We start from the raw sequence: 63,818 nt of genomic DNA, 5'->3' as shown, positions 1-63,818 counted from the left end.
CCCATTTTTCTTCCATTAGAGTCGACGGGGAGCAGCTTTGAGGCGCCATTTTCGTCACTTGTCATGAGGTAAGTAATTTATGCTAGCTTTGAGTTAAATACAAGGTTTATACATGGATTTGGGCATGAAAATTGTAGAAAAACTTGGGGTTTGAGGGAAGACCTAGAAAATTAGTGTTCTTGAATTTTGACCACGATTTGAGTATGGAAGTAAGAGAAAATCATATATTTGAGTTCGTGAGTTCATGGGTAAGCTTTATCTTCGAGAAATTTCGGATTTCGGGCACGTGGGCCCAAGGGCATTTTTGTCAACTTTTCGATCGGGGTTAGGAATTGTTGCAAATTGGGTTGTAAAGTTTAATTGAGCATATATTAATGGATTTGTATAATCATTGGCTAGTTTTGGAGCATTGTGTGTTGGTGCGAATCTTTGGAGGAATGTAAAATGCCGGTTATGAGTCTTCGGAGCAAGGTGAGTCTCCTTTCTAACCTTGTAAGAGGGAAATGTCCCCATAGGTGTAATAATTGATTATGTGCTCCTAATTGTGGGGGCTACGTACGCACGAGGTGACGAGAGTCCGTGCGTAGCTACTATTATGCTATTGTCCGGGTAGTTAGGACCCATAAGCATGTTATACTTGGATTATTTATGAACCCACTGGTAGCTCGAATTGCTTAAATCACCTTGGATTAGTAAATGAATATAAAAGGAGATTAAACCTCATTTTCCTGATTTGTTAAAAAGAGAAATTATTTTAATTGGATAAATATCCACGATAAGTTTCTAATTGACTGATTGAGCATGTATCTCTATGTGTACCTGCGTCGCATGCATGATTTGCGAGCAGGGTATGTGTTTATTTATGGAACGGGTCGAACGCCTCGGCAGATTAAATAGATGCATCTATGGTTCGGGTTGTTCGACCCTCGGCAGTGCACAGTTTACATTCCTGTTGGATCGGTCCGTCGCCTCGGTGTGATTTGCGCATGTTATTTGTCGCTTGAGGATTTTTAAACGTGAAATTTGCCCTTTGTGGCTTGATATAAACCGATAAGATAATAAAGAATAAACCTTGGAAGCCCTTGATTATTTGCTGAAGGTGTTTACCTGCTTTCTGGCTTCGGGAATTAAAACTACTATATAAATCCATGATTTTACTAGCATTTCTAGAATGTTGTTAATTGACCTCTAGTGAGTGTCGAAGTTGGCCATCTCGTCTCTACTTCTTCGAGATTAGGCGGGATACTCATTGAGTACACGTTGATTACGTACTCATACTATACTTCTGTGCATATTTGTTGCACAGGTATATATATACCTCTAGCGGCCTACCGGGCATAGCAGCGCGGATGATTCTGGGACTAGGTGAGCTTCATTGTTCGAGGTGACCCGCAGCTGGTGTAGTTCCTTTCAGCATTTTTTTATTTATTCCCTGTCCACTGTGTTTCGGACAGATGTTGTATTTTATTTTCCTTATCAATAGATGTTCATGCACTTGTGACACCGGGTTCTGGGATGGTTTTTGAAAGATGTGTACTAATAGTTATTTACTTAATTTGAATTGAAGTAGAGATTGTTTTAACTATGAAAAATAGAAGGAAAAATCCTAGATTTTCAAAGGTATTAAAAGAGAATTTAATTGATAATTTAGTTGGCTTTCCTGACAGAGGTGTCCGACGCCACCTCGACCCTTAGTGGATTTTGGGTCGTGACAATACGGTTAACGATGGAGGGAGGCATTACACCGTCTGCCTGTTAGAGAGAAAATGCGTTTGTGGGAGGTTCCAAGTTGATGAATTACCATGCCCACATGCTTGGGCTGTATTGAAGAGCAAGTTTCTAATGCCAGAAGATTATTGCTCTAACTATTACAAACCAAATTCTGTTGTAATGACATACTATGTGTCTGTGTACCCGCTACCGGACAGAAATGACTGGAATATACCAACACATGTTGCAGAGGAAGTTGTATTATCACCCAAATGGAAAAGACCTCCTGGAAGGCCAAAGAAGAAGCGCAATAAACCTTTCAGTGAATTGCTGCAGCCGAAAAATCAACATTCATGTAGCATATGTGGGCAGGGAGGACATAACAAGCGAACGTGTAGAAATTCTCCACGTAGGATTTAGTTAACACTCTGACATGTATTAGTGCTCCAACAATTTGTCATTACTTCTGATGACATTGTGAAGTAATAAATTTTGAAATGCCTTTCGTGAATAGATTCTGGATACATTTAGTTGTAGTATTGTGTTTAATACATTCGAATACAACCTTGTCAACATATACTTAGCCAATTTATTATAGACAGTCCCTGAGTTGTATATACATAACTAATAAAAATACATCAAAAAACAACTATATACTCAGCTATAATATAACAATTTCAATAAATACATATAACCTGAGTAAGTATTGTGTTGAATACATTCGAATACAACCTTGTCAACATATACATTCGAATAACAATTTCAATAAATACATACATGAAGTTGAGCACATACGTATAAACCTGAAACATACAATTGCTGACTTTGATATATAAGCCAAGTGACTGAATATTAATACACATTTATACGCCCTATTTAATACGTATGAATATATCCTGTAAGATACATACGAGTAGAAACTGTAGATTAAGCATGAATACTTATGAACAAAACAATGAAACATAGATTGAAAAGTTGCAATTGTCATACATGAATACTGATGATAAAGTGATTAAAACATTGGTTTTTCTAGCTGAATACCTAAAATAACATTCCAAAACTACATTCACCTAAAGCTACTCTAACACTATCTGTAACTTTGAATCTGACTCCGTGATTTGCCGAGCAATCTTTGAGGGTGCTTCATTCTCACGTATGGCATCAGCGTCTATCTTCCGCATAGCATAGTCCCAGAGGAGAGCATCATATCTTTGACGGAGTAGATTAGAATCAAATGTTGTTTGTGGAATCTCACCAAGAGTGCTCAGAAACTCTGCGTATGCCGCAACATGCACCCCACAATCCCTGAAAAATGTTGATTGAAATAATTAAAAATAATTCATACAATTAGAGTTTTAAAATGATACAAGAATGATGATTGAATATATACATGCTCCCAGATTTTTGTTAAGGCAGATTTGATATGAAAACAACTTCAAAGGGATCAGTATGTGACTTGTCAGTGTATGCTGAGTAAGTAGACCAATCTATGCCTTGACTATCTCTGTAAAAGCCACTGATTGATAGATACAGAGGTACAAGCTTAGCTAGCTTATCTATCTCAGAAGCTACATAGGCATCATGACCTGCAGATCTGTACGAGTCATACACTTTGATACATCTCTCCTTGAATGAGACAACAGCCAATATCCAGTGTAGTTTATCCTTCAAGTTGACTGGTATCAAGACATTGTCAACAGTATGCCAAGGTACATTAGCTAGCAATTTGTAGCCCCTTATGTACTCACATACCACATCCTCTTCTTTGGCTACATTTGCATTACTATGTATATCAGCATACCTGTCGAAGATTTCAGCGATTCTTATCTTGAATATACAATCAACAGTTGTATACTTGAAGTTGCTTGTTTTGTTATACTTTCCCTTCTTTCTCAGATAGTAGAATATGACGTCAATATGCTATACACAAATTTAATGACATAGTGTTAGTGCAATTAATCAAATTAAGAAAAAGAAACTGAATATGGTAAGTGAAAACTCAGTTAAATACATCACACAGATTCAAGAATAATACATTTGAATACAATAAAATACATCTGAATACACTTAAATACAGCAGATATTCAAGAATAAAGAGGCCATTAAATACATCATAGAGATTCAGTTAAATACATCTGTTATTTACAATTACCGAGTAATGTTAAAATACATATGAATACATTTAAATACATGTTGTTATTCAAGACTAATGAGGCAATTAAATACATAGTACTGAAATACATCTGTTAGTTACAACATACTGAGAACTTTAAAAATACATCTGAATACAACAAAATCCAGCAGTTATTCAAGAATAATGATGCCGTTAAATACATCATACAGATTCAGTTAAATACATCTTTTATTTACAACTACTGAGTAATGTTAAAATACATCTGAATACAATTAAATACAGCATATGTGTAAGATACATCTGAGTACAATTGAATACATAAAAGTAATGTAAGACAAATTCGTGTGAGAGCTCAATTTGTGAATTATACAATTAGACAAACCAATACTAAAGAAATGAATTATAGTGGAGTTGGAAGGGGTAAAACTTACATTGTCATCCCATAGTTTACCGTCAAACGATAGAAGGTAAAACCAATTTTTCGAATTGACTTGATCAACTCCAAAATTCAATGGTATATGAAGTGTTGACTTGTTCTTCTTATAATGGTCTTCCAAATTACTTCTACAAGTATGATATAAAAAAATGTTATATCCATTTTTAAAAATATAAATACGTAATAGACATACCGGAAAAAAATTCACTTTTGTTCATGTCTAGCGAGAAGACCATCACGAACTCATTTGTCGTATTCCTGAATGATTAATGTAGGATGCGGCCCCGTTATTGAATCATCCTCAAAGGGGTGTTTTTTTTCAAAAATGGGGGTCAACTTTACTGAGGTACCTGTTGTTCATTGAATTCATGAATAGAGACTTTTAATTATAAAAACCATGGGGAAATAGATCATTAGTTTATAAAATACTAACATGCGGAGTCGAAGTTAGACTCGTAAGACGAAGAATACCATCACTTGGTCATCGATTCCTATAAGATGGTACTGGGGTTGATTCAACTTTTTTTGCACTGTTGTGTATCACAATTCTAGTTTCTGGAATTTGACTGGGAAGAAACTTGTCGTCCAGCTCAAATTGAGATACATAGTAATCTGTAGATACACCCTCTTGGCCTATAGGTGGTATGTTGCACGACACCTCTGATGTAGTATTCCCCTTAACTCTTGACTCCACACAAAGAGCATTAACCACTGTATTCTGTTAGACGTATGCATCAATGTTAGTGTAGTAACTGACTGTATGAATACAGCTAAATACATATAAATACAATATATATTTGATCTTAAATTTGTATTTTGCTGAGGCTGTATTTACGTGGAGAATTTAAATACATTGGACAACATATTAAGAATACATCTGAATACATATATATATATATATATATATATACACATTACATATTTTGGGCACAATTGAAATGCATCTAAATGGAAGTTATAACATTACTATATAGAGGAATCTTAAATGAATACAAGTATCATGTTGTAATAGATATGAATACATGTAGATACAACATGCGAAGAGCACAATAATTATGTAGAAATAAAGTCNATAAGGATTAAGATATTAAAAATACTGAATTATTCTGTATGTACTTGTATTTCACAATGTTACAAAATTGTTTTACATATGATTAATCCGAATAAGAGCAAACAGGAGATATAAACATATACTAAAGAGGTTAAAAAATATTAAACCTCAATATTATCACCGACAACTGTATCAGTCTGTCTGTGACCTTTTGGAATATCTTGCAAGTTGGCATCATATGGCATTTCAATACCATCATCACGTCTCCATGTGGTTTCCTTTCTCTGGTGTAAGCTTTCTTTTTGCTTATTGTCTTGAAGATGGTCAGAAAGCATCTTAAAGTTATCATTGATCAACTCGGAGTGCAATTTTGGGATCAACATTTGAACAGCACTCATAAAACCACACTTGCATAGCTAGAGGCATCCGAGCTATCCTGTAGTACTTCTTCTGAGCATCCATCTTCTTGCTAATAGATTTTGTCAGGCTTTCAAATACTTGTATACCCCATGGATATTCAGAATAGCGCCCACTCTCGACCAAGTCAAAATGTAGCCTTGGGATGGTTGTGTTGTTCTTCTCGAATGGAAAAATAAAAGTGTGTATTAAATACAAGACAGCTATCTTTAAGGCATCCCCATCGTTGTCGTGACCCCAATTCTTGTCAGTAAAGCATTCCATCAAATCTTTCTTTTTGACAAGATTGGCACCTCCAAAGTAAGTTTCAATAATCCGGTTAGGAACCTTTCCATTGAACTCAAAATCAGCAGGGTTACCAACACATTTGAGGCCAGTCACAAGCGCAAACTCCCTTATTGAGAAAGATAATGAAGTACCATTGACGTGTATTGCAAATACATTGTCAGCACTTCCTTCTAACTGGAGAGCCATGAAGCATTTGAAGAGTTGATGTTGGACTTCACAACGCTTCATTTGAAGGAAATTTCCAAAACAAGTATTACCCAGTTGTTTGTACTACTCTGGAGTAAGATTATCTTTTAGCTTGGAGACTATGTCAGTGTTAGTATATACACTGATATGCGGTGCAAATACAGGCTATTTTTTCACAAACAGCTTAATTCCCTGCATTTAACAAGAATAAATACATATAAATTCAACTGAATACAACACATATTTCATAGTACAACTGACATGGATACATATGAATACAACTAAATACAGACTGCAAAAATAAAATGGAGTAAGATATCAGTGATAGAAATATATGTACTAATATAATACAAACGCATACAATAAATAAAGATATTGCAATTAGAATAAAACAGTGATGGGAACTTTGAAAATCATTATAAATACAACTATAAGAATACATCCGAATACATATGCATATCTGTATCATTGATTTCCATAAGTAAAAAAATACATTGAATATCCTTTTTGAACAGAGAATTCAACAGGTTTATACATATAAATACAGATGAATACATTAATAATACAGATGAATACATCAGAAATTACCTTTTTATCCGAGCTTTTACTTGCTTTAACCTCCTTCCCCTTGACAGATGAAGCTTCAGAAATATATTTTTTCCTCTTTTCCGCAATGGAAGTCTTGTTTCCTTCAATGATTTCTCGACTTGGGTTTCTTTGAAATTGTCATGTCGAGATTTTGTTCTCTTCTCTAATGCCATATTTTTTGCTAAACCTGCATCCAATTCCCCTTGAGTGATTTGCAAGGAGAAAGAGGGCCCATCGAAATTGAGAATTTTAGTGGGTATACCTCTAGTAATCAACTTGCGGGGTGTATTCTCAGACATTGTGAGAATACGCTTGGATACTGTTGATTAGAGAAAATTTGGTGAGTAGAAATGTTGAGAATAAGCAAAAATAGCGAAAATCAAAAAAATTAAATACTTACCACACTAATTATAGAAACAAATGAGTAAAATCCAGAGGAGATTAGGGTTTACGCCGAGATTGGGGAAGGAGGAAACAGCGGTGTGGGTGAGGAGGTTTCTCTGATTTTGAGCGTGTTTACAGGGAATGGGAAAGAAAATAGATTGTATCAAAATAGAGAGAGGATGAACGTGTATTGAGAAGTTGTATGAAAAACGGTAACTATGAGAGAGAAAAATAAAACATAGCGTCTTCAGTGGCTTAAGTGTAGGAGATAACCAAAATTAGAAATTTTGCTATAAACCATAAAAGATATCTATAAAATATAATTTATTTAAATGGTATTTATTTTAAATAAATAAGGTGTTAACCTTTGCTATAGGAGGTAAAAATTCCTTATTATATTCAGAATAACAGAGTTGGTTTTCAGTCACATTTAATTTAAGATGCACCAGTGGTTCCAAAGTACTACTGCTGCTGCTTAAGACTTTTGAACATAACACAATGTGAAACGTTTTGATGAAAGGCATATTTCTGATTTTTGAGTGAGTTAACCTGCAGATCTAGCAAAATCATTTTACATTTATGTCATCTTCAAGTAGGTAAACGCCGGTCTTTAAATGTTTTTATCCTCTCCCTTCTGACAAGTTATCGTGGTATCTGGATCAGCTTGTGTGCACCTCAATTAATAACACGAGTTATTAGCATAGATACCGGCAAGTACCGATTACATGGTCCAACAAGGCATGATAAGAAATCATCTAATGTATTTGCCTCCGCTGAAATTTGAATCAAAAAACTCGTGATTTTCAACTTACTTTAATTTATTAATCGGTAGGCCACACCCTAAAATTACTACGTACTTGTGCATACCAAATTCCTTCTGTTAACAACAACCCAACAAAAAAAAATCAGTATAGTCCCACAAGTGAGGTCTGGGGAGTGCAGAATGTACACAGACCTTACCTCTACCTTCAAGAAGGCAGAGAGGCTATTTCCGGAAGACTCTCGGCTTAGGAAAAATAAAAGAAGACCAACAGCAAGCAAGCATACCAATTAGCAATCGAAGCAAAAAAAAAAAGATATAAAACTAAAACTGAGTATTGTAATCAAAAAGCCTTAACGAAAGCAACGACAAGTAAACACAGGAGTCAAGGAATACGAAAATACATAAATAATGCTAGCTCATATACTAAAGCTACTGTTACAGACAAGGACAACTCTAGGCGACCTATCCTAACCCTTTACCTTTATCCTCAACATCCACACCTTCTTATTCATGGTCATGTCCTCGGTGAGCTGGAGCAAGTTCGTTCGGTTAGCTATTTACATATAGTAACTTTAAAATTCCTTTTAATGGATAAAGGAAATTAACGTTTACGTATGATGACGAATTCAAGATACAAAGTTAGTGGGTCATGAACACAAAGAAAGTACTTAAATGGCTTTTATTTAAGAGATAATCCGATCTGTTAACAATTTTCTTATATGATAGGAGCAGGGGCGGATTTATAGTCCAGATTACCGGCAAGATTACTGCTAGTACCATCTACACACACTGTCTTCCCTAGTCCATTTAGAAGATGAAAATTGTTTTACTCATATATTTTCACGTTAGGAGGGAAATCGTGTAACAGTAAGAATAAGTTATTGTGTGATCGAAGATTAAGGGTTCAAATCGTAAAAATATCTTGCAGACCTGCGGAGGCCTAATGTGATCCTACCCCTCCCAAATCGTCTATAATGGAAGCTTAGTACACTAAGGTATTTCCGTGTTTTTTTTTTTTTTTTGTGGTCACGTTCTTTCCTCAAAAGATCCTATTTTTGCTAAAACGAGCATCTATGATACCAACAAGTTGTGCATGTATTGTATGGGTTTAATTTATTGTATAGAGTCATGGCAAAATATGGATAAGCATGTAAAGGTTAACGTATTGATGGGGTATGCAAATTAAATTAGCTTATCTAAACTCATTTTGTTAATCAATCTCTAAAAGGAATGAATATTAATTTTCCGCCATTGACATAATCATGACGCCACTCTAGCATCATGGATCTGTACATTGAAATATGAAACTATGCTTGTCGGGAATTAAATGCTTTTTAAAGTTATTTAGATTATATAATTATGTGATTTCGTTAAACATCTTTTGTCGTTTTTGTTTTAACAGGACAAAATCTTGAGATAGAGAAAAAGGGCATTTATTTCTCTTTTAAATATTGACACTCGTGCAGCATAATGGTCAATGAAATGAGTGAAAATCATGAACTCTTAGGAGAGGAGCAAAGTCACTATCATCAATATCGATCTCATCAAGAAGAAAATCTTTAGGCTTGTTATCCAGGAACTTGTTCAGAAATACCGTAATGAAAGGAACATAGGAGCTTGTCGCTAGGTATTTGACCAAATAGGATCGTCCAATTCCTATAGAACCTATCACTAAAATACCCCTAGAGGGGGATAAGGCTACGCGGAAATACTCGCTGATTTCTTCCCAAATTCCCAAGCCTTACGGGTAGAGTTATTCGATACTTATGTTGATAGGAGATAATAGGTAGCGATGAAATTAGGAAGTGTGAGTAAGCTGATCCAGACAACACCCCGTTCTATTGTAATTAAAAAAAAATCAAATGGACAATAATCATCGCTAGACAGTCTTCAAAGTTTAGGTGAGAAGATGAAGAGTGACTGGTTGTGGAAATCTTTTGAGAAGACCCTTTTGACTTGTAGGAGCCAAGCACAGCTACCTTTCACTTGTAATAAAAGAACATAATTATAAACCTAATCTTGCCCCCACTAGTTGGGATCAATTCTTCAACATACTAACAATTTTACCACAAGTTTTCAGCAATAATTGTCTTTGATGCAGTTGTCTAACCATTTTAATGTCTCCTATAACACGTCCAACATCTTTTCTTCTTAGTAGCAATGATGTCCGAGTAAGCTTCGGGACAATTCAATTATTCTGTCGACACTAGCTACCTTCTATCAACACAAGTATCAAGCAATTCTATCCACGGCACATGGATTAGATAATTCTAGCTAGGGGTGTATGCACCTTGTTGCATGCGGTGTCACCAAATACCGTTTCGTTAAACTTTTTTACTAGATATGTATAAGAAAAATGAAATATTTTAGAGGATAAATATAAAATTGACACCGGTTATCATTATAGTAATTTGTTCATTGGTTGACTTGTTCAAATTGTGACAACATTTATGAAATATCCTGCGTACACCACTGATTCTAGCCTCAAGGCATAAACAGATGGTGAGAAGTTAAATCATTTACATACCGGGCCACATTCAGTATATCACAATCTACACATTTCCTTCTTGATTTGCATGACTTGTGATCGGCTACTCCTTGAATCGTTTTCTGCACAAAAATCATCAAACATTAAAAAAGTTGAAGCTAAATTCATCTAATAAATCTCTTATTCTTAACTTTATACTGCATTTCAGTGTCAGAATCTTTCATGAACTATACTATTGTTACTACTCTGGCCAATGCCCCTGTGCGTTATGCAATACTACAACAAACAACAACATACCCAGTATACTCCCACCAGTGGGATTTGGGGAGGGTAGTGTGTACGCAAACCTTACCCAACCCTCGTGGAGGTAGAGAGGTTGTTTCCGAGGACCCTCGGCTCAAGGACAAAATGAAAAGGAGCAGCATCGATATATAAACAGCGGCGCTATGCAATACTGAATTGTACAAACTACTACAAGAAGCTCCCTTTCTTGAAGCTAGAATAGGGACCTTGTAAAGGGGAAGGAAGAAGAATGTGAAATTGCGATCCAGCAGAAACATTTTACAGCAATTTCCATTGCTCAAGTGAATTCTTTCAGCATAACAGTAACATGATAGCATTGTCTAACCATAGAACATACTACTATAAGCTAGAGTTAGATAGTAGAAAAGCAACATTAACAATTCTACTTGTACATACAACAACAACAACAAAAAACCCAGTGTAATCCCACAAGTGGGGTTTGGGGAGGGTAATATATACGCAGACCTTACCCCTACCTTCAAGAAGGTAGAGAGGTTGTTTCCTTGTACATAGAGTAGTGAAATACTAGATGTTTAGCTGCAAAGCTAAATCCTTGAACATCCAAAAGAATTTAAGTTACACGCCTACGCTAAGATTCTCAAAGATCTTCTGAACATCAGCAGATGTAACTGGCTTTGATGACTCAAAGGATGTCTGTAAAGGAAACATGGATGATCAAAAGCTATATCTAAAATAAATGGGACATGCCCGTTAAACAGTAATAGTAAGAGACAAGGGAAAAAGAGGATCTCCTTCATCCAATATCCATTTAGATACCATTTAAACCAGTGCAACAACGAGAAGTGGTTCTAGTTTCGCATCTCCTTCATCTAATATTCGTTTAGATAGTTGTACCACCATAGGTGACAACTAATCTCAATTTGCAGACTCGGTCACCTTCTCATATCCTATTTGAAAGAGTGCTACTTTGAACTTTAAGATTTCAGATTCCATGGATTAACTCAAATTACAGTTAAGATTTAAGAAATGCCAGTATCCAAACTTTTCTTGTTCATGGGGAGTTAAACATGCAAAATTGCCGATAAGACACATGAAAACAACCTAACTCTTTACATAGTTAACCAAATATGGAATGAGTTATTCAACACCACTGACATGAGCATATTTGGTGTCTTTTATCACTGTTAGATAATGAATGTAGACATAATCTAATGTAGACATAATCTTATGTAATATACATAGCTAACATAATTATAGGGATTCATAGCAGATTTATAGGATTTCCTTTATGATTCTTTCCATAGTTAGGGTTCTATGTACTTGTATATATACTTGTTACTTCTTGAATACAACACAAGCGTGATTGCTCTATTGTCTCTATATTTAACATGGTATCGGAGCCTCGTTAGAGTTGGGGATTACTATTCTGCCGGAGTTGACGAGCGTGAGTCTCAAGTGCCGATATAATCTTTTTCCCGGCAAGGCACTGCCCGATGACGCGTGCTAGCGTATGAGACGTCAGTTTTGTATCTAGCTTTCACTCGCAAGATTACCCCTCTGTTTCCGGACAAACCGTGGTGGTTCCCTGACCAACGGACCACGCTGTTCTTGTTTTGTTATACTTGGAAGAATCTGTCAACTTCTCTCTCGGTCAGATCTGAAACTTTTGGTTCTCATCTCCCTTTGTGTTTTTGATTCACAAATATTAGTTATTGAGGTTGCTCTTTACGAAGTTCTACGGATCACGATCATAATTTTTTTTCCGATTTGGTTCTCTGATTTGTGAGCTCTTTTGCTGATCTCTATGGCTTCTCTGTTTTGTAGTGCTTCTGTTCTCTAATTGGTTGCTTTTAATTTCTTAATCTCTGGAAAACCAGAAGTTCTGGAGAAAGCAAGGATTGTTTCTTCATTCTCATTTGGATATTGTTTTTTGCTGTTTGAAGAAAGTGGGGACGTGATATAATTCTCTTTGACTTACTACTATTTGGATCTAAGCTCTATTGGAGTAGTTTTAGTAGAGTTCTGATATTTTTTCCATAAGTTATTTTGATACTTTTGGTTGGGAACATGACGGGAAATAATAAGCAAGGAGAAAATAATGCTACAGCTCCTAGTCCAACAATCTTAGTTTCGGATGAGTTTCTAAAATTCCTTCGATATCATAAATCAGTTAAAGAATCTTCTTCAGTTACTGCCTTTGCTGGGTCAAATAAAACATGTCTTGTCACCTCTTCCAATAAATGGGTGATCGATTCAGGTGGCACAAATCACATGACAGGTAATCCAAATATTTTTTCTGGCTTTCGCTCACATAAAGCACCCTCTCCGATTACTGTAGCTGATGGATCAACTTGTAGCAGTGTTGGATGTGGGACTGTTAAACCAACTTCCTCTATTACCCTGTCATTTGTATTAAGTCTACCAAACTTGGCCTTTAACTTGATTTTTGTTAGTAAAATTACCAAAGACCTTAATTGTTGTGTTGCATTCTTTCCCGATCATTGTTTGTTTCTAGATCTTAAGACGATGCAAGTTATTGGTAAAGGATATTTATCTGGTGATCTCTGTGAGAAAGCACGGGAGAAAATATATTATTGATGTATATACATATGTTACAATGAGCCCTATATATATATACACACATAACATGTCCTACTCCTAATATATATTGGATTAGGGTTATTTATTTACTCCTATTTACATGACTATTCTAACACTCCCCCTCAAGCTGGTGCATATAAATCATATGTACCAAGCTTGTTACATATGTAGTTAATACGAGGACCAGTGAGGGACTTGGTGAAAATATCTGCAAGCTGATCATTCGACTTCACAAACTTTGTAGCAATATCTCCCGAGAGTATCTTTTCTCTAACAAAGTGACAGTCAATCTCAATGTGTTTAGTTCTCTCATGGAACACTGGATTTGACGCAATATGAAGAGCAGCTTGATTATCACACACAAGTCCCATCTGACTAATCTCACCAAATTTCAACTCCTTGAGCAACTGTTTGATCCAAATTAGCNTTTTCTGCCTTTTGTGCTGAAGTCAAAACTCAATTCAATGCTTCGGTACGTACTCTAAGGAGTGATAATGCTAAAGAATACATGTCAGAGTTATTTTAGTCCTACATGAGACAACATGGTATGTTACATCAGTCTTCATGTGTTGATACACCCTCTCAAAATGGAGTTGCTGAGAGGAAGAATAGGCATCTACTTGAGACAGCTCGAGCACTTTTGTTCCAAATGAAGGTCCCTAAACAGTTCTGGGCTGATGCGGTTTCTACGACTTGTTTTCTGATTAATCGGATGCCATCTACTGTGCTCGGTGGTAATGTGCCTTATAGTGTTCTTTTTCCGAACAAGTCATTTTCCGGTGGAACCTAAGGTGTTTGGAAGCACATGATGTTCGAGATGTTCGACAATCTCTTACCAAGTTGGATCCCAAGGCATTGAAGTGTGTTTTCTTGGGCTATTCTCGCCTTCAGAAGGGGTATCGTTGTTATTCTACTGAGCTTGGCAAATATTTAGTGTTAACTGATGTAGTATTTTCAGAGACTACACCATTCTTCTATGCACCTCCCATTTCTACAAGCCAGGGGGAGGAAGATGAGTGGCTAGTATATCAGGTTACCCGTACTTTGAGAGAACAATCAGAAGATGCTCTTCCATCTCCCAGTTCTGTTGTTGAGCATGAATCGACTATTGTGCCTTCAGTACCTGCTCCAACTGTGTTAGCAAGACCTCCAATTGTTCAAGTTTTTTCGCGGAGGCGAGAGACAAATGATACATGTCCCGCACCAGTTCCTTCATCATCTGATCCTCCTTTGCCTGATCCTCCAGATAACCTTGACCTTCCTATTGCTCTTCGTAAAGGTACACGTACTTGCAAATCGACATATTCTGTTGCTAACTTTGTTTCCTATGACCACTTATCCTCTACGTCTAGATCTATGATTGTTTCTCTAGACTCCATCTCCGTACCCAAAACAGTGAAGGCTTTGAATCATCTCGGATGGTCTGATGCAATGCTTGAGGAAATACATGCTTTAGAGGATAACCACACATGGGATCTGGTAGATTTATCAAAAGGAAAGAAACCAGTGGGATGCAAGTGGGTCTTTACAGTTAGAGTTAATCCAGATGGTTCTGTGGCAAGACTTAAGGCCAGACTTGTGGCTAAAGGGTATGCTCAAACTTATGGGGTGGATTATTCTAACACCTTCTCCCCGGTTGCCAAACTCACTTCTGTCCGCTTATTTATTTCTCTAGCTGCGTCCGAGAATTGGCCTTTACATCAGTTGGATATCAAGAATGCGTTCCTTCATGGTGATCTTCAGGAGGAAGTGTATATGGAGCAACCACCCGGTTTTGTTGCTCAGGGGGAGTATGGGAAAGTCTGTCATTTGAAGAAGTCCTTGTATGGCTTGAAGCAGAGTCCACGAGCTTGGTTTGGCAAGTTCAGTGAGGTAGTTCAGGAGTTTGGGTTGAAAATGAGTAAGTGTGATCACTCAGTCTTCTATCGGAAATCAGTAGCTGGCACTATTCTCCTTGTTGTATATGTTGATGATATTGTTATCACAGGAAGTGACTATGCAGGGATTTCTTCCCTCAAGTCTTTTCTGCATACTAGGTTTCATACAAAGGACTTGGGCCAGTTGAAATACTTTTTGGGAGTAGAAGTAAATAGAAGCAAGAAGGGAATTCTTTTGTCTCAGAGAAAGTACATTCTTGACTTGCTTGCAGAAACTGGAAAGTTGGCAGCTAAACCTTGCAGTACTCCAATGGTTCCTAATGTGCATCTTATGAAAGATGATGGTGATCCTTTTGACGATCCAGAGAGATACAGGAGGTTAGTTGGGAAATTAAACTACCTTACTGTGACTCGTCCAGATATTGCTTTTGCGGTAAGTGTTGTTAGCCAGTTCATGTCTGCACCAACGGTCAAACATTGGGCAGCTTTGGAACAGATTTTGTGTTACTTGAAAGGAGCTCTTGGACTTGGCATATTATATAGCAGTCACAATCATACTCGTATTGAGTGTTTTGCAGATGCTGACTGGGCTGGATCGAAAATTGATAGAAGATCTACTACAGGTTATTGTGTCTTTGTTGGAGGAAACCTGGTATCATGGAGGAGTAAGAAGCAAAGTGTTGTATCTCGATCCAGTGCAGAATCCGAGTATAGAGCTATGTCACAGTCTACATGTGAGATTATGTGGATACATCATCTGTTGACTGAAATTGGGTTAAAGCATCCAATACCAGCAAAACTCTGGTGTGACATCAAGCTGCCCTCCATATTGCGTCAAATCCGGTGAATCATGAAAGAACTAAGCATATTGAGGTTGACTGTCATTTTATTCGTGAGAAGATTCAGGAGAACTTGATCTCCCCTGGCTACGTGAAGACAGGAGAGCAACCAGCTGATTTGTCCACAAAGGCGTTGAATGGAATTCGAGTTGATTACCTTTGTAACAAGCTGGGCATGATCAATATCTATGCTCCAGCTTGAGGGGGAGTGTTAGACAATGAATGTAGACATAATCTGAATGTAGACATAATCTTATGTAATATACATAGGTAGCATAATTATAGGGATTCACAGCAGATTTATAGGATTTCCTTTATGATTCTTTCCATAGTTAGGGCTCTATGTACTTGTATATATACTTGTTACTTCTTGAATACAACACAAGCAAGATTGCTCTATTGTCTCTATATTTAACAATCACATTTATCTGACAGACAAAAATGATCCTAGATGTGTCTTCCTTCTAGCTGACGGCAAATACTTGTTCCAAACGCAACAAGATATGATAAACCAGATTTATACTAATTATATTACATAAACATTTGTTAGCCTGTTCTTTTCTGGTTAGTATACAGGAACAAATCAAAGTATTTTATGTACCTAATCTTTTTGGATGAGAAAGACCGGAGCAGAATTCAGTGTCACTTACACTAATTTCAGTATTCAGTTCCTGGCAATATCAGTTTTACTTCGTTTTCTGGTAATCCAGGATTATGTGAGGGCCATTGGCAAGAACACATTCCTCTGCTGCCACAGTGCCACCCCCCTTCAGTTTCTATCTTATCTGGTGCTATTGTTGAGTCAATTATCATAATTCAACTTGCATAAATGCTTTTTAAGAGCAACAAGGAGAAAAGAGATTCAGCGTTCAAAATAAAGAGTATAAGCAGAAAATGCACAAAACATTCACTTTCAAAACAAGACCATTCCTCTGTTAGTGAGTCCAGCTGAACTATTCAATAACATCCCGAAAGCGCAATGGCCCCATCAACCTTTTTATATCCTTTGGCGCAAAAAGAAACTGAGAGTTCGAGATTTTAATTTAAGCTCCAGCTGAATTGGTTGAGAAAGGAAGACATGGTAGTGCGTACAAGGTCAAAGTTGAGGTAACATCGGTCAGTAGGATTAAGAGTTTGTTAACTTCAAAGCATGATCCAGGTCAAAGTTGATGTAACATCGGCCACAAGGATTAAGAGTTAGGTGATTTCAAAGGATGATTCAAAAAGAGGACGCAACAGAAACATCAAAATGAAGAACCTCAAACATTGCCTTGTTGCTTCTACTGTTCCAAGCAAGAGAAGCTAACAATTAAACTAGTACAAGCAGAATGGCAGTCCATTCAAGCATCTCCATCATATATTTATTCTTTGTATGAAACTCATTTTACCTTGTAATAAATCAATTTCCACTTGGACTTAAGCCCTTAAAATTAACTTCGAAACACATTTATTGAAGCGGAGTAATAGAAGCATCTTACACTCTCTTTCTGTTCTATAGAGAGCTAGAAGATGGTTACATCTCCTACTTTTGTGTTTCAGTTAGTATATCAATTGCAAATTGCATGGTGATTGCACATCAGTATTATTAGATCATGAACGGTTTCCGGTAGGAAACTTGAGAACAAGGACAATACTGATATAGAAAGAGTTTTCGAGGCTGTAATGCATTCCAACACAACATACCATGAAGCAAGGAAGTATAACAACTAATGGGAGTACCTTGTCCAATTATATGGATAATAAGAAAGATAAATCAATCAAGTCTGAAGGTAAATGGCACGTTTAAATGTTTTAAAAGAACTCGACTTTCAGGGTAAAATAAAACATATGGCATAATAAATAGAGTAAATAAAGAAAGGTGACTCACTCAACGCAGAGTTGGTGTGACCCAAAGTGGCGGACAAACACGACTGAGGGAAATACCCTCGTAATGCGGCTGGAAACTTCCATCTGCTAAGTTGAACACCCCCATGTCCGAGCCGCCTCCTTCTTCAAACTCAGTGTGCTCAATCAAACAATTATCTGTAAAATAAATATGATTGCACTTGATTCCTGGAAATTGAGAAGCTTGGACCGAAAGAGAAGCATTAGCGCCCAGAAAAAAAGCTCTGTCCCCTAAATCCCTGGTCTCAATCATTTTGCCAACAGCTAAATCTACCTGAAAAACTTGAATATTTGTTGTCTGATATGTCCACTTCACACTATCTGTGGTATAGATGCGTCAATGGAATCTCACGATCATCCTTGACTCTCTTTATTACATAATATAGCGTAACTACAAATAATGATCCTAATGATTCTAGGATGTAACACTCCGCATCTGGATCCCGTGGTAACTTTGCTACGAAATGAGTTTTAGCAGGTCCAAAGCCAGCAACATCACAAACATAGACACAGCCGCCATAAGCAACCGTGTAAAAGAGGCCATCAAAATATACCACATCACTAACATGTTGGAAAGAGGTACCACTCCCAATCCTGGTCCATAGTAAATCTCCTGGTCTCCAAAAACTGAGGAATCGGTTGGGTCCCTCAATGACCATGAGAACATAGTCAGATGTCTGAGAAGGATTAGCTGAGAGAACTGCTTTCCTGATAAAGGCCCACGGTTCTTCAGTGTCGTTGAGTTCATAATAATCTTTAGTGGTATTTTGATGGGGCAATTCGATCTGAACACCAGAGAAGGGATGTAACAGACTGATTTCACCCTCGTCTTTTCCAACTGTAATAAGCCATCCCATAGACTCCACACATCGTTTTCCACTGGCTCCCGGAATTCGCTTCTTCAAAATCATGCCATTATAGAGACTGAAGAATTTTCACAGGTGTTATCATCCTCCTCCTCAGCTAACATCAGCCAGGGAATCCTAGGCAAGTCACTGTTAAAATTGGCCTTGGTGGCCACAGAGTGCCATGATTTGCAGACCATGCCGAAATTAAGGTAGTCTTCAATCAAATTTAAACGTCTAACTACTAGAACCAGCAGGTCATGTTGAAGGTCCGACCAATCAGCCACATCTTGCAGTTCCGCCATATTATCACAAATTCTGTAAACAGAGTTTGGCATGAATTTCACTTTTGGCGTAGTTACAGTTCTAAATTTCAAACACGACATCTAAGGCAAATAGATATTCCCTTCATTTCAATTTATACGACACGCTTCACTTATTAGTCTGTTTCATAAAGAATGACACATTTATATATTTGAAAACAATTTAACACTTCTCATTTTATCCAATTTATCCTTAATGAGAAGCTTTTATAGCGATACAAATTAAAGGCTCCGCAAGAGCTTTACCCTCTAAGCCTTTTAGACCACAAGTTTCAAAAATCACTTCTTATTTTTTCTTTTGTGCTAAGTCAAACTACCTCACACAAATTGAAACAGATGGAGTAAATTAGAGAAATACACAATTAGAAAATAATCGTCATTGTATATCAGTATATGACGCCAGTAAACAAACACCTATCAGTGGAAGCAAACAACTAAATGAATCATTAATTGAATCCATAAAACTAGGGTTTAATTAGCGACCAAAATTTTTCTATAACATTCAAATATGCACGAGACAGCATATGCAAGTACACTTAGTTATTCAGAAATTAAATTTTCTGACCCTTTTTTTGAACAGCTTCGCCGGCGGCCACCAAATGGAGAATTGAAGCAGTTCAAAGAGAGTAAAGAATAATGAGAGGAGAAGAAGATGGATTTGGGTTTGTAGTTGAATTGTTTTTCAAATCCCTACAAAAGAGGGAAAAAGAATTGGCGCTGGGTTGAGACTTGTGTTTGAGCGACCTATGACAAAAAAATGTACAGCGAAATTTGAAGGTGGAGCACAAATTAATTGGAAATTTTAGACCATAATCTAGAAATTAAACTACTTATAGAAAATATTAGTCTAATTTGTCAGCAAACACTAGCTCAAATTACAAAGCAATATTGTCGCATATAAAAAAAAAAAAGAAAAGTTATTTGGACAATTTATATACAATTGCTCTTCTTTTAATTCTTAGAGAGTTAGAGAAAAAATCGAGCCTCGTGTCGTGCTCGCTTGGCTCGGCTTCAAGCTTAACACGTTATTAATGTATTTTCAATATTGGGTCGGGGAAAGACTGCATGTGAGATCTTCAATAAGTTTGATGATTTCGAATGTGCTCCCGATCCTACTACATGCTACAACTTAAACATTAGAGATCTTTGTAGGCTTTCAACTTATGACAAATCGAAATGTGGAATTTACAAGGATTTGGTCAACTGCTGGATAAAATTGTAGAATGCATCTTATAAATCGCATTTGTAGAATGCATCTTATAAATCGCATTTGTAGAATGCATATAGCATCTTCAGGCATTTGGCAATCTGATTATAAATCGTTTTGCATTTGACAAATGATCATAAAAGAAGTGATCACACCCAACTGCCTTATAAAAAGGATTAAGCGGTCGCTGTAAATATAATCCGGTCTAAAAGTCCGGAGTCGAATCTCACAGAGAACTAAGGTTTAGCTACAGTTGTCCAATATCGCTAAGAAACACAAGTTCGAACAACTTTTAAGTTATTAATATAAATATTCTTATTTCTAACTAATTAACTAAAGGAGTGATTAACCACTAAAGATACTAAGGGTTGGAGACACATTAAGGAGGTCTAGAGTTATGATTTCCCCAATTGTCAGAATCCTTCCCGCTATGCTTCCTATAATTTAGCCTAAGTATTCTCTACCAATCGTGAGTACTTCGGGTGTCGTAATTTTCTTCCGAGCAACTACCACAATTTACTAGACATATTCTTCCGAACTACACTAGTGCACCGCTCACTAAGATCGCACCAAGGCTTCGTTATTCCTAATCCTACCTTAAACCCTCCGTAATAATCCCTCACATCGTTAGGAATGATGTTGTTCAACAACTACCTAAATATATACCCTTCTCCAAGCAATTCACACTAAATAGGCACAGTCAATTGATGGCCATTCAATCAACAATAACAAACACGTAGTTGAACAAGTAGAGAAATCCAACGGCTCAATTATATAAAAATATAATAAGAATTCATCATCTAAAAGGTTCCATCAAAACCCTAGATAACGAATTAGCTATTCATAATAGTATGCAGAACTACAATACTAGAATTCATAACCAATAAAGGAAATAGAGGAAGAAAGAGGGAAAAACGTGAAGTTGAATCCTTCTCCTTCTTGTTCCCAGCGTGTTCTTACCTCCCTAAAGTCTTCTTTCTCTTCCAAAGTAGTTTTAGGATGTATTTATATGACCTAGGTAGGGTGGAGGGCCATCCAAGGCAATCCAAAATCGGATAGGAGAGCTGGAGGGCGCGTTAACTTTGTGCAGCGCGCGAACTTGGATGCGGACTCAGCTTTTGCAATTCTCCAGTTCGCGAAGTGATCCGTGCCTTCGCTTCACTGTTTTGTGCCTTCATTTTTCTCCTTTTTCGCGTCCGTTTTCGTGCCACGCACGAAATTGGACGAGCTCCCTATTCTTTCAATCTCTTCTTTTTGTGTCGAATTATCATCTTTTGATCATTTATCATCCAAACTCGTTCCTATACATAAGAAACACATAATGAGTATATTTTACTTCAAAATCATGTAAACTCTCGCGACTCACACAAGAATTAATATGCAAATTCACTCAAAAATATGCACTTTTCATCATTTATCAAGAAGCAAATGCATTTCCGAAGTCGTTTATCTGATATGTCACTCTACAATGATAAATTTATTTAAAGTTGTCCCCCATTATATTATTGGACCATAAAACTCCCTACTGTCATACTATCCTAACACATTTATCCTTAAGTGGACGGAGGGGACACGTGGCACTCATCCATGCCTTTTTTTATATTTGGTATCATATTTAATCGATCCGATCCATGATACTCCATACCCAAACCTCATAACCATAAAATATAACACAATTTGCTTTTTTTCTTTGGTTGCTGTTAAAAAGACAAGTTAGAAAATATGTTTAATTTCTAGCATTTAATGCTTTGAAGTTCAAATTGTGTAAAACAATTACCTGACCATAAGTCCTTGCATTATGAGTTGTTTCTCCACATTTGCTGCAAGTCATGATTCTTCCTTTTCTGGACTGTGACCACACTCCTTGTCTTTTTATTGCCTCATCCTTCTGCCTATCTCTATTAACCTTAGGTCTCCCTCTTGCACTTCCCATGACTAATATTTAGCTCAAAGATTCTCTTCAAACCTAACGTCATCTCCGTAACCTTGTACTTAGGATTATCTTGTAACTTCTTCTTGAAATATTGTGCAATAGTACTAAAATTAACAGTTTTATTATCAAATAAAGTGCCATAATCATGTTCAGCATTTAAAGTCTTGATTTTAACCCCACCAATCTTTTCTTTTGATATTAAACAAACAAAGAGACAACCAACAATATCACAACTATACCTGAGCCTTTCTAGGTCACTCTTCTCCAATTTCAAACTTTTCTTGTTAGCAAGAGACTATAACTCCATACACTTTCTAGCTTCTGGTATGTCCTTAAAGTACATACTTTTGTATAACTCTTTGTAGTCACTAAGTTTTTCAATTATTTTCCTTTTTTGTGCTTTAAGTGCTTCTAATTCTTTAGAATCAGTACTAGAGTCAGATCATACATCACTTAAGCTACAATCAGTATCAACATCATCCATAATTTTATTAGATTCTTCCTCATACTGTACAATATTGGGAATAGAGTAAATAGGGGGCTCACATTTATCTACACCAAATAGATTCACTACATTGAAATCATTGCCTATTAACTTTTGTAAATGTCTGATACCATCATCCCCTTCAATCACATAAAACTTACCAGATGGGGCAACAACTATAAGTTGTTGAACCCCTAAAAATTCTAGCTCATTTGTGAATTCATTCACTATGTCTATGTGTGAAACAGTGAAAGTAAGTCGGAGTCATAACTTGTCCAAGTCTTCACCAATTTTTCTGTGTAGACAAATTCAGGCTCAGTAACCCATTGAATATTAAGTCGACTGGCACCATCTCAAATAACCTATCAAACACAACAACAAAAAATATACCACTTAGAAAACATAAAATAAATCATGTAAAAGTCAGAAGTGGGAAAAGAATAATTAAAGCCAAAAAGAACTACTAATTTTTATGACAAGAGCCCCTCCCCCCCCCCCCCCCCTAAAAAAAAAAAGAATCCAAAATACTCGAATACTTTAATTAGATGGCCACACAATTGGGGATCATCATTGTTAATAAACAATGAAAAAGTGCAGAATCTTCACACAACACAACTATATTTCATTAACAAAGACAAAAACAAACCCCACACAACCCCACAAAATCCAACACAACACATAAGCCTATACATCATCATACCCAACAATAAATAAACAACAAAGGCCTAAATCATGCATGAAAAACACTAGAAACAGACAAGAAATTAGAATATATAACTGAAATTGCAGAAAATTAAGTTGGATGCCCAAGCAATCAAAACCCTAGAATAAAAATCCTAAAAAATAAAAATATACTAAAAAGATGAAATACTAACAGAAATAATACAGTAGAGATGAATCACTTTAATGGAGGAAGGTATTACCTTTATGGCATTTGTTGTTCAAATCGGCAGTCAACAGAGAAGAGATGGGTTAGAGAGTTCTAGAGACTGAAAGACAAAGAATAGAAAATGAATGAAATGGGTTTATTTTGTGTTATATTTTACGGGTTATGAGGTTTGGGTATGGGTTGTCATGGATCGAGTCGATTAAATATGATACCAGATGTACAAAAGGCACGATGAGCGCCACGTGTCCCCTCCGTCCACTTGAGGATAAATGTGTTAGGATAGTAAGACGGCATGGAGTTTTATGGTTCAATAGTATAACGGATGACAACTTTAAACAATTTATCATAGTAGAGGGACATATCAGACCTTTTTCCAAACTTTTTTAGTTGTATCGTTAATATGATACAACAAAAAATATTAAAATAATTATACCGATGGCAAAGAGTACAACCGCATAGCTATAAAGTCTTAGATTGGTGAACTTTTTTCAATTCAATTTTCAAATTAAAGATACATAATTGTATTTATTTTCTAATATTGTGGATTGTACCAGTACCATTGCTCCTCTAGGAAAGAAACTACTTATGAGGTTCTCTTGAAAGAAAGTTTTGTTTAATTTGCTTATATAAAAAGACATATCTCAACTTTATAGTGCATTCAATGTCAGAATCTTCACGTGGAAATGACGCCGAGTACTTTAAAGGGTTGCTTTTTAAAAATTAGTAGTGTGTTTTGTATTTTAATTTTTCAAAAAAAAATATCCTCAATTATTCTAAAGTTAGGATTTTTAGTTTAAAATTTCAGGACTGTTATAAATAGAATTCTATTTAAGGTGAATGTCTATATTCTAGAGAGATTTTACTTGGTGGGTAAGTCACTCTTTTTCTATAAATAGAGGGGTTATATTCCATTGTAATTGATCTCAAATCAATAATAATTCTATCTCCCTACTTTTCTCTGTGTCACACCTCCTTTTTCTGCTACTACACCCCGCGAAGGGTATAATAAAGGAGTTTTTCCAATTAAAGGACAATCGAAACGGGATTCACTTTATTAAAGATTCAGAGTCGCCGCTTGGGAGATTTATGGTGTCCCAAGTCACCGGTTTGAATCCCGAATCGAGGAAAGGGTTTGACTCTGTATTACAGTCGCGCACCAGAAATCCGGGTAAGGAATTCTGTTAAACCGGGAGAAGGGGTTAGGCACTCCCGAGTTCCGTGGTTCTAGCACGGTCGCTCAACTGTCACATTTGGCTTAGGTCTGATTTTAATTCATGTCATCCTATAGTGCAATTTTAAAATTGTTTAACCGCTTTTAATTAGTTTTTATGAAAGTGAACGCCGTTTGAGAGCGTGTTTTTGGATCACGTCACATGAAATGCACCCGGATCCTCGACACCTCTTATTCAACGTTTTGGGATTTGGATTTGGGTCGCATGAAATGCACACCCGTATTTAAGAAGGTAAAATTATTAAAAGCGCCCCTAAAGTGGCTAGCGTCTTATTAACTTTGCGGGAGGCCATGAAAATTCGCTAAATGGCACGTCCCGATTTCTAAGGAATAAAATATTAATTAAGTAGGGGCCATGAATTATGGAAGTAATTTTAGAAAAATGGGAATTTGATCACGACAAATGACTCTAACACTTGATAATAGAGGTAATTATTACAGTTAAAGATTAAATCAACATCAGTAATCATACTAGAGCTAAGAATTAAAACACGAAACCAAAATGTGTTATCCTATAGAAGTCTTTTAATAATGATCTCTCAACTAACGGGAATCAAGGAACCAAAATGTTTCATGCTATAGCCTACAGAAAAATATTGGCAAGAAAACACTTACTTTAGCACTATTGCCACAGAAACTACCTTATTCTATCAAATGCCGTCCATTTTAAATCCAATAAAAAAAAAACTATAGAAACAAATAGGTACTAGTTCTGTATGTGTCATCAAATCAGCAAGAAAAAAGAAACTAAATTCACCTCAATCAGCAAGAGGACTTCAAAATAAAAAAATGAAACACTAGAACCAAACCCGTCCTTGACTAGTTTATCTATGAACATATTTGCATTATCCAAATAAATCAAAAGGTTTATATCATTAGATTTAAAATGGTACCTGGACCCTTTGGAATAAATCAACCAAATTGGAATTACAAGAGGCTAAACAACTCAACGACTCTTGAACGGAGCATTCGCCGATGAATCCGGACGGAACCCGGCAACTCAAGACCTCAACGGCAACCTTGATCGGAGTTAGCACTAGCCCGAAACTTATCCTCAATGTTTAATCCATCCCTGTTTTGTAATTTATTGAAGCTTTTGGCCAAGAAAGTGATAGAGGATTGTGATGGTTGTCGCTGCTATGGCGGAAAGAGTTTCAGTCCTGAAGGAGGAGGCAGCTTTTTGATTTTGATTGAGGCGTGTGTTCTTATTAAAGAATGGGGTGTGACTGATTTCAGCCACTCTTAGGAGATTCCAAAGTGAGGTCAAGTAGCTGCCGTCTCTCTTCAATGTATTGCGGCGCTGCTCCCTTTCTTCAGATTTTTAAATATTATTTACAGGTAGAGTCTAGGTTTAGGTGTATTTTTGTGTATTTTGCCCATTAGTCCCTAGGTCTTTTTGTGTTAAGTCCTTAGTGTCTTTTTATTTGTTTTTTTGTCCTAAAGAAGAGTCTAGAAGGGTCCCTAAACTACACAATGCCTTTTAAAATAAGATAGCAGTACTACACCATGTCAAAACTAATCCTAATTAATTAAACTAAACATGAAACTATTTTTGTATTTTCGAAATTATATAAAGATAAAAATAGGGTAATATTTTTTGTATTTTTTTCAAAATTTATGAAAAATACATAAACTAAAATATTTTTTGTAATTTTCATTTTTCTTGTACTAAAATAAAGTAAAAGCGTCAAAGTTAATTGAAACAGCGCTATTAGGCCTAAATTAAATATTTACATGCTAAAATATGAAAAATCTTGGGGAGGGTCAAAAATTACATGTCTACACTCTGCAATATTCTTCTTCTTCTTTTATTGTACATTACACGTTATCAGCACGAGACTCTAACCAATCGAGTAGAGGGAAGTTATTTTAATTTGGGATACGCACAGGGTGCTCAACTTGTACATAACATTGAGCATGATGATTGTCAATTGTTCCATAAACTTTCTTCAGGAATAAATTCTTTATTCCGAATTTAATGTAAGTATTTTATCTTATTTTTCTCTTTTAAATTCTTGAAATTATATAATTTGATTTTAAATACAAGCAAAGACGATAAATTTTGATTGTAACTCTAATGGAGTTTGAAAGAAATTAGAACCACGCAAAGTCGTAAAATTTCTATGTCTTTCCATGATCAAATTCATGTATGATTGTGAGCACAAGAAGTGAAACCCGTCCCATTGAATTTGCTTCATTCTCATTCCCTTAAGAGAATATGATAGCAGTATGTGATAAGCCTGTAAGAAGACAAAATTATTACCGTGAAAGTATCAATGGATATGGACGTGGCAATTGACGAAATTATAATCGTCATCATTGTGTAATGACAATAATAAGGATTCTCAAAATAATCATTCGCTCTGTGAAAGTAATGTTTGTCATTGATTTGACATGAGATTTTGTAAAGCACATATAGATAATTATGGTCTATTCATGGTGTGAATGTGACAACATGTGATTTATGAATACATATTCATTCTTGAAAGAACAAGTGGTAGTGAATATACCACACTCACCTCCGAAATGAGGTCTGAAAGGAAATATGAAAATAATGTCATTATTATGGCATGAATGATCATTGGTCACGTACCTATACGCCAAAATATTTTGGCAATGTGATTATTAAAGGACAATAGTGATGCAAGAAACAGATCTTGCATATAATTTTGACCATTATCATAAAGGTATAACTTTCTCTTTGAAAGAGATATTCACCATATGGATATTGATGAATATGTGGTGGTACAAAATTAATTGGAAACTCTAGAACAGCCAATTATACTATTTTGGAGAAACGCAATTGATTACCAATAAGGTATTGTGTTATAGTAAGTCTCAAAGAAACTTAATTGAGTTTCTAAAGTATTCGCGAAAGCGGTTGGTTATATTGAGACTATAAATAAATGAAAGATTTAATATCTTCTATTACTACAACTTGTAGCGAGGTAATACGTATGTAAAAAGTTACGCGCTTTATTCTCTAGTTTGTACTACACAAATAAAAGAATATCACAATAAAGTGGATGTTTATTGATATAAAATTCATATCATAATAAACTTGGAGTTTATTGATAATTGCACACGTCATGGTGTAAACCTGAACTTTATCAATATTAATAATTTATTCAGTTCGCATAATTGGTTTAGCCATGTTAATTTAAGTATGATGTGCAAAAATAAAAGAAAACTCACATGGGTAAATATTAAAGAACTAGAAAGTTCTTTATGAATTCTCTTACATTGCTTGTTCTTATTAATTAATAGACCAATAAAATTGGGATCAAATTCCATGAATTCTGGAAATATCAAAGGTGAATATGTGCTCATTCACTTGCCATGTATACCACATAAGATGCATCTATGAGATGGTTACATGTGCGATTATTATTAACCCGCAATCTGGCCGGTGTTTGCGAGGTAACTTGCTCAGTAATTTAATTTAGAGCATAATTTCCAGATTTTCTATTCAAGACAGTTTATCTTGATAAGTTGGTTTATTTCACAGTTAGTTTAGCAAAATAATTATTGAGTGCCTCCACTTAATAGCTAACTATTGCTTATGAGAACAAAGTTATATATGTCAGTTAGATATACGTTATATACGAAAGTATATTATTTTCTCCCCTCACAAGTGGTTCAGGGTCAGGAACCAAATAATTCCATCTTATTATTATTGATGTGCGGTGTATATTTTGATTAACACCATAACACACAGAGATGGGTTCTCAAAGTTGAGGAAACAAGTTTATTTTTCTAACATGAGGGGGAGACAAGATAAACAGTTGAGAAAAAGTTACGTGGAATGAATTATAATTTGTATATCTAGAACCTCGAATATGATAATATGAACTTGAAATTCATAAAAGGATAATTCATTTGCAATATATTGCAAAGCATGCCAGACGCATTTGTTGACCCAAAGAAACTAACTATATTCTAACTGCAAATGCTCCTATTAAAATAAGTCCTAAAAGGACAAAGTCTACGGTACGCTTAAAGCGTATAGACAAATTGGTTTCAAATAAATTTCTTGATAAAGAAGATGAGCAAATGATAAAAATGATCATAATAGAGGCAAGTGATCTAGAAGATCACATGACATAATACTTCATAAAATCTCATGAGAGATTCAGGTACCTGAAAATATGAATGAAGAGAGCTCTATGTTATGTCTTTGTGAAAATAAGGAGGTTGGAACCGATATAAAATGTTCGTCGACAATATCTATGATAATGCTAAGTATAGATGAGGATCTTAAGTCTGTCAAATACAGACACAAAAATATTGGCTAAATGAAAGAGACACAATTCGAATAGAATTGGTTTCATACGAAAGACATATAGTTTTGGACATGTAGTTCAAACACTTGAAAGTATAAAGTCAATGATATGTGCAATCAGTTTTCGATATTTAATTTGTCTAGCATGACATGAAAACTTGATATGCATCTAATTAAAGTCTATATGACTTATATGACAATCCTTGAAGGATTTAAATTGCTTGAAGCATATACAATTCTTGATCATGAAGTACTACATCCTAAGTGCAATTTGTGCACATTTGTATCTTGCTATAACTATAAGCATGATAATGTGATAGCAAGGATTTTCAAGGTGCAACATATTCATTGGAGTAAATATGGCTATTTTTTAAATCTTTGCCGACGTCAACCTTCAAGAAGATAATGCACAAGATTGGAATGTGAAGGCTCAAGGATGTGAATTGATGCTCTCATCAAGGGAAGTTAATACGCGTTGTACTCTTTTTTTCTTACAAGGTTTTGTCCCGTTGGGTTTTCCTTGCAAGGTTTTTAACGAGGCAACCAAAAGACGTATCGATAGATATGTGTACTCTTTATCCTTCTCTAGAATTTTTTTTCCCGCTGGATTTTATTTTAGTTAAGGTTTTAACGAGGCACATTATCTGTTGAATAGACATTCAAGGGGAAGTGTTATAAATAGAATTATATTTAAGGTGAATGTCTATATTTTAGAGAGATTTTAGGGATTTTACTTGGTGGCTAAGTCACTCTTTTCCTATAAATAGAGGGATTCTATTACATTGTAATTGATCTCAAATCAATAAGAATTCTCTCTCCGTACTTTTCTCTGCAATATTCTTACAATTTTTCTTTGAGCGCAGGCACATCAGACGCAACGGTAACATTCGCAGAAATATACACGTAACAAGCTCACTATCAATTAGTCCATCAGACACCGAATATATCTCCAGCTAAGACATATGCTACCCTTATTTGCTTCTTGCTCTTTGCATGGGACTAATCCCTGTCCCCGCACATTTGCATGAGTCTAATCCTTGACTCTACAGTTACATGAGGCTAATCCTTGCCTCTATATTTGCATGAGGGTTTCTAAGTCTTGTTTTGATAACGTGTTCAGTTAATCTATATGTTTCTATGTCTCTGTGATTTTACCCTATGATTGCTTGTTAAGGTTCCTAATTATGGCTATCCCTGCCTATTGTGTGATTTTACCCTATTTTGTTCACCAATGTCTCTGATTCTCCACTTCTCCTGCCTGTATCATGCTTATTCTACTAATTCAGACTATGCTCTACATGAATCCCTAATTTATATATGATTTTTGCCCTACTCGACCTCTTAGAGTTCTGATTTTCTTCTTTTATTGTTCATAACAAGAACAACATAAGTACTTACTAATCTCTAAATAGCATCCTTGAGAATGACCATCTGTGCACTTGCCCCATCTTCAACAAACATTATTGCTGATCTGAACGATGCCCATTTGCGAAATGCAATTGTAGAAGTTACTACAAGAAGGCTCCTTTTTTTAAGCTAGAACAGAGACCTTGTAAAGGGGAAATAAGATGAACGAGATATTTTGATCCAATAGAAACTTTCTAGCATAAAGGAGTTCTCTGAGCTTAACAACATGATCGTACTGTCTCACTATAGCTAAGGCAATATGATAAAGCTAAACTTAGATAGTAGTAAAGCACAGTAAGAATTCCCCTTGTACATATATAGAGCGGTTAAAATTGCTAGTACATGATTCAGTGTTGAGCAGCAAAACTAACTACACTCGATGTGAAGTTGCAAAGCTACTTTCTTGAACATTCAAAACAACTTAAGTCGTACGCCTGCGCTTCTGGGCAAGATTCTCAAAAATCTTATGAACGTCAGCAGATGTAACTGGCTTTGATGGATCGAAGGATGCCTGTCAAGGAAATATAAGGGTAAAAGAATGCTCAAGAGCTAGATCCCGATTAATTGGGAGATACCAGTTAAACAGTATCAGTTAGGGATGAGGGACATACCAGGTAATTACCGATCTCGTCTTTAAGGTCAGCGATGCCAGTCAAAACCTCCATTTTCCCAACGTGGCCCAGTTTATTAAGCATCTCAGCACTACGTTCTTGCTCGTGTTGAGCTCTCTTCTGTTTTGCCATTTTCTCATATTCTGCAATTGTATCCTCTTTTTCAAGTAAGAAGGCAAGCCCTTTCTGTTTGTAGAATTCTGTGCAATTTTTACACCTACAGAGAATTTCTCTCCAGTCGTTAGAAAGGAACATTGGCTTGCTTTTCTCAAGGCGAATTGGAGCTTCTAACAAGTTCAGTCCAAGGAAGCATTTGGTACTAGGACCAGCAATTTGGTTACACTGATTCAGAATTGTGTTTGTTACAACGTTTTCTCCAACAGCCTTCCCAGTGAAGTCTTTTTTAGGACTATCCTCAGATACAGGGGTCTCAATAGAGGAACTTCCATTGTTAAGCTCCTCAGAAGATCCCACAGTCAAAGGTGCATCTTCAACCACCTCCTTGTCCTTCGAAGAATTTGTAGCAGTGTGCTGCTGGACCGATGCAAATATAGAATGAGGATATAGCTTTAGAAAAGAACAAATAGCTGCGCATCCCTGGCAGATTAAATCCTCAAATTGAGGCTCCCCATTTTCATCCCTTGGAACCTGTAATAAAAGCACAATGATTAGTAGCTTCTTTTAACTAATGAGTCATAAGAGGTAAATTGCAACCAACTTACAGATAAGGAAACAAGTAATGCATTAGACAGAAGGAAGCATCTGATCTCATGACTGATAGGGTATACATCCTTCGTGATACAAGAATCAAGGAAATAATATGAATGAATACAACATTTTTCAGAAGCCAATCGACGAAACATCTCAAACTAACTCAGTTTCATAAATCATCAAGTTATCTCACATAAAAAAGAGAGTTGAAAATGATGAGCAAAGTTAAGCAAGAAGAACAAGAGCCACCAACCATATCAGAGGACTCAAGACCAAGATGCTCCTCATGAAACCAGTCCTCACAGATACAGCATTGTAGATTCTCCAATTGGTCTTCAACATCAGGATCAGGATATGGCCGGCAACATGTGCAGTATGAACCTTTGAAATTGTGATTATATGAATTTTCCGTGTTTTCAACATCTTTGCTAGCGTCAAGCTTGCAGAAGAATTCCCCGAACTTTGAATTTCCACAGTCACACCTAAAGTTTCTCTTCGTCCAAAGTTCCAAAATCTTGTTGAACCAGCATTCCGAAAATTAAGATTAAATATATCTCAATGTAAAAAGTGAGATAGTTAAATTATCGCCAGACAGAAGAAAAATATGAAGCAGCACCATAGTACTCAATTAGAAATCTTGTGACTGAAGTAGATAACATTTCTTCACCACATTAGAGTCATGGCTTCACGAAAACATTACAACATTGCCACACAGTTCATCTTTAAAAATGAAAATCTTAAGTTAAATTCAAATACATAACAGCTTTGTTTCACCAGCCTATGTACACTAGAGTGACAAAACCAAGCAGCAAGTTGGATTAAACAAAGATAACATTAGAGTATAACGCATCCGCTGAAGTACACCAGCAACCTCCCAGATATAGGGTGCAAAAATCAAAAACTGCTACTGTATGACAAGATATCCTCATTCTTTAGATTTTAAAGGGCAGAATGGCGACGTGGGTATTCAACATTTTCCCAGGTAGTCCCCGGTTTCAGAATATAAGCAGAAAAAATTTACCATCAGCAGCCTGAGATCATTATTCACCTAATCATTTATGGTATGCATAAAAAAGGCAAGTCCTTAGATTAGTGAATACCTCATGACCATCATGGCAAGAAAGGCTACAAGCTGTGCAAACCCCAGCGTTCCCATCTGGTGTGCATGTCAAACAAGAAAAAATAGCTTGTCTCTTCATATAACCTTTGCTATAGGTGCACTCCTTGCCTTCATCACCACCTAAGACCAGATCCGCCTCCTACATCAAGATAATTTATCCCCCCAAAAAAAAAATCAAGCATTGTCAAATTCAGAACAACACGATCAACTCACATTTCAAACATTTTGTAATAGATTAAGGTTCATATCTTTCTGAAAAATAAATGCTCTTTAGGGGGGGAAAGGGGGGGTTCAACCTGTACATATTTGGCCCCAAAAAACTGCACCACCCCCTCCCCCCACAAAAAGGAAAACCCATGCTAATTAGATGCTACCGCGTTATCTTATCACGTGACATGCAAATGAACAAATCACGTTTAGCCCGTTAAAAACTCTTTAAGTGTAATTCTGAATATAGAAAGCATTTAGTATAAAATAAGAGAGTACAAATTAGAGCTGCAGTGTTTTTAAAAACAACGAAGCATGAAAATGCTCCCAATGATTCTATAAATAAGTACGAGTATATTCAGGATTTGAGCAAATTTCCTTCTAGAAATCCTTTAAGGAAGCCCTGAACGTACACTACACCACTGTAATCAATCATTTCAAAGTTCCAATTCACTGCTTAAATTTGACAGTGAATAGCCATTATGTAGCACAGCTCCTGGTGCCATTTTTATCTTTAATAATTATTATCCAGTTTTCAGTAGGTCTAGTGAGGAAACTATGGAAGTCACAAGGATACTAACTCACCCGCTAAATGTCTGAAGAAAGACCTCAAAAGTCACCATGTGATTATACAAGATAGATTAGCTTTCTCATTTATCTGATGGAGCCAAAATTTTCACTAAGGGGATTCAAAATATGAAGAAGTAAATATACGAAAAAGCCAAAGAAATTCATCATCTACTATATATACAAAAAGAAAATAATCTTAACCTTGTATATACAGTGTAATTTCCAGTGAAGGGGTTCAGATGAACCTGCTTCTGCCACCCTAGCTCCCCCATGAGCCACACAGACATAAGAATAGAATAATTAGCTAACGCTCCTGCCTATACACTCATCATCATCTACATGTCAAACTCGATATGGTTGTGATCAGCTATATGAACCATTTCTATCATTCTACATTGTTTTCAATATTAAAAAGATTACTCACAATTTGACTATTCTTACAATGGTCGAATAGCCTTACTAGTGTTGTAAATAGCGCTCGCTACGTTGCTAATAGCAAGTAGCGACGCGAAGCAAGGCTCAGATGCTTTTTTGGGTCTGTTGCGATGCATTTTTAAAAAACACCGACGAGGCGAAGTAGCGTCGGCGAGGCGACAGAGGCTAGGTAGCGACAGAGGCGTCGCTTTTTTAAAAAAAAAAAAAGACTTAAATAAAAGTTAGGGTTTTCTCGATTCCAGGCACCTCTTTCTTCTTCTTTCTTCTTTTTTTCTTCTTTCTTTTCTCTTTCTTTTTCCGGCACTAAGCTTCTGTTTTTCCGGCGTCTTTTCCGGCAGTAAGCTTCTCTTCTTTCTTTTTCTAGTAGTAAGCCTCTGTTTTTCCGGCGTCTTTTCTGGCAGTAAACCTCTCTTCTTTCTTCTTTCTTTTTCTTTTTCAAGTATTAAGTCTTCTTTGTTCTTCTCCTTTCCGGCAACAACCGATTTCCAGCAGAAATATCCTTTCTTTCTTTTCTTTCACCTCAGTTTTCGCTTCTGCTCTTCTTTCTTCTTCTGTTTCTCTCTTTTGATTTTTTTTTCCAGTTTAGTAAACAATTACTTGCATATTAACTTCTCTATATAATTACAATTACAATTAACTGTTATTTTCTCTCCTTAATTACAATTAATTTCTCTCTATAAACAGTATATTAAAATATTTGATTTCTATCTATTGAGTTTTTGAATTTATATATTTATTAATATGCTGTTGTTATTGAGTTTTTAGATATTTATATATGCAAATTTAATATTTTATTTTTAGTATTAATTGGCACTTCACATCAAAAAGGCGAGCGCTACGCTTTTTGCTTCTCGCCTCAGTGAAGCGGGCCCTCATCGCTTTTTGTCGCCTCACGCTATTCAAAACACTGAGCCTTACCAATACCCTCTTACTTTATCCAAGCTTGAGATTAGCAATACCTACCTATAAATTATACTAACTTATTAAAATTTCTATTTGCTCTAGCACCTATCTCAAATTTACATGTAAAGTGCACTTAAACATCTATTTATCTAATTCTTCACAGTCAAAGTCTTTATACAATATGTGCATGGAAATGAAAGAAAATTAACCCAAATCGCACGTTCAAACCTTAGTTTTCCTTAGTTAGCATGGCATATGGATCTAAGGTCTCAAAAAGTAAGAAAGTATGACTATCATAAAGGATGCACAATATACAATCATCAACTCTATTTTCAATGCAAAAGAAACTACTCACCTAGCATCAGATGTGTCAACTCCGAAACATCATTCTAATAAGATGTGCTCCACACAAACTACTGATTGAATTCATCTCAACACCCATGTGCTCAAATTTCAGACTAATGGCAATGGAATTCAAGAGCTAGCAATAATTAAGCTTATACAAGACTCGTTTAACGTAATGAAAAAAAAAAACTGAGTAGAAGACATAAACCCACAAAAGACTCAACTTTGTAGAATAACATCTTGTGATACACACTACTATCAACTAACAAATCGGTCAATTAAGTCTCAATAGCCAAATTAGGTGGCGTAGGATATATAAATTGAAGTCTCAATCCCAAATTACTATGAGGAATTATCATACTCTTACTATCCTTCGCAATGTGTATATCTCATGTAGATTCAGCAATTGAATAAATGCAGAGGCGGATCCAGAATTTAAATTCGATGGGTTAAAACATCAAAATTTTGGGTTCGAAATGTGATATTTGTAGAAATTTTGTTGTTTTTCACATATACATCTACATCCAACACTGAATAAATGTGTTTCTGACTTCGAACTCTACGAATCAAAAGAAGTTGTACATGATTCTACTAACCAAAATGGGCGGAGCCCGGGTGGCGAAAGGGGCCAAACCCCCTTCGCCGGAAAATTACATTGTATATACAAGGTAAAAAAGAATTTTACCTTGTATAACATATAGACACAACAATTGCAATATAACAAGTTAAATTGGTATAAGAATACAGAATATCAATATTTTGCAAAGTGAAATTACCAGCTCCTGCTCTTCGAGATCTTCGAGATACTCATTAATCGAAACAGTCTGATCACCTTCCTCTTCAAATGCATCAGCCATAATCAAAAACCTAAATAAAGCTAACAAAAAAGCCACAAATCAAACTAAATTAAACAGCAAAAGAACCGTTAGAAAACCCTAGGGCACACGAAACCCTAATTTCGTGAAGAAGAAAGGTGTCTATAACCAAAACAATCAGTTAATCCGTGAAGAAACAACTATTATCCATAGGGAAATTGAAGAGAATACGCAACGAATAGCTTTTGCTCTGTAAAATTAGGTTAGGGTTTTATTTCGAGGCAAAAAGGGCTGTAAGGACATTTTCCCGCCATTTTGAGCTACATTGATATTTTCCCACTAAATGTAAATTCATGGTATGGTGGAATCTTCTAGAGAATGGATACACATAAGCTGAGAGAAATAGGATAATATATTCAAATCAAACCAACCAATGAATGTATAATATTTGTTTTTTTATATATAATTCATTTGTTTACCTTAAAAATACGAGTAACAATTAAACTTGATTTATGGTTTTAAAGATACGTGATTTAGTTCGATACTAATTAATAACCAAGAAATCTGAAGTATACATGAAAGAAATAAGTAAGTCAAACCAGTAGATAACTCAGTCTCGACCTCGAGCCCAAGTGACCTCGAGATTGGTCAAGAACAATGAAGCAATAATAATAAAGCTTAAGGGTAATTTTGATGAACAATAAGCGAGAAAGTAAGAGAGTATATTCTTTGCCAATGATTAGATGATCTTTACAAATGATTGGGGTCCCCTTTATATAATAGGGGAACCCTAAATAAGGTACATTTCCATTTACAGTAAAGAATCTTATTGGGACAGCTGTCTAACCGCCTAGTACGGATTCGTACAAATCTATTCCGAGATTTACGCCATGATCTTAGAGACGTGGCAGGAATTTCGCTCATTCTGTTACAAATCCGTAACGGCATTATCTCGGGGTTGAACATACTCGGCTTCGATACTCACCGTACTTTGATCCTCGGGCATTGCACTTTGTCTTCGAGCTCGAGTCTGGTCCATCGAGCTCAAACTCGACCTTGCCTGAACTCGGGCTTAAGGCGACTCCTCGAGCCCGGAAAATCGGGCATACCTGATTTCGGCCGTATACAGATAGTCCTCGCGTTTCTTAGAGTAAGATGATAAGAAACGATTTTAACCTCAATTTTTCGGAGTCTCTGATGATGACGTCATTCCTGTGACGTAGGCGCTCGAACCGATCGAAACGTCCCGTCGGTTTGTTTCCCCAAAACATTAAATGCATGCCAGTAATGGTCGGCCACTTAGCGCCGCCGAACCGTCGCCGCTCATCTATAAATACGGGGCTCCTCCTATGAATTAAAAACTTTACTTCTTCATTATATTTACTTTAATCACCTTTCCTCTTCATCTCTTTCTCTCATCATCTGCTTCCACCGCCCTTTTAAGTGCCGGAAAATGCCAAGCTCCCAGAAAACACCACGCTCCGCTAACATCTGCATTTCTTAGCTTAAAACTATGGCCAAAACTTCCAAAACAGTCCCCCAAAAAGAGAAGGCACCATCTTCTTCTTCTACCCAGCCGGCCAAATCGGTGGCGCCACCGGCTCTTCACGAAATCACTCCCGGCCCTTGTGTGATAAAGAAGGATTTCAATATTGAAAATCCCCCCCGAAATCCCTGGCCGATGCTAACATGTATCTCGATATAACAGTTCGATATCGAAGAAGTACCTTAAAGCCATGAAGAAGGACTGCAGCTGGGGAGACGACGTCGGGGTACAGATCCCAAACCCCGAGGAAAGCATCACTACTCACGTAGAGGGGTTCTTAAGTGTTTACACTTACCCCTTCACGATGAGTCCTCTCGATCTGGTAGTGATTGATTTCTGCAAAAGGTACGAGGTTACCCTCAGCCAAATCCATCCTTCCTTTTGGCACATCGTGATTATGCTGCGCTATTTCTCCAGCAAGGCCGAGGGATTAGAATTTACCCTCAACCATCTCATTCGGCTGTATCGGCCTCAGCTGTTTCGAGGGCTCATCAAGCTTCAACGTCGATCAAAAAAGGCCTTCTTTGCTAGTAACGATGAGGATAAAGATCGAGGCTAGATGAGCCGGTTTATCAGAGTGAGGACCTCAGATGTCATCCATAGGGAAAAAATGCCATTCCCGGAGAGATGGAACTTTAATCGTAAGTGAAGTTTTTTTCCGAATACCTACTCATATTCCGCTTTCGTGTTTCGTAATGCCTTTACCTCTTCTGCAGATGTTGCTTGGACGCCTCATGCTATCCTCAACCTTGAGGACTGGGTCCGAAAGTTAGCTGCGACCTCCTCGTATGATGAGCGCAAATGGCACGATTTATCGAGGGGAAAATGGGAGGTCGAACATCATGGTAAGTTCTCTTCCAGGTTTTTGATACTTTTCTTTTATTGGTAATGCCATCTCACTCATGCTTATTTGTGCGGGCATCGGAGATGTCTCCAAAATGAGGCCAGCCATGCCCGGGGAAGGGACCGAGTCCTCGATTCCGAAATCGGGGAAAGACAACAAGGGAAAGAGGGCTTCGAAACTCGAAGACCCTGATAACTAGGAATTCTAGCCTATTTTATGCTCCCTTTTGCTTAGGTTTTAGATTAAAAATGTGTAAAATTTTTCCTGAAAGCTAACTTATTGTGCTTGTTTGCAGTGTTTGGTCAAAAAGTTGCAAGAAAGTCATAACCATATCATAAAGGAGTGAAACCTGCACAAGTTCAAAGCTAAGCCAAAAGCGCTGACAGCGAAGAAATGGTGCTGTCGCGGAAGGTCCACCGCTGAGGCGTTCTTAATTACGCTCTCAGCGGACTTGAGGTTCAGAGACAGCAATTTTGGCTAAACAGACACCGATGCCCGCGGTGAAATTGCGCGGCAGCGGAATTACCCGGCGGCCGCGGTCCAAATTTCGCCCTCAGCAGAATTGAGAATCAGAGGACTAGAGATTGGAGCTCAATTGAAAAGCGCGGTCCGCGAACATATTTCGCGGCCGCGGTTGAAGATAGTGTAGACATGTAATTTTTTACCCTCCCCAAGATTTTACATATTTTAGCATTTTAATATTTAGTTTAGGTCTAATATAGCTATTTCAACTAGTTTTGACTCTTTTACTTTATTTTATAAAAAAAATGAAAATTACAAAAAATAGTTTTGTTAATGTTTTGTAGTCATACTATTTTACTAGAGTTTTTAGTTTTTACATAATCTTGAAAAAAATACCAAAAAACAGTTTCATCTTTGACAGTTTATTTTAATTAATTAGGAGTGATTTTACATATTCATAGGTGCTTTATACTATTGTACAAGAAGAATTGGATTTGGATCCATAGTTTATGAATTTTAAGTTTTAGCTCAATTTCCAATAACACATAGACCCAAACCCAAAAGCCATCCAAGCCCAATACCCATTAAGCCCAATACCCTAAAATCCTAACCTTTCTTCTTCTTAAAAAAAAGGGACAACCCTAGAAAAGGCTAAAAGGGCAGCCGCAAAGCCGGGGGACAACACCTGAAGCTTCTTCTTCTTTGAAGCAAAAACCAACGACCCTTACCTTCTTCCTCTACACACCCTAACCTTCAGCACCTTCACAACACACAGATCTCAAACGCTTCAGCTTCTTCTTCTTCCTGGAAAACAAAAAACCTAACGCTAAGGACCCCTCTTCTTCAACAAAAAGACTGAACCCTAGAGACACCAAGAAGAGGCAGCCATGAGAGAACCCTAGAACCTAGGATTTCCGCCGCTACCACCCCATTCGAGCGCCGGACTCTACAAAAACAAGACCTAGCGGCGTCCCTTCTTCTTCATCCAGAAGAACCAGCAACTTTCAGCACTTCTTCCTAGCCCTAGCGTCCCTAAGCATCGACACCCATCCCCACTACCTCACAAAACCAGTCGTTTCCCTGAGCTCACTCCATCAGCTACTCGAACAAGCAGCACCTTCTTCTTCACCTCTTAATCACCAAACAAGCAGCCATCGCCAGGAACCACCTTCCCCCGTCACCGTCTCTCACCCAGCCGCGACACCGTCACAACAACTAGATTTTTAATCCAAAAAACAGAGAAGTTTCTGCTTCTTCTCTTTGGTTCAAGTTTGACTTTTAGTTTCAAATTCATAGAGTCCATTTTGAAGCTCGTTTGGAGAGTTTGTTTGGAGCTGAGATGTTGGAAACGGTTTGAGGTCGTCGTTTAGTTGCCGATTCGGGATTCACCATTGGTTCGCAGTCTCGGTGTCGTTCCTGTTGCTGTGTAGCTGATTCGGTTGGATTTATTTTTCATTTCTGTACTCGTTCGAAGAGGTTCCGGGTAGAATTAATTAAAGTTTCTCGTTCAGGTTCATTCTTGATCTTGTTTTTTTATCTTATTCATAGTGTGATTAAGAATATGAAAAGAACTGATTTGGTTATGAATCACCCTTTAGGACATCTCATGTTACATGTTTACTGACTTTTGAATACAACTTGATTATTGTAACAACAATCTATGGTAGTTTAGGGTCTAGATTTCAACTTGTATCTTTTATATGTATGTAGTTTGTTTTCTTTTGTGATTCTCTGATCTGTTATTAAACCATGATGTAGAATGTATAAGCAGAATCAGTGAGTTTACGGGTTTTCAAGAAAAATCTCTCAAATTAGCTTTAAGAATATGTATAAACATCGTAGCTTGCTTTAGGCACGATCAACAATAAATTGTCATAGCTGCGGGTACGGTTCCCGTGACGCAGTTGTGATGCTTAATTTCTAAAATTCGGGGGTACATTTATGTGACCCGACCACAATTTAATCTTGTTAATAAAATAAACACATCGTGGATTGTGGGTATGGTTCCCATGACACGATTCGCGATGTGTAATTAAAATAATTAGTTGTATGACAAGTGGATTATTAAAAGCAGTTTTAAAAGGAATAAGATAAACATAGGTTTCAAAATGTTTAAAATCAGATAAACTGGCCAATAATAATAGTTGAGCGACCGTGCTAAAACCACGGAACCCGGAAATGCCTAACACCTTCTCCCGGGTTAACAGAATTCCTTACCCGGATTTCTGTGTTTCGCGGACTGTAAAACAGAGTCAATCCTTCCTCGATTCGGGATTTAAACCGGTGACTTGGGACACCATAAATTATCCCAAGTGGCGACTATGAATTTAATATAAATAATCCCGTTTCGATTGTCACTTAAATTGGAAGAACTCCCTTATACTCCCTTCCGGTGGTAGAAAAATGAGGTGTGACAGATAGCGCTGAGGCGGTTACTTTTCCGCTCCCAACGGAATCAAGTCCAGACCAAGCTCAGAAGAGAAGAACCGCGGTTCGCGCTTGCTTTTGCGCGGCTGCGTAAGTTTTCCACTGTCAGCGGAATCTCCGTGGGGCCAATTTTCTCCGAAAAACTTAGCTGTGTATAAATAGTTATTTTTCATATTTTTAGGGTATCTGTTGTTTTGTGGAGCACGTGAACAGCCGCTTTTTGCTTTTTAGAGTAATTTTAGAGCATTGTTAACTATTAATCTTAGATTTTACTCTTGTAATTACTTTTTATGGCTTATATTTCATCTTCTCCTTTGATTTTTTCCTTGATTATGAGTAGTTAAACCCATTAGCTAGGGTTGTGGCCCAACCCCAGTGTAGGTATTTAATGGGTCTTCAGTTTTAGGGCTTAATTGTTTATGGGTTAATGATATTTAGTTTGTCTCATGCTTTAAAATTTGAATTGGTGGTTACAAACACTGATTCATGCATATTTGACTTAGACTCTTCTTGAGAAAGAGAGACTAAGTCTAGGAAATTCAGGCTAACAAGGAATTGGGGCGCATTCCAGAGATTGATAGTCCCAATTAAAGGGTTAAACCTAGAGATAGTAATACCCGACTTGAGCCAATTTTGCTTGCATTGTTTGAATACCTAATTGGGCTTGAGAAAGCCAATTAGGGCAAAGTCACTCAAACTACTGAGAGGTTTTTGAGTGAGTAATTATGTGCAATGGTTATATCATGATCCCAATTATAACAAGTTTGCCCTAAGTTTTAGACCCCTTTAAATACTCACCTAGGTGTAAGTCACTTCCCTAGTGCCTTTCTACCAATTGGGAAAACCTTGCAAAAAATATTGTACATAGATTATTTTCATTCTTCATTAGTGTTAAAAGTAGAATAGAAATCAAACAAAGCATGATTGGAAGTGCAATTAAGAACAACGCACATGGCTAGATTAGGTAGAAACCCAATTCCAAACCAATATTAGCTCTCTGTGAAAATCGATCCCGACCCCTCGGGTAAAAGCTGCATCGACCACTCTTGCCATTTTATAGTGATATAAGGTTGGAGCCGATCACTTTTTGGCTCCTGAGCGTAATTAAGAACGCCTCAGCGGTGGACCTTCCGCGACCGCACCATTTCTTCGCTGTCAGCGCTTTTGGCCCAGCTTTGAACCTGTGCAGGTTTCACTCCTTTATGAGATGGTTATGACTTTCTTGCAACTTTTTGACCAAACACTACAAACAAGCACAATAAGCTAGCTTTCGGGAATACTTGTACACATTTTTAATCTAAAACCTAAGCAAAAGAGAGCATAAAATAGGCTAGAATTCCTAGTTATCAACTCCCCCAAACTTAAGCTTTTGCTTGTCCTCAAGCAAACAAAGTAATTCCCACCTCCTCAAGTTAAAAGAGAGAAAAATTTCAGCTGTCCTAAGGTGACCTCATCAAGCATCAATTGGGGCTACAATTACCCCCAACTCAAATGCATTATTAACAACACACAACCTTTTTAGCACCATGGCATTAGTGCGACACAAAAGCATCAAGAGTTGACTCAACTCATAAAGGAAACTCTTTCTACTAAATTGGTCATTGTGGAACCCAAAATCATACTCTTCGACTCTCCATAAGCAAACCTCACTTTAGATTGTAGCACTCAGAACAAAGATTGAGGAAAATTACACTCATCTCTCTCAAAGGATGGTCACAAGTCCGGCTCTAAGTACCATAAGCTTGCCCCTTATGTGAATCACCACTAATGTAAGCTCAGTCAACTCAAAATCATATAGGGCTTTTGCGGGAATGTAATGAAGGCTTTTGGTTCAAGGTAGGATATATCGGTCTATGAAGGTTCTCATCTTTCCTTAAGCACTTCATTTTCTTCATTTCGGCTCACATTTTCTTGACTCTTTGAGTCATTTATCTTCCCCGGGGAACTAGAGAGACATACTGTCACTCTTTCTTGTTCATGTCAATCCTTTTTCTCCTTTCTAATCTTTCCAAGCCTTTCATCTTTGCTTTTATTGACTCCCTTCATTTTTCTACATTGTTCACTTTCTTTTTGTCTTTTTGGCTATTATTTCTTTTTCTTTTTGCCTTCCATTTTCTTCTTTTTGTACCTTTTATCACTTTTGCATTCCTTTTCTCTCTCCCCAAACTTATACTTTTGACAATTGTGCTAAGGAAAGATTGGGTACCAAGAGAGGATCATTTTAGAATGGATAAAGGCTTGTATCATGGTCATTGAAAGAACAAGGGCTATGGCTCAACGGGGTTGACTAGGGATAGCATATTTGGTGGGCTATGGATTCTTTCAAGTCTCAATTTGGATCAAGGAGAGCCTATAATCATTTCTCAAGTCGAGCTACACTTAGGATTTTGCCTAGACAAACATTCATGGCAAGTTCTAGACTTATTGGCACGGGACTTGGACTTACAAATCAACATCTCACCTCACAAGCTTTTGGATTGCTAAAGAGACAGAGTCGAGGGCCCACAACAACCTTAGCTAAGATTTGAGCAACACAAATGGTCCCGAAAAACCACTCGATGATTGTTTAGTCAATACAAGAGTCTAAAGGTCACGACTATCACCATCCTTTACACATCAATTTGTTTCTTACCATAAGGTCAAAGGTAAATGTGTTTGGCCCAACTGAGCTTTGCCTGAGACACTTTTTTTCACTTGCTACTATTTACACAAAAACAAAAAGAAAGCAGACTCAAACCATTAAGAAGGTTGTCATGCCATCCATCATCGAGAAGAGCCACCCGGTTCACACAAACTCCACCTTTGGAAAGAACCGTGGCATTAAGAAAACCAAAGGCTTATTGATCACGAAAACTTGTAAAAGATACAAGCTACTAAATGAAAAAAAAATCTACTAAATGAAATAAGAAGCTATGCTATTAAGGAGAGTTGCAAAAGAAGTTATAAAGTAAAATGCGGAAAGTAAACTGAATATGTACAAAAGGGGATTGAGACGAATATACATAAGAGGGGAAATGAATATATACATGGAAAAGTAACTTTTTATACATACCAAAATTGAAAAATAATGAAAAGTGAAAAATAAATGGTAAAGTTATATACATACCAAAAGTGAAAAATAACAATAAAGAAAAATAAGTATCATAATTATAATCCAGTTATCAAATCATCAAAATATGACCACCCCCCAAATAAAAACTAGCATTGTCCTCGATGCTAATAGCAAAAATAAGATCAAAGAGGGGTTAGAGAGTAAAGAAAACTCCCTGTGGGTCCTCTGTCTGCATGGGGTCCTGTGGCTGAGTCCCTGGGTCACCTCCCTCGGGATCCTGTGGTTGACCTGAGGCACCTCGTCAGGGTCCTCCAGCTCAATCTCCACATCATCAAGCTGAGGGATCATCGTCTCCTCACGGGCTCTCTATCACTCTCCTGCACTGGTACCTGTGGTGCCTGAGCTGTTGGGACTTGCTCCTCCAATAGTAGCTTCAATGGGATGTCGCCAACTGATTTAATCTTTTCCACCTCCCCTCTCAGCAGCTTCACTGACTCTTTTGAGGCTCGAGTCTTTTTCGGCTTCTCGTGTGCTTGTCCAAATCCTTGATTGCTTTTCCTTGAGCTGCCAAAGCATCCATGATGAGCTTCTGGTTGTCCAGGAGCTTCTTCTGGTTGTCCGGAAGCTCCCGAAGAGACTCCTCCACGGAAGCGGGAACCTGAGGCTGAGCTGGAATGGACTGAGCTGCCATTGTGCTAGATATGGCAGACAGCTTAGATGAAGTTGTCTGCATCCAGTTGTTGATGCTGGAGAGAGTCTGGTTAACCCTATGTGCAGTCAGAGGGTATGCTGATGAAGAAGGCACTGAAGTGGATGGTCCTGTGGAAGTCTGTGGCATGGCAGAGGAGGGCTCAGAGACAATCGCCACCACTGTTGGCTCTTCAGACTGGCCAGTGGAAGTAGTAGCTTTGCCCTTGGCCTTGGGGTTGTCGGAACCCTGAAGGCTGTACCGGGAGAATGGTCTCTTTGGTTTCACCTTCGTATCAAAGTTCTTCCCTCGACTTCCTAATCCTCTAGGTGCATAGTGAGGAAGTTTGGGAAATGGTATGAGCTTTGATTCTTGTTGACCACCCTCGTGATCACCCTGGACATAATGTTCCCGACATTGATCGGGTACCCCGCCATGATGGCCCCCACTATAATCGCCTGGGAGGGCATGTCACTGTCATGAGTAGTGGGGTCTAACCGGCTGCACACAAACGTCTCCCAACCCTTCGCCTCGAAGCTCAGGGTGTTCTTGTAGATTGGTACCCCAGGTGTCAGCCAAGCAGGGGTAGTCCCTGGAAGAGCAATCACTGATGCCAACCACGGGCGGACTGACTCATCCAATGCCACCTTCTCCATATACAAGGACTCATCCTCGTCATTGAACCCAACAAAGTCATTCATACTTTTGCCATCAAATCTGATCTTCTTGTTCCGGACTTTGGTAAAAAATGTGCCCTTTTTGATGTGGGCGACATTGGCATAAACCTCCTTCATTAAATGCTCATTGGCATCCGGTAGCTTGCTTGTGAAATGTTTCCACCCCACTCTTTCATCAAAATGCCGCTTCACACTAGGGTTGTGGTGCAGAAGATCCCTTTCTATAAATTGATGCTCAAGTATGAGTGACCTCTGAGGCCACCACTCCCGAATTTGTGGTAGGCTTGCTCACTGACAAATCTTTGCTGCCACACCATCGGGTTTCTTGTCCTCTCCAACCTCCAGTCTGTGTATCACCCCCTCTCCCGTCATCTGGTATCCCAGCCTCTACATTAATTGGTTCCTGTCTAGGTGGAGAAATTGGAGGAGAAGCTGATGCTAAAGATTCACTAGTTTCCTCTGAGCCATCAGACGACTCAGAAGAAGCAGGAGAGCAGGGGTGTAGGCTCATCTCTCGACTCTCAACTGGAATCTCCCTGAGAAGTCCGGCACATGAGTAGGGACGTAATCACCCTCTGAGTCTTCCCAGGAAGGAACATAGTCACTACCATCTGAGTGAGATGCAGCTCTGTCCGCAACTTTGATATCCTTCCGCATTTTCCCAATTGATTGTCGCACTGCAAGGGGTAACTTGATCTTCCCTCATCCCCTACCACGGGAGGACTCTGCTCTCCCTTTTTGTTTCTCACTTCCACCTCTTGATTTTACCATTGTCTGCATACACAATCAGTGAAAGATCATTAGTATTGGTGCTGAAAGAACAGTAAAGAAAAGCAGATAAAAGTTGACAGTGTTTCACAAGCACAGATCGGCTGATAGCGGAAAAAGGAGGGCGGCCGCGGAATGGTTACCGCTGACAGCGGAAAAAGGTCTGCGGCCACGGACGAATGGGGATCAGACTACCCATCCTCTGAATCTAGAAAGCGCTGAGCACGGAATTTTAGGCGTTGCCACAAAAGTTGAACCGCTGTTCGCGGAAAAACAAACGCGGTCGCGGACCCAATGTGACACTTCTCTGAACATAAATTCCGCTGACCGCACATTAGGTCCGCTGACAGCAGAATTTCCATTGCTGTCTGCGGAATTCAAACTCAATTTTTCACATAAACGCTAGCCGCGGAAAAACATCCGCGGCCGCTGAACTCGCAAATTAACTAGGCAATCCTAGGGTTTCAATTTTTCTTGTCATTAGCGGGTATCATGTACACCACTCTACTAGGTATTAACTAATTAATCCTAACCATTTAAGCATAATTCAATTAACACCAATGAACCCTAGTTGAAACTAAAAGGAAAAAAAAAGGAAGAAGCTAACTAAAAGAAAAGAAAAGAAAATTAAAGGAACAATGTTATGATTTGTACATACCAGTGGATTGAATTAGTGTTGGAAATGGACTTCTAATTAGAGTGGTGCAAATGGGCTCCGATTTAGGCAGATGAACAGTAGAAAAAGTCTTTTGAGATTTCAATGAGCGAAAAGGGTAAAAGATCCCAGGACCTTCTATTTATACTAAATAGCACAGGGGCCCACAAATCTTACCTGGCGCGGCCGTGGAATTCTGCCGCAGTCCGTGCTTTACCTTTCAGAAAGGCTGCCGATTCAACATATCCGCTGAGAGCGAAAAACAAGAAGCGGCCGCGGAACTTCCCCGGTGACCGCGAAAAAGCCTCCGTGGACGCGGATGAAACTTCAGAGAAGTCTCATTTTAGACTTTTCAAGTCCACGTCCGCTACCAAATTACGCCTCCGCAAAATGATTCCGCTGGCCGCGAAATTTTGAACACGATCAGCGGTTCAGCTGCAGCCTTAGCCAATTTTTGTCTAATATTGCCCTGCACTGCATCAAACATTCCTACACACATCTCACAACCAGTTAGTCCAAAACAAATCCTACACTAAGAAGAAAATCAAAAAGAAGAAAATGAAAAACACATGGATTGCTTCCCAAGAAGCGTCTGATTTAACGTCGCGGCACGACGTAGGTTACCATCAATCACTTGAGATGGATCATTGCCACCACGTGGCTATCATCAAACTTGCCAGGATAGTGCTTCACTCGATGCCCATTAACTCGGAAGATTTCACCACTTTTGTTTTTCAAATCAAGAGCACCAAACGGAGTTACATGCACCACCTCAAAAGGGCCACTCCATTTTGACTTGAGCTTCCCCGAAAACAGTCGTAACCGAGAATTGAATAGAAGAACCAAATCACCTTCCTTGAATTCCTTGCTACGTGCATACTTGTCATGTAAGTACTTCATCTTGTCCTTATACAAGGACGAGCTGGAATAGGCATGGAACCTAAACTCATCAAGTTCATTGAGTTGCTCTACCCGAAGATTTGCTGCAATAACCCACTCAAGATTTAACTTCTTTAAAGCCCACATGGCCTTATGCTCTAACTCAACCGGAAGATGGCACGCTTTCCCAAATACCAACCAGTATGGAGACATACCAATTGGAGTCTTGTAAGTAGTCCTGTAAGCCCACAAAGCATCATCCAGCTTCTTTGACTAGTCAGTCCTATTTGCATTGACATTTTTTGACAATATGCTTTTTATCTCCCTGTTGGAGACCTCAACTTGCCCACTAGCCCGAGGATGGTAAGGGTTTGATACCTTGTGATTGGCACCATACTTTGCAAGCAATATGCCTTATTGCAGAAATGCGAACCAGTATGGAGACAATATGCCTTATTGCAGAAATGCGAACCCCCACCACTGATGATTGCTCTAGGAGTGCCAAACCTTGTAAAAATATTTTTCTTCAAGAACGCCACTACACTCTGTGTTTCGTTTTTGGGCAAAGCCACGGCCTCAACCCACTTGGAAACATAATCAACAGCCACCAGAATGTATGTGTTGCCACATGAACTTACACAAGGCCCCATGAAGTCAATGCCCCACACGTCAAATATGTCAACCTCAAGAATAGTGGTGAGAGACATCTCATCCTTCTTTGAATTTCACCAGCTCTTTGACACTCATCACATCTCTTCACAAGCTCACCCGCATCCTTATACAATGTAGTCCAATAAAAACCACAGCTAAGCACCTTTGAAGCAGTCCTCGCCCCACCATGATGACCACCATAGGAGAGGAATGACAAGCATCAAGAATACTCATTTTCTCCTCTTCCGGAACATATCTCCGGATCACACCATCATTACAAATCTTGAACAAATAAGGCTCATCCCAGTAGTAGTCCAAACTATTCCATTTAAGCTTCTTCCTTTGGTTAGAAGAGACCTCACACGAAACAATGACGGTCACAAGAAAGTTGACAACATCAGCAAACCAAGGCATGTTATTCACAGATACGGAGATGAGTTGCTCATCAGGGAATGAATCATTAATTTCGAGGCCATCACGGGGCCTCCCCTCCTCCTCCAAGTGGGACAAATGGTCCGCCACTTGGTTTTCACACCCTTTTCGGTCAACAATCTCAAGGTCAAACTCTTGAAGCAATAGAACCCATCTCATCAATCGAGCCTTAAAATCCTTATTTGTCATCAAGTAGCGGAGTGCTGCATGGTCAGTATGAACTATCTCCTTGGCACCCATGAGATAAGGCCTAAACTTCTCCATTGCAAACATAATTGCTAGCAACTCTTTTTCCGTCACTGTGTAATTTACCTGAGCATCATTCATTGTTTTGCTTGCATAATACACCGGGTGAAACATCTTGTTCACTCTTTGACCCAAGACCGCTCATACCGCAACATCACTTGCATCGCACATGAGCTCAAAAGTCAAGCTCCAATTGGATGCGGTAATAATGGGAGTGGTTGTCAGTTTGTACTTGAGAAGTTCAAAAGCTTTCATGCATTCATCATTAAACTTGAACTTTGCATCCTTTTCCAATAGTTTGCACAAAGGATTCACTACCTTAGAAAAGTCTTTGATGAACCTTCGGTAGACACCCCCATGCCCAAGAAAACTCCTAACCCCCTTGACTGAAGTAGGAGGAGGAAGCTTTGAAATCACTTCAATCTTCACCTTGTCCACCTATATACCGTTCTTTGAGATCTTATGGCCGAGGACAATACCCTCCTCGACCATGAAGTGACATTTTTCCTAGTTGAGCACTAGATTTGTCTCTTCACATCGAGCCAAAACCTTGTCAAGATTCTTCAAACACTCATCAAAGGAGTCTCCCACAATACTGAAATCATCCATAAACACTTCCAAGAAGTCACACACCATGTCCGTAAAGATAGCCATCTTACACCGCTGGAATGTAGTCGGTGCATTACACAAACCGAACGGCATCCGTGAAAATGCGAAGATTCCGTACGAGCATGTGAAAGTTGTTTTCTCTTGGTCCTCCGGAGCAATCAAAATTTGGTTGTAACCTGAGTATCCATCCAGAAAGCAGTAGAAGGCACGCCCAGCAAGTCTATCCAGCATTTGGTTAAGAAAGGGCAAAGGAAAATGATCTTTGGGGTCACTTTATTCAGCTTTCAGTAGTCCATGCACACCCTCCATCCGGTGACAGTCCTGGTGGTAATCAACTCATTTTGCTCATTGGTGACCACAGTCATACCACCCTTCTTCGGCACGCATTACACCGGTGAAGTCTAGGAACTATCCAAGATGGGGTACACCACCCCTGTATCCAGCCACTTGATCACCTTATTTTTGACAACCTCTTGCATAGCCTCGTTCAACCTCCTTTGATGCTCCACGGAGGGTTTGGACAAGAATAATCTCGTGCATACAAAAGGCGGGGCTTATTCCCTGAATATCAGCTAGAGTCCATCCAATTGCCTTCTTCCTTCTTTGAAGCACCTCCAGTGTGGCATCTACCTGCACGTTAGTAAGACACGAAGAAAGAATAATAGGTAAAGTTGAACTAGGGCCCAAGAATTCATACCTGAGGTGTGAAGGCAAATGCTTCAATTCCAATACGGGAGGTTCCAATTAAGGCTTTATTGGTGGAGTCTTTTTGTTCTCAAGATCCAAAGAAAGCTTACAGGGCTCATAAGAGTAAGAACCCATTCCGTGCAAAGTATTGACACACACCACCATACCTTCATTCTCAGCCACATCATGGTTCAACAATACCGCTTCTAAAGGATCCTCCACATTGATCATGGCACTAGTATCATTAAATATCACCTCCGTTACAAGATCCACAAAAGAGAAAACTTCAGTACTATTCGGCTGCCTCATTGATTTGCACACATGAAAAATAACTTTTTCGTCACCCACCCGGAAGGTGAGCTCCCCTGCTTCCACATCAACCAATGCCTTCCTAGTTGCTAGGAAAGGCCTTCCCAATATTATAGGCACCTCATAGTCGACTTCACAGTCGAGAATCACAAAATCAGCAGGCAAAATAAACTTGTCCACTCGGACAAGAACATCATCAGTAATACCAAGCGGCCTCTTCATTGTTCTATCCGCCATTTGCAATCTCATTGAAGTAGCTCTGGGTTGACCAATACCCAAAGTTTTGAACACGGAGTAAGGCATCAAATTTATACTTGCTCCCAAATCACACAATGCCTTTGCAAAATCCGCACTCCAAATGGTACATGGAATGGTGAATGCTCCGGGATCTTCAAGCTTTGGAGCCACCGACTGCACAATTGCACTCACTTGATGAGTCATTTTTATGGTCTCACAATCTATAGATCTCTTCTTAGTCACCAAGTCTTTCATAAACTTGGCATATCTCAGAATTTGCTCAAGAGCTTCCACCAAAGGAACATTGATCGACTAGCTTTTCATCATCTCAATAAACTTCTTGAATTGGTTTTCATTCTTTTGCTTCGCCGGTCTTTGATGGTAAGGTAGAGGTGGCCCTGGCAACGGAGCCTTAGCCTTGGGCACTGTCATTTCCGGTATGTCTATCACGTGTTCCTTGGACGGCTTCACATCATTTTGAGTCTCAACCTCATTATCATGAATGTCAATTCTCACTTCCGCATTCAAATTTTCTTCACTCACTTGCTCATCAACTATTGGAACACCGTCATCTAGCACTTCAACCTCATCACACAACTTCCTTTTGCTTGGAGGTATTTGCTTCACCACCTCTACCGCTTCTTGTGATCACCGCCATTGCATGCCCGGTATTGTTCCCACCCTTCGGGTTTACTACCGTATCACTAGGTAGAGTTCCCTTAGGTCGAGTGTTCAAGGATTGCGAAATCTGGCCAAGTTGAACCTCCAAGTTTCGGATTGAAGTATTATAGGATGCCAACTAGGCATCAGAGTCGGCGTTCTTTTTCATCATTTGCTCAAACATCATCTCGATCCTTCCCATCTCATTGTTTGAAGAGCTAGGACCTTGGGACGGAAATGGAGGCGGGTTGTTTGATTGTTGATACATCGGAGGCCTTTGAAAGCCTTGCTCCCAATTCCCTTGGTTGCCATTATTCCAACTTGTTACCTCTCCAATTACCATTATTGCCACTCCAGTTGCCCTGGTTGTTCTGGTTGCCCCAATTTTGATTGTTTTCCCCCAGTTGCTATTTCCTTGTTGGTTTTGATTCCCCCAATTTCCTTGTGATCTCCATTATTGTTGTTGGTTTGAAGCATTGCCCCGCTGTCCTTGGTAATTGTTCATATACTGGACTTCTTCACATTGTTCATCATACCCATCATCTTGGTTGCAACCACTATTACCTTGCTCATATTGATCCGGACTTCCTTGACTTTGTTGACCTCTTTGTCTCCTCTTGTTGACCAATGCGAGCATGTGATTTTTTCCCTATACGAATTACTCCTATAAAATCCCAAGAAAATAGATTTTCCTCTAATTATTTGTCATTTTAAGGAATTTTTGTAGAATTTTATTTAATTGTTTGCATTTATGTGCACGTTTAATTTTATTAATAATCATGAAAAATGCCAAAAAATACCATGCATTGCATTTAGGTTTGTTTTTACATTTTTAGGATTAATTATTTAATTATTTGTTTTAATAAAATGAAAATCACAAAAAATGGTTCATTTTTACATTTTTCCTTTTTTATTATTGATTTTAATTTAGGATTAAATGATTTTTATAATTTAATTAAATGATTTTTATAATTTTTGTAATTAGGTAACTAGTTGAATTCCACATTTTAGATTAATCTTTAATTAAAAAAATAGATAAAAGGAAAAAAAATGGAATAAAGAAGGGAATTGAAAAAGAGCTTTAGTTTCTGAATAGGACCAATTGAAGCCAAAAATTACCCCAAAAATTACCCAAATCCGCCCCAAAACCCGAGCCCAAATCTTTTACCCGGTCCAATTCCCCCAGCTAAACCAAACGACGCCGTTTGGTAACGCCCAATCTCAGCCTTTGATCTTTTTGATCGAACGGCTGGGAACTAACCCTTCCCCTCCCTTATAACTGTCCGAACGGACCCCCTAAACCCTCAAGACCTCATTCATTATCTCTTCTCTCCCACTCTAACTAACCCTAGCCGCCCTAGGATTCCATCGCCGGCTCCGCCGCCGACCACTCGCCCAAAATCGCCCCCGGCTGCGCCAGTACTCCAATCCACCCCAAATTAACACCCCATGATCTCCTCCCCTTCTCCTTTCCAAATCCACGAATCTTTTCCCCAAAATCCCTACCCAAGTCCTCAAATCTTGGATCTAAAATCAGGCTCTAACCCTAGTTTGTCCAAACTCACCATATACACTCCTCACCTCACCCTCTTCATCATTCCACCACCAATTTGACCCAAAATCCCACGAATTTCCCCAAATCTAGATCTATAACCACAAATAGAAAACCCTAGCCCGTCCGCCTTTGACTTTTCCTGAAGCTTTCAAGACTCGATTTGGTCGAAACCTACGCTAATTGATTGTTCTCAGCGAGAACGATTGATTAACGTTAGTTTTGGTCTATTTCGAAGATTTTTTCTTCGCTGGGGTCCTTTCAAGCCAGTCGTCCCTGTTGAGCGTGTTAGGTATCCCCGTTATCTTTTTTTTCCCTCTTTCTTTTTTCTGTATTTTCATGTTTTCCTCTGTCTAATTAGCATGTGTTTAGCCATTGTGTTTTTAATTAAGGCCATTTGACTAATCAATGCTAGTTAGAATCCAAATGGTTAAGTTTAGCTTTTAAATGCCTTTCAAGAGTGTTTGTTTGAATAATAACCTAATTAGTTTGATTACTTGTTAATTACTTTAATTGCATGAGTTATTAATTTTATCGAATTTAGGATAATTGATTTAGTCATTACTGTTTCTGATTGTTGCTTTCCTGTTATTGCTTTCTTTTCTTCTTCTCTTTTGTTTGTTGTTGTGGAATTTAGGNCATGTTTGTTGGAGATTAATTATTGATTTAGCATAGAGCTATAGAATTGATACAATTTGGTCTTCTGTATAAACCTTTTATCATTTATTTTTGTACGAGTGATTTATTCAGAAAAGATAGGTATTATAAATTCAAAAGATGTATGCAATTGTTAATCAAGTACAGAGATTCAGCATGTTTTGGTAGTAACTAGGCCTGACTTTGGCCCAATTGGGCACTATTTTTTAGCCAGGCTCGAATTGAAGGGTTTCCGCTTTACCCTCGCATCTGAACCCAACGATGAGCCCAAATGCCCTTTTTCTATTTTTATTTGTCACTTGGCTTGCTTTAATGTGAAGCCCAGCATCCTATCTGCAGCTATTCTCTGTTCAATACAAATGTTGTCTCTTTTTAAATGAACGTCAGGCTTAATGTTGAGCCCAATCTCTTTGCCCTTTTTCTCTGGATCTCTTCTGAATCATTTTTGGGCCTACAATTGGCCCAGAACTCACTTAATAAGTGCCTATGTATATTAACCAAAACACGGTTATAATCAGGGATTTAGACTCGCTTTAAGATCTGAACCTTTAGGCTCCTTTTAATTAAATATAGTTAAAAAGAAAAACAACAAGTTGAGGCGTGCCATGCCAAACAAAATTTATAACTCATGGCCCTCATAAAATTAAGTCAACCCTTGTAGAAAAGATTTGAGGTGTGCCATCAATTAAATATCCATGGCCCTCACAAATGTTGTTATTAAAATTGAACTTCCATAGTTCGCTTTAGGCTCGATTAGAGTAGTATCGTGATTATGTATATGTTCGCGTTACATAATTGCGAATTTAATTCTAAAAAAAAGCAACTGGAGGGATGCGTTCGCGCAACTTCAACTAAACTTTTCTTAATAAAAATAAACAAAGCGTTATTAATTGTGGACACGTTCGCGTGACATGATTTTTGACGCGCCAAAGGAAATGAGTATACGTACGCGTAACTCGTTTCTTTAATTACGAATAATTCAAGTGATTAAAAGCGGTTAATAGATAAATGCACATATGTCCTAAAATAAGTAATTAGATATTTTTAAGCCAAGTGATAATCACTAAGCGACCGTGCTAGAACCACGGATCCCGGGAATGCCTAACACCTTCTCCCGGGTTAACAGAATTCCTTATCTAGAATTTCTGGTTCGCAGACTTTTTAAATAAATTCGAAACTTCCTCGATTTGGGATTTAAAATAAACCGGTGACTTGGGACACCATAAATTATCCCAAGTGGCGACTCTGATAAATTAAATAAAATAATCCCATTTCGAATAATGTCACTTTAAATGGAAAAACTCCCTTATATCCCCCTCGGGGTTGTAAAAAAGGAGGTGTGACAGCTCTGGCGACTCTGCTGGGGATAAGAACCCAGAACTTCCGGTTCGGGGTACAAGAATTCGAGCTTGTTAATGTGATTTTATTTGGCTTTATCGTTAATATTATGTATTTTGTGGACTTAATGTGCTAATTGCCATTTACCGCATTGATATTACTTGAACTGTATTTAAATGCCTTCTTACGCCTCCCTTCTGAGTCTTCTAAAAAAAACGGTGCTCACGTTCGCGTGGCCCACTTTTCTGTTAGAGTTATACCAAATAGAACGGGGCTGGGCAAGCAACAAGGCCGGGCAGACTTTCGTGCTCCTGGTACGTTGCCCCCTCCTCGACTCGAGTTTGTCCGCTTGGGTAAGCCAGGTCTAGAACACAAACCTAGGTTTTAAACCTAGTAACGTAACCTCATGTAGGATCCCTAGTAGGAACAATTATTTGCATCACGTGCATTTGACCTTGGGGACTCAACACAGGGGTTGGGTCCGTCTAGGACAGATGTACCCAAAATAAAGACCATCCTGATGCATCCTACGTGCTATGTGAATCTTTATTTGTTTCGGCTTGCATGTTGACCGGCTAGGAAAAGTAAATAAAGAGAAAAACCAAGAGTGAGGTAGGATAGAGAATTTACTCGATTCTAAAAAATTCCAGTATTTCAAAATATCTCGAAACTCTGCCAAAATATTTTGAAAAAAAAGAGAGGAAAAGGAATTTCAAAAAAAAAAAAAAGAGTGAGTCAAATATCATTTTTAATTGTGTCAAAACTTCCCGAACTACGCAGGTCTGATTCTCACCGGATGTGGGATACGTAGGCAACTCACATAAGGTTCAGCCTCATTTTTTTTTTAAAAAAAAAAATCAAGTAAAGTGTAGTTTAGGGCTTTGGTTAAAAGAATAAGCCGACCCAGCTTCGGTTGTATTTTTAAGTCTTTCTTACCGGAATAGCCTTAGATTATCCTTTATTTGTCGAAGGGCTATTTTCGGGAAGAACGGGCAAGTCTGTCTATAAGGTGTCTTTCATAAAATACTTTCCCCCGGCCTCAAAATTTGTTTGGAATTGTGAAGTGGCCACGTTTACAAAAACGACCATTTTTGCTAAAGTAGCATAAAAGGGACTTTTGTCTGTTGATTTTCTTTATTGAAAAACTTGTTTTGCAAAAAGAGTCCACCAGGTTCAACCCTAACCTCGACCCTCCACAGGTACAAATGAATACTATCCCGAACCCGTCACAGATGAATGCTGTCCAGAACCCGTCACAGTTGGTCATAGAGTAGGCTCAGCTGCAGCTGCGCATGTGGTGGAATGACTTAGATAAAGACGGAAAGGATTGGGAAAAAGAGCAGTTAGGTTCCATTATAGACATCATGAACATTGTACCCCGGGAAGATTTGATCAAAGCCTTGGTAACCTTTTGGGACCCCGTCCATAATGTGTTCCGTTTCTCGGATTTTGAGCTCACCCCCACTCTGGAAGAAATGGCTGGGTATATTAACTTTGGCCAAGATTTGAGAAAGCAGCAACTCATATTCCCAAGGGCTCCCTCTGTGCACAAGTTATTCGATCTTCTGAATAAATCATTTGTTTACTTCTTCCGGGTACACTCGTTTCCAACAACAAGAAAGATGAAGAACATGAAGTCCAAGCCCGTGAATCGGCCCAAACTTTGTGTACTTTTCCCCAACTTATTGTTTGTTCTGTTCTCGTAAACCGTTTAAGTGGCAGCCAAACGGAAGTCGCACCGTAAAAACCCCTAGTACCAGAAAGATTTACGCCTTCCCTGTTATCTGTGAGCATACCGGTCTTAACGTGTTTAGGAGTGATGGTTTTTTCTAGTGTGTGAACAGGGCAATCACGACCGTCTGTAAATGGCTCGTAATTGGAACACGTTTAGACCCCGAGTTAAGAAGCTCCCAACGTTATAAGAAGAAGTTTACACCAACTAGCTTGTGGAAGGCCGTCACCCCAAGTTCATGAGTTATGCTTCGGACGGGAATAATTTCATCAAGAATTATGAAGAAAGGGTAGAAGACTACAAATCGCCAGAAGGATTTGAGGCTTGGGTCTCCCATTTAAGAAATCCGAAAGCAAGTCAAATTGAATGGACCATAGGATGGCTTCCGGTAACAGAAGTCATATACATGACAACTTCAAAAGGCTACTTGATGATGATGGGTCTGAGGAGTATCCAACCATATGCACCACAAAGAGTTCTGAGACAACTGGGAAGATATCAGGTGATACCCGAAGATGCAGATCTGAGTACCCAAGTCATTGATCTACACCCAGAAGCAACACTACCTGAGGCTTTAGTTCAACGGGATTGGAATGGTTGTCGATATCTAAAAAGTGACACCTAGGTACCAGATCTGGCCAGGGGGGAAGTTGATCCAAACTATGCTGCGTGGTTTGAAAGAAGGTTTTGTGTGAATAGTGAGCCAGAGCCAGAGCCCGAGCCTGAAAGGCCCGCCAAAAGACCCAATGTTCAAGAATTTTGATGATAAAATCTGGGAAAGGTTGGCCTGGGGAGAGAAAGAGAAGAAATATCAAGCCACCATTCACGCTTTGCAAGAAGAGTTGAGAAATATCACATTCAATAATGATCTACAGGCACAAGAGGCCGAGGGTGAAAGAAAAAGGCTGTCCCAAGAAAATGAAGCTCTTAGAGCCCAAGTTCGACAACTGAGAATAGCAGCCGAGAACCCGGGCAGAAGCAGAAAAGATGAAAGGCTCATCTACAACCTTACACAAAAAGTACGTGACTGTGAGGATGATTTGCAAAAGACTGAGTCTGAGCTAGCAAAAGTACGAAATAATTTGGCCAAAAATGCAGAAGAATGGGCAACTTTCACTTGACAATTGAAGGAAAGATATGACAGAGGGGTCACGGGCTGGAAAAAGGAGCTTAACGGCCTTGAAGGTGATATGACTAAACAAGCCAAGAGCTTCAAAGCTGAGAGAGAACATTGTTATGCTTTGATGGCACAACTAGAGGGAGACATACATCATTTGCAAGAATAGAATCATACGACCACCCGGGTCTTTGAGGCTAGATCTCAGCAGATTGGGCGGTTGTTGCAAGAAAAGGGCATCATCAGGGAAAGGGTTAGAAGAATTGCCGACTACATTGTGATGAAATGCAACGAGTGCGGGGACATGACCAGGTCCATGTTCTTCGCCACTGTAATGATCTTTGTCCGCCAGATAATGGATGATTACTATCGCCTCCAGGATGACATGGCGCATAGGCCCACAACAAGACCAGTTGGTGTTCCTACTTATAGAAAAGTTTAGCTTAGCTTAATTTCACTCAACTCGATTTTAATCAAAGTCCGACTCTATACTTGGCTCCACTCAGCTCGATTTAAGCTTAGGCTCAGATGACTGAACAAAGAAAAAGGGCAGCCCGGTGCACTAAGCTTTCGCTATGTGCGGGGTCCGGGGAAGTGCCGGATCACAAGGGTCTATTGTACGCAGTCTTACCCTGTATTTCTACTAGAGGTTGTTTCTATGGCTTGAATTCGTGATCTACTGGTCACATGGCAACAACTTTACCAGTTACGCCAAGGCTCCCCTTCACGAAGAAAAAATTATTATTGTTAGTTAAATACCTCAAGGTTAACCGCACGACCAGCAAATTTTAACTCATCAACATGAAGTTGGACAGTTAGATGAGAGAGCAATATAAAGGATAATAAGAAAGTAGTTTAAGTCTTTTAATGGCTGGTCCATAGCTATAAATATTTTTTTTCTTATGTTCAATGCACTCATTTTCTTTCATTAATTCAATTCATTTTAAGCTTTCTATTTCTATTGCAAGCATTTGCAATTTTTAAAAAAATATACTTGGTAATTCAACACTAAGATCCTTAATGAACTGATCCTAGATATTCGTAGAAGAGCACAATCCCTAATTCAACGATTAATCATGGTTAAATGATATATATTTTTATTTAATTAATTATTTAATTAGATGTAAACACTCGATCTGAATAAGTATTTACTGTCGTCAAAATGACCAAATATTAGCTGACTAAATTTTTTGCTAAAATGTGTTGATCTTTCGCTCTAATTATCTGTCTATCCTTGAATATTATATCATTAATCTTGGTCAAACTCTATTTTTTATATAATAACATTGAAATAATCTCACCGTCATTCCAAGTGATATTACAAACTTCTACCATATTTAATAAATAATGACCCTTAAGTATTATTTCATCTATGTTGAACTTCCTAGGGCATATTTGGAGGCACTGATGTACTCTTGATTGTTTTCTCTTTTTTGAGTTTGTATTTTCATTCTTAAGGTCTATCTCGAGTTTGTTTTTGATTTTAAATTCCTAGAAAAGTATGATGAAGTCTTTTGTAACTGAGAAGAGTAGAAGTTTTTATTAATGAAAATTTGGAAAAAACCCAAAAATTATTTCTTTATTTTTTGCATTTATTTCTTGAACTACGTGATGATCTGATTCACGCAGCGTCGTGATACGTAGGCAATCCTAATCGGATCCGGTCATAATTTTAAATAATTCGAATAAAAGAAAAGAGAGAAAACAAGAAAAAGAGAGAAAACAAGGAAAAGAGAGAAAAATAGAATAAGAGGGAAATACGCTAAAAGAAAGGAGAGGATTGGGGAGATAAGCAAAAGGCAGGATGAAACACGCAACCGTTGCAAAACATATAGAAATACATTTAACTGTATAGGTGCATCACACCCCAATGTGCGATTCCCTATGTGTTAATTGTCTCAAACTAACCAGTTTGTTGTGTTTGCTATTTAAGGTTCTATATTAAGGTGGTTGGTTTTGTGGTAATCTGGCTTCACATTCTTACTTTACAAGATCAAAAGGAAGTGTTGAAATGTCATCAGAGAGTCATCTGCCAACAGTTCCTATCCCAGAGGATAGCCCGATCTCGGCCATCCCAACTTCAGAGTCAGCGGCTGCTGAGGAAAACAGGGTTCTGCGTCTCTGCATGTTGGAAATATAGGACGCCTGGTCCAATGGTAGAGAGCCACCGAGTACGATACCTGTTTTCCCTGAGCTACTTCCCAGGGCAAGTGGAACTTCCAACGTCCCAATAAATTACCCAAACACTCCGCTCGGATATCCTACCATCTCGGCCCACTTTACCAGAACACCTTCTCAGGTTCGCCTCCAGGTGTTAATTTTGGGTGTGGCCTCCAACATATTCACTGCGCCACCCTCCTCGGCCACGGCACAACCCACTTTGCCCATGCCAAACTTTGATCCATCATCTTTCACTTTTCAAGTACCATCCTTTTCACCAGAAACGACTCATTTCACTACCAATTCCTACCCCCAACAACCCCGGTCTGAGTTTACCGCGAGACAGGAGAAAAGAACAAAGAACCCTGAGCAGGAAGAAATCACTCGGAAGATGAGGAGCATGGAACAGAGCCTTAAGAATATACAAGGTTTAAGTGGTCAAAAGAGCGTATCCTACGTTGATTTGTGTATATTCCCACATGTCCACCTACCCCCGGGTTTTAAGACTCCCAAGTTCAAAAAGTACGACGGGTATGGAGACCCCATAGCCCACCTCAAGAGGTACTGCAATCAACTGAGAGGGGCAGGTGGAAAAGAGGAGCTTCTCATGGCTTATTTCGGAGAGAGTCTAGTGGGCATCCCATCCGAGTGGTACATGGATCAGGACATATCTTGTTGGCACATTTGGGATAATCTGGCTCGAGATTTTGTTAGGCAGTTTTAGTATAACATAGACATAGCTCCCGACAGGAATTCTCTGTCGAATCTCAAAAAGAAGTCATCGGAAAGTTTCTGAGAATATGCTATTAAATGGCCTGAACAAATGGCCAGGGTCAAGCCCCCGATGGATGAGACGGAAATGGTTAATGTTTTTTCTACAAGCCCAAGTGGCTGACTACTTTCAGAATATGATGTCTGCAATGGGGAAACCGTTTGCTGAGGCCATCAAGATTGGTGAGATGGTCGAGAATGGTCTGAAAATAGGGCGCATATTGAGCCAATCCGCCATAAGAGCTACGTCCCAAGCAATTCAAAGCGGGTCCGGAGGTGTAGCAAATAGAAAAAAGAAGGAAGAAGTGGCGATGGCGGCTTCAGGCCCGAGAAAACCCCGTCCACCTAGAAGTTACTTCCCTCCAAGCACCCCACAACATTATTATCCCAACCAGGATGTGGCTTATGCTATGGCCCCCCAGCCTTACGCGGTGATGAACGCCCAGCCATACGCTCGGCCACAACAATAGTTTAACCAAAACAAAGCTCCACCTCCTAGAAATAACCCTCCTCACCAAGCTCAGTATAATCCCCGACCTCCACAAAACAGTTTTCCCTACAATGCCCGTGCTCGAGAACCACCCAGAAGAACAAATTTCACACCTATTGGTGAATCATACTCTAGCCTTTCCCTAAACTGGTCCAAATGGGTCTGTTGCAACCCGTACCCCCCGAACAGACAAAACCCAAAGTCACCTTCCTACCGACCCGGTACCCGATGTGCTTATCATTCCGGGGTGGAAGGGCATGACACCGAAGACTGTTGGACTCTAAAAAGGGCGGTTGAAAATCTCATAGAGCAAAAACGGATAGTGCTGAAGGATGAAGAAATTCCTAATGTGACCAACTACCCATTACCGGCTCACAACAACGGGCCAGTTATTGGGATGATTTGCGAAGATAAGGAGTTTGATCCTGCTTTGAAAGCCATCATTGCCATCGCTGATGTCGAAAAGAAACCAAAGGCTGCTGCAAAGCAAGACAAGGGGGAGAAGCAGAGTAAACCCACCCCTCAAAGTGCAGAAAAGACAGGGGAAACCAAATCTGGGGTAGTTCCCCAAAAGATGTCATTCTTTATGTTCCCCGGGGTGCTAGGAAAGAACAAATGACATTGACGTCCTACCAAAAAGGTTCGAGCTGAACAAGNCAAACACTCCGCTCGGATATCCTACCATCTCAGCCCACTTTAACGGAACGCCTTCTGAGGTTCGCCCCCAGGTGTTAATTTCGGGTGTGGCCTCCAACATATTCACTGCGCCACCTTCCTCGGCCACGTCATAACCCACTTTGCCCAGACCAAACTTCTATCCATCATCTTTTACTTTTCAAGTACCATCCTTTCCACCAAAAATGGCTCATTTCACTCAACAACCCCGGTATGAGTTTACCGCGGGACAGGAGAAAGCTACAAAGAACCCCGAGCAAGAAGAAATCACTCGGAAGATGAGGAGTATGGAACAGAGCCTCAAGAATATACAAGGCTTAAGTGGTCAGAAAAGTGTATCCTACGCTGATTTGTGTATGTTCCCACATGTTCACCTACCCCTAGGTTTTAAAACTCCCAAGTTCGAGAAGTACGATGGGCATGGGGACCCCATAGCCTACCTCAAGAGGTACTGCAATCAACTGAGAGGGGCAGGTGGAAAAGAGGAGCTTCTCATGGCTTATTTCGGAGAAAGTCTAGTGGGCATCGTATCCGAGTGGTACATGGATCAGGATATATCTCGTTGGCACATTTGGGATGACCTGGCTCGAGATTTTGTCAGGCAATTTCAGTACAACATAGACATAGCTCCCAACAGGAATTCTCTGCGAATCTCAAAAAGAAGTCATCGGAAAGTTTCCGAGAATATGCTGTTAAATGGCGCGAATAAGCGGCCAGGGTCAAGCCCCCGATGGATGAAACTGAAATGGTTAGTGTTTTCCTACAAGCCCAAGAGGTTGACTACTTTCAGAATATGATGTCTGCAATGGGGAAACCGTTTGCTGAGGCCATCAAGATTGGTGAGATGGTCGAGAATGGTCTGAAAACAAGGCGCATATTGAGCCAATCTGCCATAAGAGCTACGTCCCAAGCAATTCAAAGCGGGTCCGGAGGTGTAGCAAACAGAAAGAACAAGGAAGAAGTGGCGATGACGGCTTCAGGTCTTAGAAACCCCCGTCCACCCAGAGGTTACTTCCCTCCAAGCGCACCACAACATTATTAACCCCACCAGGATGTGGCTTATGCTATGGCCCCCCAGCCTTACGCGGTGATGAACGCCCAGCCATATGCTCGGCCACAACAACAGTTTAACCAAAACAGAGCTCCACCTTCTAGAAATAACCCTCCTCACCAAGCTCCATTCCCGATCTCCACAAAATAATTTTCCCTACAATGCCCGTGCTCGGGAACCACCCAGAAGAACAAAGTTCACGCCTATTGGTGAATCAT

At 38.6% G+C, this 63,818-nt stretch overlaps 2 protein-coding genes and 1 long non-coding RNA gene across 3 annotated transcripts; all 3 read right to left on the bottom strand.

Annotated features, from left to right (window-relative positions):
• Positions 1–17,893: 17,893 nt before the first annotated feature.
• LOC109207580 (putative F-box protein At1g65770) lies at positions 17,894–18,821 on the bottom strand. Its single transcript, XM_019370519.1, has 2 exons — positions 18,338–18,821; positions 17,894–18,231 (listed from the first exon to the last, which is right to left on the bottom strand). The coding sequence occupies exons 1-2, from the start codon at positions 18,819–18,821 to the stop codon at positions 17,894–17,896; spliced, it is 822 nt and encodes a 273-aa protein (XP_019226064.1).
• A 2,290-nt stretch (positions 18,822–21,111) lies between these two features.
• Positions 21,112–26,114, bottom strand: LOC109207582. Its single transcript, XR_002065035.1, has 3 exons — positions 25,716–26,114; positions 22,063–23,064; positions 21,112–21,586 (listed from the first exon to the last, which is right to left on the bottom strand). It is a non-coding gene; the product is annotated as an uncharacterized LOC109207582 (long non-coding RNA).
• A 4,554-nt stretch (positions 26,115–30,668) lies between these two features.
• LOC109207581 (putative E3 ubiquitin-protein ligase UBR7) lies at positions 30,669–36,583 on the bottom strand. The gene is made up of 5 exons (XM_019370520.1): positions 36,190–36,583; positions 32,934–33,092; positions 32,087–32,347; positions 31,123–31,770; positions 30,669–31,022 (listed from the first exon to the last, which is right to left on the bottom strand). Exons 1-5 carry the CDS (start codon positions 36,268–36,270, stop codon positions 30,933–30,935), a joined length of 1,239 nt encoding a protein of 412 aa, XP_019226065.1. The 5' UTR covers positions 36,271–36,583; the 3' UTR covers positions 30,669–30,932.
• Between the last annotated feature and the right edge of the window lie 27,235 nt (positions 36,584–63,818).

The sequence above is a fragment of the Nicotiana attenuata genome, unplaced genomic scaffold (genome assembly GCF_001879085.1).
Source record: "Nicotiana attenuata strain UT unplaced genomic scaffold, NIATTr2, whole genome shotgun sequence".
NCBI lineage: Eukaryota > Viridiplantae > Streptophyta > Magnoliopsida > Solanales > Solanaceae > Nicotiana > Nicotiana attenuata.
Note: the sequence above shows the minus strand (reverse complement) of the source record. Positions and strands in the feature narration are given on the sequence as shown.

Bases quoted from the DNA above. Each gene is read 5' to 3' on its own strand.
- LOC109207580 (XM_019370519.1), bottom strand. From the start codon at position 18,821: ATGATTTTGAAGAAGCGAATTCCGGGAGCCAGTGGAAAACGATGTGTG. The intron at 18,232-18,337 runs GTTACATCCTAG...TCTATACCACAG, and splicing joins ACGGGATCCAGATGCGGAGT to ATAGTGTGAAGTGGACATAT.
- LOC109207581 (XM_019370520.1), bottom strand. From the start codon at position 36,270: ATGGCTGATGCATTTGAAGAGGAAGGTGATCAGACTGTTTCGATTAAT. The intron at 32,348-32,933 runs GTATTCACTAAT...TGGTTCAACAAG, and splicing joins CTTGCCATGATGGTCATGAG to ATTTTGGAACTTTGGACGAA. The intron at 31,771-32,086 runs GTTGGTGGCTCT...CTTTTATTACAG, and splicing joins GTCTTGAGTCCTCTGATATG to GTTCCAAGGGATGAAAATGG.